General features: G+C 52.1%; 3 protein-coding genes across 4 annotated transcripts; all 3 read right to left on the reverse strand.

Annotated features, from left to right (window-relative positions):
• Positions 1-7,168: 7,168 nt before the first annotated feature.
• Positions 7,169-8,227, reverse strand: LOC133341461 (5-hydroxytryptamine receptor 1A-like). Its single transcript, XM_061550120.1, has one exon. It carries the CDS (start codon positions 8,225-8,227, stop codon positions 7,169-7,171), a length of 1,059 nt encoding a protein of 352 aa, XP_061406104.1.
• A 12,366-nt stretch (positions 8,228-20,593) lies between these two features.
• LOC133341468 (D(2) dopamine receptor A-like) lies at positions 20,594-30,368 on the reverse strand. The gene is made up of 2 exons (XM_061550132.1): positions 30,255-30,368; positions 20,594-21,791 (listed from the first exon to the last, which is right to left on the reverse strand). Exon 2 carries the CDS (start codon positions 21,608-21,610, stop codon positions 20,594-20,596), a length of 1,017 nt encoding a protein of 338 aa, XP_061406116.1. The 5' UTR covers positions 21,611-21,791; positions 30,255-30,368.
• Positions 30,369-37,516: 7,148 nt separating this feature from the next.
• LOC133342217 (sodium/hydrogen exchanger 9B2-like) lies at positions 37,517-60,687 on the reverse strand. Of its 2 annotated transcripts, XM_061551222.1 has the most exons (13): positions 60,328-60,687; positions 57,784-57,984; positions 55,207-55,377; positions 54,337-54,476; positions 53,582-53,709; positions 51,728-51,903; positions 50,359-50,465; positions 46,249-46,398; positions 44,434-44,545; positions 44,097-44,233; positions 42,407-42,653; positions 40,362-40,425; positions 37,517-38,662 (listed from the first exon to the last, which is right to left on the reverse strand). In XM_061551222.1, exons 2-13 carry the CDS (start codon positions 57,968-57,970, stop codon positions 38,623-38,625), a joined length of 1,659 nt encoding a protein of 552 aa, XP_061407206.1. In that variant the 5' UTR covers positions 57,971-57,984; positions 60,328-60,687; the 3' UTR covers positions 37,517-38,622. The 2 variants fall into 2 exon arrangements, with proteins under 2 accessions (XP_061407206.1, XP_061407214.1); XM_061551230.1 differs by having other exon boundaries at positions 37,517-40,425.
• Between the last annotated feature and the right edge of the window lie 261 nt (positions 60,688-60,948).

Below are 60,948 nucleotides of genomic sequence, written 5' to 3' on the forward strand. Positions count from 1 at the left end.
CAACACTCAATGGAAGCTTGGGTAAGGCAGCAACAAAAACATTCCCAGTCCACACCGAGGCAACAACACAGAGTCCGTGAATACAATTGCAGGTTAAAATCTAACTATCTATAACTGCACGGGTGGTAAGGATCTAAGATACAAAGGGGCCGTCCATAAATGACGTCACGCACCTAGGGGGGGGGGGGTCAGACATTTGTGACGATGTGTGACGAGGTGGGGGGGTTTGAGAAATGTGACGTCACATCAAAATGCGCAGCTTTAAATAAATATAGACAACACGTTATACTTAATGAAATAGACTTTTTAATAAATGTTTTCTCCATATAATATCAGAGTGCAGCGGTACATTAAATACTCACTACAATGACAATAGTTTAAAGCGATGTGAAGCATGTTTTATTTTTTTTGGGGGGGGGGGGGCAGAGCTTTCTGACGTCATGTTTGAGGGGGGTCTGACTTTTTGTGACGCCGTGTGACGAGGGGGGGGGGGGGTCAAAAATCGTTCAAAATCACGTGACGTCACTTATGGACGGCCCCAAATCACATTTGGTAAATGTGGCTGCTGCATCCAGCGACATTCTGCTTCAACACGAGCACACAGCGCCTCACGCTCTCACGGCATCGCTACAACCTCCACCCCCTCCCTCACTACACCCCCCAATCCCCCCCCGCATTAGTTCCACTCCCCCCCCCCCTCACAACTGCGTGCCCACTCACGCGCGCCGCTGGCGAATGTGGAGGAGATTCGCTCCAGCGAAGGGGCGATGCTGAGCGATGCTCAATGGGATGAGGAACTGCGTGGGTCAGGGCTCACGAGGTTCACAGTGGCCGTGTCGTAAACACTGAACCAGCAACGGTGGTGAGCTGGGTTCGAGCCCTGGGTCTGGGTGCCTCTCTCTCTCTTTCAGAGGAGTGGTTCACAGTGGACGTGTCGTAAACACTGAACCAGCAACGGTGGTGAGCTGGGTTCGAGCCCTGGGTCTGGGTGCCTCTCTCTCAGAGGAGAGGTTCACAGTGGACGTGTCGTGAACACTGAACCAGCAACGTTGGTGTGCTGGGTTCGAGCCCTGGGTCTGGGTGTCTCTCTCTCTCTCTCAGAGGAGGGGTTCACAATGGTCGCGTCGTGAACACTGAACCAGCACAGCTGCTTAGGACCTGGGTTCGAGCCCTGGACCGGGCCGTAACCACTCTGCTTCGTGTTCAGGGTTCGAACCCGGGTTCTTCAGCGAAGCGAGTTGATGGACCCAGACCGGTCACCAGTGACTCCTGGGGGAACACGTGACCACTACACGTGATGTTTAGCTGGTGTTGTACTGCACTTTAGTGGGCAAGTGTTTGTAGCGATAGGCTATAGTATCCACATGCGCTCATGCACTCGTTTAAAATAGAAACCTGCACATACAGATATGCACACACAGAGACAAAAATCCACGCACATATATATGTGCAGCGTAGAAAAGTAAAGCTGAAGATACCCCGTATAGCCTTTTATAGACTGTTGGGGCAAGTGCTGTGAGCGAGTATCATTTATGAAGGCCGAGACGGCACACGAGGTGGTGATATGGCCAGGACCACGCCCGGCCGCCTTTGTCTCCATAGTGGCGATGCTTGCACGCCGCACCAGGTACTTGTTTAAGTCCAGAACCAGTTCAGATAATCGTCACTGGTGTTGGCCGTGAGCGGGAATCACCGGGTTCGTGGCGCAGCGCGTTAAGGGGGCTGTCCATAAGTGACGTCACGCGATTTTGAACGATTTTTGACCCCCCCCCCCCTCGTCACACGGCGTCACAAAAAGTCAGACCCCCCTCAAACATGACGTCACAAAGCTCTGCCCCCCCCCCCCAAAAAAAATAAAACATGCTTCACATCGCTTTAAACTATTGTCATTGTAGTGAGTATTTAATGTACCGCTGCACTCTGATGTTGGAGAAAACATTTATTAAAAAGTCTATTTCATTAAGTATAACGTGTTGTCTATATTTATTTAAAGCTGCGCATTTTGATGTGACGTCACATTTCTCAACCCCCCCCCCCTCGTCACACATCGTCACAAATGTTTAACCCCCCCCCCCCCTAGGTACGTGACGTCATTTATGGACGACCCCTAACCACTGCACCACCGCTCCCCACACACACACGAAAAGATCCCCCATATAGCTATACCATACTTTTGGGGCAAGTGCTGTTAGCGAGCTCCAAATACTAATACAAAGATCCCCAGTATAGCCTAAACAGACTGTTGGGGCAAGTGCTGTTAGCGAATAGCAGCACCTATGAAGGCCGGCACGGCACACGAGACGGTGGGTGGCCAGCACCACGCCCGGCCGCCTTTGTCTCTCGAGTATAGATGTTTGCACACAACGCCAGGTACTCACTTGAGGCTGAGTCGACCTAGGGGAGGTCGAGGACCGTCACTGGTGTGGCCGTGAGCGGGAATTGAACTCAGGTCACCGGGTTCGTGGCGTAGCGCGCTAACCGCGGCACCACCGCTCCCCACACATAATAAAAGACAAAGATCCCCAATATAGCTTAAACGTACTGTTGGGGCAAGTGCAGTTAGCGAGCACCACAGGCACACACAGGATAAATACCAATTATTTTCACAAATAATAATTTTATTGATATGTTTGACAGTACAGTACTTAATTACGACGCCTCTTTTGCTTAAATAGCTGCTCGCAAACAGCGACGAGCCATCCACAGTCTACACCACGAAACGGAAAGGTCCCTTTTCACGGGTATAGTGTTCTTCACGGAGTCACACACTTGAACTTGGAGACAACACGTTTATTACTACACCCCAACAGGGTACTAAATAACACGTAACGGAATAGGTGGTAACCACCACGGTTAACCCAGACCCCCAACGGGATAACTACTCATCTGAGTCAGGACAGTAACGTGCTGCCTGACTCACGATGCCGAACGTGATGACCGAAAATCGAGGAGACGTGTAACACCGCGGGTTGATTCCTGAAGACAGCCCGCATCGGTGCTCGGGACTCCCCTTTAATGCCCCTGAGCGTGGCCTAGCTCCTGGCTAAACCACGCCCCCTTCTAGATCCTACTAGAAGGTTATGGGCCTTATGTCACGTGTCCCTCTCGCCACCCATTGGCCGCCATCGCTACCCTCTCCTGGTCACGTGCCCTCTCGGGTTCACCCCGACTATCACGTCTTGAAGTGACCTCTCTCTCTCTGGCCGTCACCAGGAGCACGCCCCCTAGGGCCCGCTTCTGTGCCATGCACACTCTCGTGCCAGACAGAGACGCTAACATGCACAGTACCACCCTTCTTCCAATAGCTGACGCTAGACGCCATAGTGACTCAATATACGTCACTACACCGAGAACGGGAGTAAGTATATACCTTAGCGGAATGATGGTGGTTAGCGCACTGCACTATTATTGTGATTAACCCGGCGCCACCTGAGTTCAATTCCCTGCCCCGGGGCACTGCAGCGGACATCTTAAACCGTTCCTCTGTGTGGGCGCACCAACCCGCGATGGATGACCAGCGTGGTGAAGTATGGTCAAACAAACATGCGAGACCGACACGGCGTCGATTGACAGAGGGTCTTATAAAGACATGCAGTGATCCATGGGTTTACGATGCCATCCATTGACGATATTTCTATTCACAATCCGCCTCCAGGAAGGTCCCGCCGTTGTTTTTTTTTATGAACGACACATAGACATATTGGAGGAACGAGAGGCGTTTACTATATCACGCGGAGCCGCCGAACTCGGCCAATAGGAGCGTTCCTAAGCGGACCCGGCAGACCTCAGCCAATCAGCGTTTTGAGAGAAACTGGTTGCTAGCTTTCCAGGTATCCAGTTTTATATTATGCGCTGTTTATGCACCATTTATGCTCAATTCATTCATTATTTGTCCATGTTTCTAATCAGGCTAATGCTTTAAAAGGTTCTCATAACGTTCAATTATGAACAAAATGGTCTTTAAATATTATAAAGTATAAACTATGTTTATCGGCTGAAAAAGGTCAAATTCCGATCGTCTTGGAACAAATTAAGCCTTCAAAGTATATTTCCTTAATTCGATTCACAATACTTTCAATTAACGATGTTTTTCGTGTAAACCAATTAATATCGTTCACCTAGGGACCACTGCAGTTTATATAAGTCAGTATAGGTAGCCCTACATTTACGAATGGGATACGTTCTTTAAAAAAAAAATATGTAAAATCGGAATGACTTTTACCAATTAATGTATTACTATCAAATTAAGGATGTGTGTTCGGATGGTCATTACAACTCTACTCCCAACCTAAAAAAAATACAAGGTGCTTCAAAAAAATGTTAACACTTCGGCGAACAAGTGGAGACTTTTGAAGTGATTAACATACAATTGTTATCATGTTACAGTGAATTATCTATTATTTTTCCATTAAAAAGGATAGTCACATATAAGTGTTACAAAAAATCTGAAGCACCCTGTATATACTGCACCTATATTACCTCGGACTAAAGGTGCGAAAGAAGTTTCAACATAAATACTTTTCGCCATACAACCGAAAGAAGAATGAACAAAAATATTTTTAAAATCTGCTGCATGTTGCAACGACTGACAAGGCGATGTGGAGACGTTACGGCTGCCACTGCAGAGACACCGTGACGCTGTCGATGACGGCAGCCTGCCCCGGGGTGGCTTCTCGTTTGATGACCCTCGTGGGCGAGTGGCCGGAGGGAAATTTCGTTCACGCGGAAAAGATCGAGTTCGTTCAATCGAAAAGCGCCCGCTACAAATGTGTCAATTGCGTTCACGCGACGTTTCGTAGAGCGGGCGTTCGTGAATCGAGGGATACCTATACGACGTAACAATTCAATACACGTATTTTTGGTTCTTTCGGTAAAGTCACGTAGAAGGGAAATAATAAAATAATATAAATACAAAACAATAAAAAATTCTCACGACGTTTCGACTGCAACACAAGCAATCATCATCAGGTGTGAAATCCACAGCAATAATTATTTTTTTCAAATTTTCTTGCTGTGGATTTCACACCTGATGATGATTGCTTGTGTTGCAGTCGAAACGTCGTGAGAATTTTTTATTGTTTAATTTTTTATTATTTTATTATTTACCTTCTACGTGACTTTACCGAAAGAACCAATAATATGAATCCCTCCAGTCACGAAAGCTTTAAATCAAAATTCAATACACGTTAGCAAGCCCGCGTATTAAAGTGAACCTCCGCTCATATCGTTAGAGAATTGGGCAATACAAAGCAATTGGTCCGTGCATACACAAAATATAAAGATCCCCCGTATAGCCTCGACATGCTGTCGGGGGCAAGTGCTGTTAGCGAGCACCTATGAAGGCCGGCACAGCACACGAGGGGGTGGGTCGCCAACACCACGCCCGGCCGCTTTTGTCTCCCCAGTGGCGATGTTTACTACACACCGCACCAAGTACTCATTTGAGGCTGAGTCAACCTAGGGGAGGCCCAGAATCGGTTTAGATAATCGTCACTGGTGTTGCCCTTGAGCGGGAATCGAACGCCGGGTTCGTAGCGCAGCACGCTAACCGTGACACGACTTCTCCCCATGCATACACAACTACACACATAGATAAACGTGCTTAGGTATAGAGACCCCACGGACTTATAGTTATTTATATGAGAATACAAGTAAGGACAATTAAGCAAACAGAATTCCTACTTCACACGGCGCTTCCTGAAGGTAAAAATACACATCACATCAGCCACACACGGCCTTCTGGGAGCGCATAATTCCAGCAACATTGGTTGAGCAACAAGAAAAATTCAAGGTCTCATCACCAGCAGTCAGACTTGCTTGAACCATTCCAAAACTATTAAGATATTTTTATTTTATTTTACCAGGTAAGGGCAACTGAGCTGATATATACTGTAACTCTTTTGCAGAAGCGACCTGGCCACAAATGATCGCTGAAGGAAGTGGAGTATCATGTGGACATTCATACCAGCCAAAAACTCGAAACGCACGTTTATAAATATGGAGGAAAAAACTGGAGGACCCGGAGAAAAAGCCACACGAGCACAGAGAGGACATGCAAACGCCAAACATACAGCAGGCACAGGGTCGGGATGGAACCCACGACCTCCTGTAAAGCCAGGCGAGGTAGTTAACATTTCGTCAAATGACGCCAACGTTGGTGGTGAACTGACCGATGTTTCATAGGCAAGGGCCCCTCTCTCTTAGATGTGGGTCCCACGCAAAACTTTGACGCCCATGATTATTTAATTGACTTACACTGAAGACTTACACGGAGACATTGAGACCCGTCTACAGCAAGTCCTCGGTAAACGCGGTAGTCGATGTTAACTCCCTCGCCTGGTATACAGGAGGTCCGTGGGTTCGATCCCGACCCCGCCGCCTGCTGTATATTTGGAGTTTGCGTGTCTCCCTCCCGATGGTCGCGTGGATTTTCTCCGAGTCCTCCGGTTTTCCACTCCAAATTTAGCAACACGCGTTCCGAGTATTTCGCTGCTGCAAATGTCCACGTGACGATGGCCTCTTCGTTGAGCTGTTACTTGTGGCGAGGTCGCCCGTGACAAAGAGCTGTACAGCTGTGGGCCTGACCTGGTAACATAAAAAAAATAGTTAGAGTTAGCTACATTACAGGGAATACATACATTAAAATAAACACATTTTTGGGGTTTTAAACAAAATAACTCATTTTTGGGGGTTTTAAACAAAAAAACACAGTTGTTTTTTCTAAACAATTTTTTGTTTTGTTTCATCACATTTTCGCTGCATCAATCAGCGTGCAGCCGTCATCGCACGTGTGGCCGACACCCCGATCCGAACCTAGCGGCGCAACTGAGCACGATGGGGGCTGAGTGTGTCTCCGACACGGCCAATTGTAAACCCACGCCGAGTCACCACCAGCGCCCCCACCCTCCCCACCAGGAGCGCACCGAACGATTTCAACGGGGGGGGGGGGGGGGGGGCTATGCAAGATCCCGACTCACTTTCACTGATATAGCTACGGATGCGTTTTTTCTTTGTTTAACCCGTATACAATAATACGCAAGTTCTAACTACACACACATTATTGTCCTCATATTTTTCAAAATCAAATCTTATTTTTGTTTACTTGTTTACCTGTTGATTCGCCCCCCCCCCACGCCCACACCCCTACACCCCCATAGCAATCCCACAATCAGGATTTCTTAACCCCCATCAAATCGGCGCCCCGGCTGCCCAGGACGGAGAACACCTTGACACTGAGCAAGGTGCGGAACGCGGCGCGGAACTGCCTGTTGAGCAGAGCGTAGAGGAAGGGGTTCACGATGGAGCTGATGTAGCCCAGCCAGAGGGTGACACGGTAGGAGAGGAACATGTCGTTGACGAACATCGAGATGATGGTGATGATGTAGAAGGGCAGCCACGAGAGCAGGAACGAGCAGATGATGGCGCCCAGCGTCTTGGTGGCGTTGTGCTCTCGCTTCAGGCTCTTCACGCTCGCCGAGTTGGCGCTCTCGTCGGCGTGCCCGCGGGTCTGGGAGCCGCTCGCCGACGCGGCGATCTTCCTCGCCTGGCCCCGCGCGACGGCGTAGATCCGCGCGTACACCGCCACCACCACGAGCATGGACGCGAAGTAGGGCCCCATGCCGATGACGAGCATGATGCCGATGCTGATGTAGAAGAAGCAGTCGTTGGGGCACAGGATCCTGTGAATGGTGGGGCCCGACAGGGCGTCGCCATTGCTCAGGCTGAGCAGTATCGGCGACGACACCAGCGCCGAGCCGAGCCAGCAGAACACGAGCATCGCCACGAGCGTGCGCGGAGTGACGCGCGCCGCGTAGCGCAGAGGGTCGGTGATGGCCACGTAGCGGTCGAAGGCGATGCAGGTGACGTGCAGCACGGAGGCGGTGGTGAACATGTAGTCGGCGAAGAAGTGCCAGTGGCAGAGCACGTCGGGGAAGAACCAGCAGTTGTAGATGGTCTTCAGGGTCGACGAGGGCATGCAGAGGACGCCGACGAGGAGGTCGGAGACGGCCAGCGAGAGGGCGAGCGCGTTGGCCCGCGTCTGCAGCTGCCGGAAGGAGGCGATGGCGGCGATGATGAGCAGGTTGCCCAGGATGGTGGCGGCGATGAAGATGAGGAGGAGGGCGAGGACAAGGTGACGGCTCAGCGGCGGGAGGGAGGGCCCCGTGCAGTTGAGGTGGTTGAAGGAGACGCAGGTGGAGGAGGCTGCGTCGTCGGAGTCGTTCGGCATCGTGATGGGCAGGGGAGTGGTTGTGTTGTGGGTTGTGCGTTATGGGTTGTGAGTGGTGGTGTTGTGGTTTGTGTGGTTTGTGTTGTGGATGGTGTGTGTTGTGGGTTGTGTGGTATGGGTTATGTGTTTTGGGAAATGGGTAGTGTTTTTGGTTGTGTGGTATGGGTTGTCGGTGGTGTTGTGGGTTGTGTTGTAGGTGGTGTGTTATGGGTTGTTGATGGTATTGTGGGTTGTCTTTGTTGTGGATTGTGTGGCGTGTGTTGTGTGTTGTGGGTTGTTTGGTGTGTTGTGGGTTTTGTGGTGTATATTGTGGGTTGTGTTGTGTGTTGTGTGGTTTGTGTTGTGGGTTGTGAGTGGTGTTGTGGGTTTTGTGGTGTGTATTGTGGGTTGTCTTTGTTGCGGGTTGTGTGGTGTGTGTTGTGGGTTGTGTGTTGTGGGTTGTGTTGTGGTGGTAAGTGGGTTGTGAGTTGTGTTGTGGTGTCTTGTGTTTGCTCACATCACTTGCCCAAACAACCTGTCCAAGTTTGGCTGCAACCAGCAGCGAAACGTCGGACTAGCCAGTTGTTAAACGCGTGTGGATCGCTCTCCAACAGCACCGCTGCTGACGAAGTCACAAACTGGACACGTTCGCTCACTTGACAACCTCGTGCATTGACTGTGTCGGGTGGTTGAGGGTGTACAACACGGCACCATTTGACTTCCGCGGTGATCTGACCCAACGATCTGTGATGATATCGGTCTAATGAAGGCTACACGGGGGATCCTTGGTTCTTGTGCATTGTGTGGTCTGCGTTGGGGCTTGTTTTGTGGAAGTGTGTGCTTGTTAACGTATGTTTTATTGCGTGTTTGCGATGTTTATATTTGATCGTTGGGTTTGTTTTTTATTGCCGTTTGTAATTGTTTGTGTCTTGTTGTGTTGTGTTAAGTTTGCGTTGCGTCAGTGTTGTTGTGTTTAGTTGGTGTTGTAGTGTTTGTGTTGCGTGTCCCTCTGTGTTGTTGTGTCTGTGTTGTTGTGTCTGTGTTGTTGTGTCTGTGTTGTTGTGTCTGTCCTGTCTATTCAGTATTTCATCTCTCACGCTGTGTATTTGTAGTGTTTGTGCCCATGTTATTTTAATTATGTTTACGGTTTGTTTAGTGTATATTGTATATACTGTGTATATTGTATATATTACGTGTTATGTTTATTGTATGTGTGTCGCTTATATTGTGCTTATTGTGTGCTGTGTATATTGTATATATTGTGTGTGGTATGTGGATTGTGTGTTACGTATATTACGTTCTGTGTATATTATGTGTGGTATGTGTACTGTGTGCTGTGTATATTATATGTGTGTTGTGTGTGTTATGTATAATGTATGATGTGTATATCATATGCGTTGTGTATATTGTGTGTGATGTGTGTGTTGTGTGTTGTGTATATTGCGTGTGTGTTGTGTATACTGCGTGTGTTGTGTGTGGTGTGTGTTATGTATACTGCGTGTGGTGTGTATGTGTTATGTATATTGTGTGTGTTGTGTATATTGCGTGTGTGTTGTGTATACTGTGTGTGGTGTGTGTTGTGTATATTGCGTGTGGTGTGTGTTGTGTTCCTTGTGTTGTGTTCAGACGACTCCTGGAGGCTGTGGCCGATGAGGAGTAGATATTCCTTATCTGATCACGATGGCCTCTGTGGCAGTGCGAGAGTGATGAATATCAGACCGGTCAACGACATGCACCACACACACACACACAGGTAGACCGATAACCATACAGACAGACAAATAGTATCGGTGCCTACCCCAGGCAAGGGTGTATCTTATTGCAGTGTTGTCTTGGTGTGGTCTGGGTTTGTTGTTGTCGTCGTTGTTGGTTTGCTGCCTTGCCCAAGCTTCCATTTCGTGTAAAAACCCCCGCAATTATTACAATGTTGAATATTAATGTTTCAATTATAAATGGCTCGCTTACGTTTTTTCTCACTCGATTGTTGCACTCCTATCGTCTGTATTCATCTTGATCTGAAGCTTTCGTGACTGCAGGAATCCATACTCTTTCTTTCGGTAAAGTCACGTAGGTATAAAATTTTTATTTTATTTTATACCTACGTGACTTTACCGAAATAACCAAAGAGTTTGCTTGTTGCCATAATCTGCTGGCGCGCCCCATACTGGCCCATGGGACTCTCGTTATCAATAAGCATGCATCCACCCTCGATGCTTTCCTTTCGAAAAACCTCCACGCCAGAGCATTAACGGAAACCTGGACGTCTCCACTCAACACCGCTACCCCCGCCGCGTTACCCCCCCCCCACCCTCCAGGACTCAATTGCTCCATTCACCACCTCCCTCTGGCAAGTCTGGTGGTAGTGTTGGGCTGCTCATCCCCTCCTCATGGATCTCCTCGACCCTATCCAATGCCCTCCCCACCTTTTCCTCTTTCGAATTTCAAATTTCCTATTTATCTTTACCCCAATCAGCTTCCTTCTTCATCATCGACCGTCCCCCGGGTCCCTGCTCCTCTTTCTGCAATGATCTTGAGTGTCTCATATCGACTCTCTATTAAAAACCTCTTCTCCATTGATCCTACTGGGCGACTTTTCCCGTCTGGAGCTGTCGACCATCATCTCAAAAACCCGCCCCACCTTTTCCTGTCTCGACCCCCATCTGCCCCCCCCCCCTTCTTCTATCCATTTCCCCCACGATTATTCAATGTCTCTTGGCTCTCTTTGACTCTTCCCTCTCTTCTGGCATCTTCCCCAACCCTTACAAAACCGTCATCATCGCACCTCTTCTCAAAAAACCTTCTCCAGATCCTTCGGTCCCTGCACGCCATCGCCATATTTCCTTGTTTTCTTATTTCTCCAAACTCCTTGAACGCCTCTCATCCTACATCTCTTCCCGCCTCGATGTATCCACCTCCACCAGTCTGGGTTCCGCCCTACTCTTAGGTTTTTTAGGTAAAGTCACGTAGGTAAAAAAAATAGAAGTAATAACAGAAATAAAATAATAAATCACGACGTTTCGGAGGCAACACAAGTCTCCGTCATCAGGTGGGACCGTCACAGCAAAATTTACTGCATCCATCCTCTCCATTCCACTGAAACCGCCCTCCTCCACATCCTACAACCATTTGGCCAACTCTCCTCCGTCCTCATCTCTCTCGATATGTCTCCTTGCCATCGGCACCATCCACCACTCCATCCTCCTCTCCGCTCATCTCCAACCTCGGCATCTCTGACACCACACTCTCTCTCTTGGGTCCGTTCTTACATAAATCCCCGTTCATCGACTGCTTCTTTCAACCACTGCTCTTCCTCCACTACCCCCATCACGGTCGATGTCTCCCAGGGCTCGCTACTTGGCCCCCTCCCGTTCTCCGTATACGACATCTCCCCTAGAGTCTGTTCTTTCTTCCTCTGATATTTCCTATCACCTCTTTGCCGATGACACTCACATTTTCTTCTCCTTCAAATTATTCACCCCCGATCCTTCCCTCCGACTCTCGTCCTGTCTGACAGCCGTACAAGCCTGGATGACCCGAACATTCCTTTCCCTAAATCCTTCCAAAACCTCATTGCTTTTCCTTTCATCCTCTGGCTCGCCCTCTCCTGCACCCTCCATCTCTTCCCCTCCCCACCCACTCCCTTTGCCTCTTCCCAAACTCTTCCACCTTCGATTCCACTCTTTCCTTCACTTCCCACATTGCCAACGCCACTCGCACATGCCGTTACCATCTGTACAACATCAGGAAAATACGCCCCATAATCACTTGCACCGCTACCAAGCTCCTCGTGCACTCCCCATTCACTCGTCTTGATCACTGAAACTCACTCCTCCATATCCAAAACGCAGCTGCACGCGCCGAACTCAACCTTCCCTACACATCCCACCGCTCTCCTCTCCTTCAACAACTTTACTGGCTTCCTGTTTATCGCCACTGTCTTTTTAAAATTCCTCACTCTCGTGTTCAAAGCCTTGCACGCCCTTGCCACCCTCCCACCTCTCTTCTCTCATTTCTTTGCACGTTCCTTCAAGCTACCTCTGATCTTAATATTCCGTTTTTCGCACCGTCCCTCCACCTCCTCGCGCCCAGTCTCGCTTTCGTTCTCTCTCTCTTCTTGCCCCGTTGCAACTGGAACAAACTCCCTCTCCACATCAGACTCTCCCCCTCGCTTTCCTCCTTTCGCTCGACCTTCAGCACCTTTCTTTTCTCCGTTGCTTTTTCTTTTCCACTGCCACCATCTCGAGCCGGTTCCTTCCCCCGCCTTTAACGCACTCCCAGTCCCCCGGGCGTCATCCTCCAACGACTCTAATTCCTGACCCGCCTCCCACGTCTCGCTTTCTCCATGTGCACCTAACCACATCTCTCCCCCAGCCCTCCACTGCGCTCCTCAATCAGCCCAACTATCCAGCCAACAGACCTCTGCCCCTACCACCCTTCACCTGCCCTCATCCATGCCCAGCCACAACGTCGATCTATCTTACCTCCATAACCCGCTGCCTCTCACTCGCGTTGCACCCATCTGTGACACCTCATTCACCATCACACTCCACGTTATTCCTCCTTCCCTAACCCTACAGCATCAGCAACTCTATCCCCAGCCCCTGTCCCTCCATCCCTTCCGTCACCTCCCTCACTGACAGCCGCTCCACCCCACCCGTTGCTCCCCTTCTGCCCCTTTGTGTGCCGCCGTCGGCTTGCGTTGTAAATCGCCCTGGCAAGGGAGCTTTTTAAATCCTAAATATAATAGAATGAAATCTGTGAGTAAAAAAAGAACGTCATAGCTCATCGGATTCCTCTTCCAGGACAAATCAATATTCTGATTTTTTTAAATTCAAACAGTTATGCGTGGTGAAATCTGGTCAAAGAATCCGTTCGTGACGGCAACGAGACTCATCCAACATTGGATTTCCCTACGGGCTGTGCGCCTACACCGCCCGATACGATCTGTATGTGCGTATGTTGAACGTCTTTCGCACCGTACGTAGCCAACCATGCTCATCGGGGACGCCGGTGAAATGATAACAAAATAAACACAAAAAGCAGTTCTCAAGAAATTAGGCTTCAATTATATTTATAGCGGTGTGATGTAGTGTATAGGGTAGTGAATGTACGTTTAACTTCTCTTTTACGGTACGTAGCCGACCGTGCTAATCAAAGGTGACGAAGGAAAGGACAACAAACTAAACAGAAACAAAGCATTTATGAAGAAATGAATATCCCGGACGAATATCGAAACGACGTATATCGAAGCGATTTTCAGGGTCGTCAGTAGCTGGAGGCGAACGTTTGAGAGGCGATCGATACAAGAGAGGACGGACGGACGACGGCGATGATGATGTTGTCAGCGACGTTAGTGTGGGGTGAGGCGACGTAGATCAGGGAGTGTTCACAAAGTGACGACGTATTTTCAAAACGACGTAAAAGAGGAGGGGGGGGGGAGGCGTACATCTGGGTATCGCTTGACTGTACGATTAAAATAACGTGTCTTTAAGTATTTAACAGCGGCCACTTAGGAAGAAGCCTTCGTGAAATGTTGATATTCACGGGGAGAGAGAGAGCTTCTACACTGGAGATGAGAGAGAGTCTGTACACCTCAGATGAGAGAGAGAGTCTCTACACCTGAGATGATGGATAATGCTACTGCTGCTGATGATGTTGCTTCTGCTGATGTTAATGCTGATCATGCTGCTGATGTTGGTGATAACGCTGATGGTGACGATGCTCCTGATGATAATGCGGCTGCTGCTGATGATGCTGCTGCTGATGATAATTCTGCTGATGATGATGATGCTGAACATGATACAGACCTTACCTGAATTAATTAATGCCTCCAACAACATCCCGACGAACCTCCTCTTATATACAAATCTGCGAGCTCCTCTTTCAACACGAGACTGCCCCCCACCTACCCCCTCTCTCCCTCCACCGCCTCTACCCCCGCTGTGAGCCGCCCGTTTGAGACACACAACCCCCCCCCCCCCAAGTGTGAAGCCGCAGATCAATTAGTGTTAATTACCCACACGGTGCGCACTGAGGGAGCTGGCTGGCCGAGAGAGGCAACCCCCCCCCCCCCCTCATTCTCCGCCCCCAGGGCACAATCCATTAGTGTCCCGATCAACCTCGCATTGTTGCGGTCACGTGGTGCGGAGGGGGTGGAGGGGCGTGGGGGGGAGGTGTTGGTAGGGTGAGGTGGGGGACACACGGTGCAGCAGCAGCATCAGCAGAAGCAGCATCAGCAGTATTAGCATCTTCAGCAGCAGTGTCAGCATCATCAGCAGCATCATCAGGAGCAATATCAGCAGCAATATCATCAGCATTATCATCAGCAGTATTGGTATCATCAGTATCAGCAGCATCATCAGCAGCAGGCTCAGCATCAGCAGCATCATCAGCAGCAATATCAGTATTATCAACAGCAGCCGTATCAGCAGCAGTATCAGTAGGATCAGCATCAGCAGCATTATCAGCACCAGTAACAGCATCATCAGCAGCAGGAGCATCAGCAGCAGCAGTATCAGCATCAACAGCAGTATCATCATTAGCAGCAATATCAGTCTCATCAGCAATATTCAATACGAAATTAATTATTATTAGCGGAAGTTAAAGAGGCGACCAACATCAGCAGCAGCTCCCAGACTGCGGAACGACGCTTTGCCTTGGGTGATAAGGCAGAGTTGTGAGAGCTGTTGAAGTCTGTCTTGAAAACTCGCCGATTTAACTTCGCCTTCAACCCCGCAATACAACCGAGACAGAACAATACAAACGAGGCAAAACAATTCAAACGAGAGGGAACAATACAAACGAGGCAGAACAATACAACGAGATGGAACAATACAAACGAGATGGAACAATACAAATGAGGCAGAAAATACACACTAAACACAATACAAACGAGATGGAACAATGCAAACGAGACGGAACAATACAAACGAGGAAGACAATAGAAACGAGACAGAACAATACAAACAAGGCAGAACAATACAAACGAGATGGAACAATGCAAACGAGATGGAACAATACAAACGAGACGGTACAACAGAAACGAGACAGAACAATACAAACGAGGCAGACAATACACACTAGACACAATACAAACGAGAGACAATACAAAGGAGACAAACAATGCAAACGAGACAGAACAATGCACGCCAGACAGATGGTACAATACAAAGGAGACAGGACAATACAATCCTGTGCTCGTTAATGTAACAATTCTACCTCTGTAATAACGCGCATTATCAGTGCCATTCAAACGAAGACAGCATCTCATTTGTCAAAGCCATCCAGAGTCGACCTGTGTGACGTCACGTCCGCGGCTGCCATTTATTCCGGTGACGAAGGAGGTGGAGGAGGAGGGGGTGGAAGTTCTGGACGACGACGACGAGGAGGAGGAGGAGGAATCTCTACGTCCCCGCCTCCGCCCACCTCTCCTCGTCTCCCGCCCGCCTCGGCCCGCGAGACCCCCGCGGGGCGAGTGAACGACGCGCGGGAGCCATTAGCGCCCAGTCGTTGTTTTGACGCGAACGGGCACAAGGAACGCGCGCGTGTGTGTCTGTGTGTGTGTCTGTGTGTGTGTTGGTGGGGAGGGGTAGTGTAGCGGTTAGCGTGCTGCGCAATGAACTCTGCGACCCTCACGGCCGAAACCAGTGACGATTATCTGAACCGGTCCTGGGCCTCCCCTAGGTCGACTCAGCCTCAAATGAGTACCTGGTGCGGTGCGTAAACATCGCCACTAGGGAGATAAAGGCGGTCGGGCGTGGCGCTGGCCACCCACCACCTCGTGTACCGTTCCGGCCGTCATAGGTGCTCGCTAAGAGCACTTGCCCCTACAGTCTGTTAAGGCTATACGGGGGATCTTTGTTCTTTGTTGGTGTTAGTAGGGGGCACAGGTGGTGCATCAACCAGTCATCTCGGTCATCTCAGTCAGACGACCCATGGCACCTGGGTCTGCCCCGTAACCTCCTGCCAGCGGGAGTTCGACACTTCACGTGGCCTCAAGGTGCACATAGCCTGGCACAAGCGCCATGGTGACGTCACCGCCACTTTGTGGCGAATGGCGGTTGTTGTTGTTGAGACGGGGTGTGTGTGCGTTGAGACGAGGTGTGTGTGTTGAGTCGAGGTGTGTGTGTTTAAAACGAGGTGTGTGTGTGTTGAGTAGGGAGCAGTCGTGTAGTGCTTAGCGCAATGCGCTACGAAGCCGGCGATCCCAAGTTCGATTCCCGCTCGCGACAAATAAACCGGTCCTGGGCCTCTCCTTGGCCGACCTTATACGAGAGTACACGGCGCGAATTGCCTTTAAATACAAATAGTAGTGCGAACATCAACACTGGGAAGGCAAAGGCGGCCGGGCGTGGTGCTGACCACCCACCCCTTCGTGTTCCGTCCCAGCCTTTCATAGGTGCCACTCGCTAGCAGCACTTGTCACGACACTCTGTGAAGACTACAACGGGTTGATCTTTGTATTTTGCGCGGAACAAGTGAAGGTGGTGTGCACATATGTCCTGTGCTGTGAAGAATAAGACGAAGCAGGACCCATTGCCCGAAACGTCGCCTTTTAAAGATCGATCGTGCGCGGTGCGTCGCCAGTCAGGCCGCACGCCTGTGACGTCACGGGGGTGGGCGGCGTGGCTCGTGAGGATCCGCAGCCCCGTATGGACGGTTCTGTCGTTTCGATTCCCGTTCCGCCCCCTGACTTTACGAACCTTTAGTTTGAGAAATGTCCGCCAACCCGTAGTTACGGGCAAATTAAACACCTGATTGTGTTTGTCATACCGCTGTTGATTTATTGTCGCATTCATTGGCTCATTCGATAACCTCCTCGAAAAGCTAAGGGTGCACAAGGGTAACACATCCGTAACAAACAAAATTACCTCCCCAACTTTAAAAATAAAATAAAATTCGTGTTTGCTTTTGGAGTCTGTGACGTGAGCTGGAGCGCGGGCTGATACGGGTGAATGTGGATATCTTACTCGATAATCCACCTTTCGACGCACGAATTAATTATGATCTCTCTATCTAAATCCGCTCAAGCCTCCCGTGAACCACGTGACTTACGTGTGGCCACGCCCACTCGGAACCCGTCCCCTCTCCCCCACCCACTGTGAAAACAGACGCCGCTCCGTGCAGCAGCAGCAGCAGCGCCCATGCCCTGATGCAGCCTCCCCCTCCTCCCTCTCCTCATCTCTCCTCATCTCTCCTCATCTCTCCTGACCCTCGGCTCCCGTTTATCGGCTCCTCCGTTCTGTTCCTCTCATTACCCATCCCTTTTCTTCGTCTCTCTTCCCGATTCCGTCCCTCTGTCTTTCCCCCTTCCTCGTGGTTGTAGCCACCACCTGAACAGCATTCCCTCGTTGTTCACCAACTTGTTAGCCGCGATTTTGGATGTCCGCCAATCGTATCTGGAACTCTACACGATTGCAGACAGAGAGAGAGAGAAAGTGACGAGATAAAGTGATGCGATAACGTGACGAGATCACGTGACGAGATCACGTGATGAGACAGAATGTGATGAGATCAGGAGTGGCCCGTCTATATAGGGCACAATGTTAATGTGGGGGGCCAAATTCAAAAGGAAAAAAATACAGATTAAAAAAAACGAATAAAAAAATTATGATAAAATAACAAAGATGTAATTAATAATAGCGTTTTTCCCCTTTTTTTCTGGCACCAAAACTGAAACATTTTTACGAGGAATCATGTGTGCATTAACCACAATACTTGTGGTTTCAGTTTTGTTGCCAAAAAAGGGGGAAAACCCTATTATATTTTAGTACTGGCAAAGTAGGTCTAATGATAAAGATGTAATTTTCAATTCTGTGCACGTACAGAGGGAATGTGAAATATAATTCATTTCTCAACATTTTTGATCATTTATTTCTTGGACAAACGGACGGAGAACCCGAATGAGTATGGCTCTGTTAGAAAAAAATACGCTTTATGAACATTAAACGCAAAATAGGGGCAAATGTGTCTCAGTTTACGTAAAACATCGGCCTAGATCTGCCCTTGGGGCTTGGGGGTGGGGCACCAACTACATGGTTCGCATCGGGCCGCCCCTGGATGAGATAAAGTGATGAAATAAAATGATGAGATCGAGTGCTGAGAGATGTATTCTTTTCTGTATTTAAGGAGACCCGTTGAAAGGATATGATTACGTAGGTCGATATCATTTTCCGCGAAATTAGCTATTCACGATCATTTCCGGAACGTATCCCTCGCGAATAACGAGGGAGCATTGTACAGCACTTATATATAAATATATACGGTAACATCCCCATGTACGTGTCCCCGATTAACGTCGCTTCGCAACAACGTCGTCACTTTATTAATACAACCACCCAATTTGCATCGCCCCAACCACCCACACTTACATCCACCTACTGACTATCCTGACAATCCGCTTCGATTAACGTCGCATCGATAGCCATCGTCGCACATTTCAGGAACGCATCCCCTCCCGCCCACCGACGTAAACCGGGCTATTACCGTATTTCACAAAGTCGTCATCCTCATAATCGTTATGCTCGTGTCGCCATACGTTCTTGACGGGTGCTCGTCGATGCAACACGAGTGGTGGGTGCTGCTGTCGCTCTCACAATGATCGCGAGCGTTTCGCTCGACCAGCGTCATTCCGCTTCGAACGCGACGGTCAAAAAGAAAAAAGCCACCCCAGCCAGCGCACGAGCGAACCCACGGACATCTCGCGTCGTCGACGTTGTCGACTCAGAGAGAGAGAGAGAGCGCGCCGTCAGCTGAGGACGCAACTCTGTGAATAAACGGCGCTCAACAAGCGGTAACACAATTCGAGTTATCGAGGATGGCACGGGGAGCGCATCGCCGGATTTCATCAACGAGCTCGAAGGGTGTAGTCCAATCGGCAGAGGGGAAGACAAAGACGGTCGGACGTGCACGCCTCTCCTGTGTATACGTGTGACGCCACCAACACCAGCCACTAAAAGTGTATGCAGTGGCAGCCGTAATAGATGCTCGCAAAAATAGTCTATTGTATTTGATGACAGGCGTGTGTACGTGTTAGAGAGTGTTTGTCTTATCGGAGCGGTGGCGCAGTGGTTAGCGCACTGCACTACGAAGTCGGCGACCCGAGTTCGATTCCCGCTCACGGCCAAACATCAGTGGCGAATATTGGATCCGATCCTGGGCCTCCCCTAGGTCGACTTAGCCTCAAAATTAGTATGTATGTTGGATTTCTTTCGCACCGTACGTAGGCAACCGTGCTAATCGGAGGTGCTGAGCGCGGGGAAAGACAACAAACTAAACACAAAAAGCAGAATACCTGGTGCGGTGTATAAACATCGCCACTCGGGAGACAAAGGCGGTCGGGCGTGATGCTGGTCACCCACCTCCTCATGCACCGTGCCGGCCTTCATAGATGCTCGGTAACATCACTTGGCCTTACAGTCTGTGAGGTTATAACGAGGACCTTTGCTTTTTTATGTTTACCTCTTATCTGCGTGTATAAAACATCAAAGAGTAACGTGTAACCACGTGGCACACAACCAACTTGACCCCAGGGTCACCAGAGTCGTGGAGGCGACCGCCCAGCCAGCAGCGATTGTCTGATCCAACATTCATCTCATCTCTCTCTTCGCGGATTCTCTCTCTCTCTCTCTTTTATGATCAGAGGAAACAAGAAGATGCTCGGTGTAGTCGGCACTTTGCTTCGTTCATCATTTCGTTTTTTATAATGCTTTGCTTGATGTAACCCCCCCCCCCTTTTTTAAATGAAAGATTTAACAATGGATGTCACGCTCTGCTCTCCTCACCCGATCACTTTCCACACACAAAGCGCTCACCACAAATGAACCACAGCGCCTTGCCGATCTCGTCAAGGCGCACAAATCATCACGCGAACTCCGCTCATCATCCTCGCAGCAGCAGCGACGGCTTTTGTCGGGCCGCCGAACAAAAAACGGTCACCGCATCGCGCGGCGTTTCAGGTGCGCTTCTGCGTCCGTCTGGAACGTTCTTCCTTCCGATACCAGGAAGCCACTGGAGCTGTGGAGTTTTAAATCATCTCGTTTGAAAACTAATTTCTTCAGAACTGCTTTTTGTGTTGAGTGTTTTGTCCTTACCTCGCACCTCCGATTAGCACGGTTGGCTATGTACGGTGCGAAAGAATTCCGGCATACAGTGTACATACTTCCTCTCTATCTGTCCCTCTCTCTCTCCTCGTCTTTCTCTGTTCCCTCTCTCACTCTCCATCCCATCTCTCTCCTTCTCTCCGTATCACTTTCCATCCTCGATCTTTCTCTGTCCCCTTCTCCCCGTCTCTCTCATCCCTATCTCACGTCTCCATCCCATCTCTCTCTCCCTCTGTCTCTCTCTATCACTACCCCCTCCACCTCCATCCCTCTCCCCTCCGCTCTCTCACTCGCCGAGTCTCCCGCCGCCGCTGAAGTCGGTGTCTCTCGCTCCGGGCCGGAACAGCTGAGCACGCAGCACCATCGCGAAACCGGCCCTGAGCTGGCGATTGAACTTGGCGAAGAGCAGCGGATTGAGCGCCGAGCTGATGTAGCCGCTGAGCACGGTGATCCTGAAGGGCACGAACAGCGCCTCGTCCACCAGCGAGACCACGTCCACCAGGTAGAAGGGCAGGCACGACAGCAGGAAACAGCCGATGATGATCCCCAGCTGCTTAGTCGCCTTGTGCTCGCTCCTGGCCGCCGCGGTCGCTTCGGCCGACGACGATTTCCCTCCTCCTCCAACGCCGCCAATGCGACGCGCCTGCAGCCTCGCCGCTCGGTAGATCTGCCCGTAGAGCGCCACCACGAACGCCACCGAGACGATGTAGGGCCCCATCTGGATGACGAATATGATGAGGCCGTGCACGTAGAAGAAGCAATCGTCGGGGCACAGGATGCGGTGGATGGTGTTGGGCGAGAGCGCGGGGCTCAGGCTGAAGAGGATGGGCGCCGAGACGAGCGCGGATCCGAGCCAGCAGAGCGCCAGCATCGCCCCCACGGTGCGCTCGGTGACGCGCGCCGCGTAGCGCAGCGGGTCGCACACGGCCACGTAGCGGTCGTAGGCGATGCATGCGACGTGCAGGATGGAGCACGTGGTGAGCGCGAAGTCGAGGAAGAAGTGCCAGTGGCAGAGGAGGTCGGCGTAGAACCAGCAGCTGTACACGGCCTTCACCGTGGCCAGGGGCATCACGAGGGTGCCCACGAGCAGGTCGGAGACGGCCAGCGACAGGGCCATGACGTTGGGCCAGGAGCGGAGGCGCCTGAAGAAGGAGACCGTGGCGATGAGGAGGAGGTTGCCCGCGACCGTCGTGGCGTTGACGAGGGCGACCAGGGTGAGGACGATGGCGCGGTCTCGCACAGAGAGGCTGGGGCCCGTGCAGTTGAGGTCGTAGAAGCGGATGGTGCAGGAGGAGTTCGCCATGGCTCGAGAGAGAGAGAGACTTTGCTTTGTTTGGGATAAAGCGACGATGGTTGTTTGGTGGAGACCGTTGGGATGAATCGACCGCTCGCTCGCACCTTGGCCCGGCTTCTCGCTGCTTGTCACGCGTCTCCCTTCCTTCGGAGACAGCCGAGATCGGCGCGCCGTATCACCCCGGGTCGTCCTTGTGAATAAAACAACAGCGACAACGACGTTGATGGTGGGACATGCCACGGATGACGTTGGACTTCTTTCGCACCGTATACGTAGCCAACCGCGCTAATCCGGAGGTGTTTGTCGCGGTATAGTCTGGCGTGTGGGGCAACAATTAACAAAACTATCTGAACATTCGTCAACAACACGGTGTTTGTGTGTGTGACACTTTTAAAATGACACATCTGTAATGTAGGCGACGTTTCGGGCAATGGGCCGTCTTCATTAGTACACGTGCAAATTGCATCGATCGTGAGATGCAATGTGCACATCCGATTTGCCTATAAATCCAGCGCTGTGTGTGAAGGCAGCTGCGAGGGTTGATGGATCACGCACGGATGTCGCGAAACTCCTTTGCCGTGGGCGTCCAGGAGGAGGAGGAGAAAGCGGCACTGCAACGACTGACATCATCTGTCCCTTCTCTATGGGATTGCGTGTTGCACCCTTCCACGCATAATCAGCGCATTGAATTTGATTAAAACACCCTCATGTATAGAGGACCCCAGAGCTTGGGAAATTGTTGGTAGCACCGGCGCCTTACCGCCTGCTGCCTTCCAGCTTGTCTGTGGCACACGATGCGACCGTGCTCGTCAAGACGCGTGGGCTTATGTGGTCGCACTCATCACAAATGAACCACAACACCTCGCTAATCTCGTCAAGGAGCATAAACCATCACGCCACCTCTGGTCATCCTCACAGCGGCACCGTTCGGCGAACCATCGAACAAAGGCGGTGGTCACCGCGTCGCGCGGCGCTTTCAGGTGCGCTTCTGCCGCCGTCTGGAACACTCTTCCTGCCGATGTTAGGAAGACACTGGAGTTGTGCACTTTTACATTATCAAGATTGAAAACTCATTTCTTTAGAGCTGCTTATTTGTGTTTAGTGCTTTATCCCCCCCCCCCCCGCTCGCACCTCCGAATAGCGAGGTTGCCTACGTACGGTGCGAAAGAACTTCCACACACTTCTCGTGTGGCTAGCACCTCGCCCGTCCGCTTTTGTCTCCCCAGCGCTGATGTTTACACACCGCGACAGCGACTCATGTAAAGCGAAGTCGACCTTGGGAATCCGCCGATAGCGGTTCAAATATTCGTCACCGATGTTGGCCGAGAGCGGGTTTTGAACTCCGGTCGCCGGATTCGTAGCGCGGTTGCGCCAACCGCTGCGCCACCGCTCACCGCAGAGCACAGACGCACACAAGCACGCAATCATCGCGTGCTTCATCTGAAACTCGAGACCCGTTCTCAGGAGGGTGCTGTTGTCAAGATGGGGATGAAAACCGCAGTGAAGATGATGGTCAAGATGATGATTATAATCTTGGTTTTGATGATGCTCTTCATGATTTGATGATTCATGTGATGATTAGTGTCACGATGATGATGATGATGCTTATTATCGTTGAGATGATGAAAGCGACAATGGTAATGATGATGACCATGGTACTGATGACTACGATTTTTTTTAAATGATGATTCTGCTGCTGCTGATGATGATGATGAAGTTCATCATTGCCACCATTGTGGTAAGACAGTTAAAATCGATGTTGATTGCGAACGACGACTTTGACACAAGATGGTGAAGCTGCGCGACTGCCTTGACTCGCCACCCAGAGCCCACCGGTTCTATTCAATCTCCCGGGGCGGCAACTAAAAATCCATCCCCCTTCCTCCTCCTTCTCCTCCTCCCCGTCCCCCCTCCCTCCGCCCAGCAGCAGCTGCTGTATTAATGGCAGCTTCACCGCGCCTGGTGGGGTAAAGTGTGGGTACACCAACCTCTTCAAGGGATGCCTGGCCAGCGGCGTGGAAGAGTAGGCCAAAGGTGCCCACCTAGAGGAGGAGCCCCTCCGCTCCCCCGCTCGAGTGGCGGCGCTTCGCCGGCAGCGGCGTGAGCTAAGCGGTTGCAGAGCCGCACGGTTTGTGCTCATGACGTTGATGACGACGATGATGGTGGTGGGATTACAACATCAATTGTTGCACAAAGACAACGCGACATCGATGATGTATAATGCACACGGCAACAACCACAACAGCAAACAGCAACCACCACCACCACCTCACCTGCAAACACTATACGCGTTCTCTCCACCTCAAATGTCCCCACCTAAACCACATTTACAATCAATAGAACGCGTTCAGAGTATTTGCGTGGCACAGTGGGCCGTGCACCTGCTGAAATGTACACGGAAAAAATGTGTTCAGTTTTAAACATTCACAGCAACAGCGACAATTCTACCACTCGCGCCGCGCTCTTGCTGTTTAAACGCATTCAAGTACGCGCATCGATCATATATATACACACACGCATACGTACCCACAGACACACACATGGACACACAGAGACACACTCGCGCTAAAAAAAATGCGCTCTCCCAGGTGCTGAAACCTAATTATTTCCACGGAATTTCACACTTCCACCGCAGGCGTGGGATTTGAGACGAATCAGGCAGCTCCCTTTGGAGGTGGCCACACCTTTATTGAGGCGTTGGTTAACTACAAGATGCAGAGCGGTGGCACCACATTCGACCAAAGTTCGTCTGACGTTGCTCCGACATTGTTCCAGCGTTCGTCCAACGTTTAGCCAAGGTTGGTCCAACGTCCGTCCAACGTTGAGCCAAGGTTGGTCCAACGTTCATCCAACGTTCGTCCAACGTTGGTCCAACGTTCGTTCAAAGGCGGTTCCAATCACATGACCACGTTGGCGTAACGTTGCAATGTTCACGGAGTACAAACTCGGCGACGTGAGTTCGGTTCCTGGCCGAGTGGTATCCTGCATTGCTCTCCTTTCACGAACCCGCCATTGACCGGAGTGGTGAAGTATGGTTGGCCAAACAACCCCCATGACCGCCACGGTCGTGAGCAGGCCTTCATCCAGCAGTGGATTCACAAGGGGCCGCACGGTACACACCGACATGGGGCAGTGACGTGGCCCGGCGGCGGCACGTTTCGCGGTTCGGATCCCAGCGGCCGCCCTAGTTAATACAGCAGTGTGCGTACTGACCCGAGCAATACTCCTACGCCGCCGTCTGCTTTGCTCACTGTGAACACTCAAGATCCCGCAGCGTTCATTCGCAAGGTAAACCACTGTGCGCCGGCGTCAGGAGTCCAAATTTGCCAAATTCAGAAACTCAGCTGAGGTCACACAGCGCATCAGCGGCAATTATCACCCCCACCCCCTAATGGCATCACACCAATGCACAGCTGATACTGGGGGGGGGGTGCCCTAGGTTAGACCACAGCAACCATAGGCCCCCTACTGGCTCGACTGATAACCAAGATCACCACTCTTGCAAATGAGACTCCGATCCTTGGTCCCTTGAGTCCAAACAGCGGTGCTGCCGTTTATGTAGCGGTGAGCAGAGCCGTCCTCAGGTTGGTATGGTGATTCGGGGCAAACCGCCCCGGGCCCCACGCTTGGGAGGGGGCGGGGGGGCTACGCTTCGACGTCACGGTGTCAGTGGGAATACTCCTGGTTTAGTTGGGAGGCGTCGGGGCAGCCAACGTGGCGTGATTTTCTCTGGGCACCGCACCCCTCCTATGGACGGCTCTGGCATTGAGCACTCCTGCTGTTCCCTACTTGCTCTGTGTATCTAGAGGATTACCAGTCCCTGGAGAATTATTTATTCTCTCTGTCCCTCCTTCTCCGCTGTGCCCAATATTGTTGTTGTGGTAATGTTCTGACCTGCACCTACTGGACATCTGTAAAAAACAGCATTATGGCTCAACACTGTCCATAGAGAAGTAATAAAATAATAAAAATAAAACATAATAAAATAATTCTCACGACGTTTCGGCCACAACGCAAGCAGCCGTCCTCAGGTGAAGAACATGTCTGTCGATAAGACAGAGTCTAAATGACACGTCTTAGGCTTGGAGTGTCTATTTAAGCTGTGAGGGAGGAGGAAGAGAGCCTTGACAAAAGAATTTGCATTTGAAGAGGAATTTAGCATATTTATGGGAAATGCAGGAATGCGAATAGTGCTAATTGTGAAATGCGTGGGAGGTGGGCGGAGGGTTTTCAAAGTCATATTATGCCCATGCATTATGCAGGATTAGCAGCATCAAAGGGAGGGGGCAGGGGCAGGGGCAGCACCAACAAAGGGAGGGAATGTGAATAGTATGCAGCTGCAGCAACCAAACAACCATGTAAAAAACTAAAGTATAAACTTCATAGTATCATCAGTATACTAAATATACTCTCCAATAAGCTGAGCTACTAACAGTAAGTAATACATTACAATTCTATGTCGCAAAAAATATAATATGCTTCCAGCTAAACTTTTTTCTCTTACATCACATGGGTCTACCCCGTTCTATATACTGCCATAGACAAACCAAACATTAAATTATATACTGTATTACTATACACCACACTATACCTTATACATTGTTATATTACACTATGTATTATTCTACCCACCCTAATGTAGATCAAACTGCTATATATTCACTATACAATTACGATACTATATATTACTTTGTACATTGTATTAAGCATATAAATGTTATACTATTTGTTATTATACACTGTACCATTGACCGTCGTGTGAAAGATACTAAGAGGCAGCAACGAAATATGAGAATAGGAGAGTAGCAGAGCAAAGAATCCATTCCCTGCGGAGAATACAATGCCAGTGAGTGGAACGCGGTCTGAGAGTCACCGTAAACGTGAACACAATTAGTTAAGATCCGAAATGGTTTATTACGTCCTTCCAATGATTGCTAAGCCAGAATCCATCTTCTCGGTTGAAATTGTCTCTGTGTTTGTATATGTGGATCGCCTCATGAACGAATCTCTCATGATAGCCAGATGGCTTGCAGAAAACCTCTGTCTTGGAGAAGTCAATGTCATGTGAGCCCACTGAATTGTAACAGTGATCTGCCACGGCTGAGGAGTTTGTCCTACCGTGTTTCAGGTCTGCTTTATGTTCACGGATGCGGTCCGAGACATGTCGTTTGGTTTCTTCAATGTAACTGCTACCACAGAGGAAACTTAGTTTGTAGACGCCAGGGTACTGTATGTCTGGAACCACATCTTTTACAGACGGGACCAGATCACGGATTTTATGTACTGTGTTGAATCGGACCTGGATCTTGTGTTTAATCAGGATTTTGGAGATCTTTTTTGTGACCCCAGCAATGTAGGGTAAGGTGATGGTCTTGAAAGGCTCCTCAACAGGATCCTTCTTGATGGTTGGAGTGATGGCCTTGCGGATTGTGTAGTCGGAGTAACCATTATCCTTAAGAGCTTGGCGTACGTGTTTGAGTTCACTGGCAATGTGTTCCTGGTCGGAAATGCATTGGGTTCTATGGTATAGAGTCTTGATGAGGGAATTCTTCTGGGATGGATGGTGGTGGGAATCCGGTTTTAGGTAAGCATCCGTATGGGTGGCTTTCCTGTATACAGAGTGGCTCATTGAACCATCAGGTCTCCTTTTAATTAGGACATCTAAAAAGGGTAGCTTGCCATCTTTTTCGACTTCCATGGTGAATCTGATGGCTGGGTGTATGGAATTGATGTGGTCGAGAAATTGGTCTAGAGCAAGCCGGCCATGTGGCCAGATGACACAAGTGTCGTCTACGTACCTCTTCCATGGAAGAGGTACGTAGACGACACTTTTGTCCTGATGACCGGATGGTTCAATGAGCCACTCTGTCTACAGGAAAGCCACCCATACTGATGCTTACCTAAAACCGGATTCCCACCACCATCCATCCCAGAAGAATTCCCTCATCAAGACTCTATACCATAGAGCCCAATGCATTTCCGACCAGGAACACATTGCCAGTGAACTCAAACACGTACGCCAAGCTCTTAAGGCTAATGGTTACTCCGACTACACAATCCGCAAGGCCATCACTCCAACCATCAAGAAGGATCCTGTTGAGGAGCCTTGCAAGACCATCACCTTACCCTACATTGCTGGGGTCACAAAAAAGATCTCCAAAATCCTGATTAAACACAAGATCCAGGTCCGATTCAACACAGTACATAAAATCCGTGATCTGGTCCCGTCTGTAAAAGATGTGGTTCCAGACATACAGTACCCTGGCGTCTACAAACTAAGTTTCCTCTGTGGTAGCAGTTACATTGGAGAAACCAAACGACATGTCTCGGACCGCATCCGTGAACATAAAGCAGACCTGAAACACAGTAGGACAAACTCCTCAGCCGTGGCAGATCACTGTTACAATTCAGTGGGCTCACATGACATTGACTTCCCCAAGACAGAGGTTCTCTGCAAGCCATCTGGCTATCATGAGAGATTCGTTCATGAGGCGATCCACATATACAAACACAGAGACAATTTCAACCGAGAAGATGGATTCTGGCTTAGCAATCATTGGAAGGACGTAATAAACCATTTCGGATCTTAACTGATTGTGTTCACGTTTACGGTGACTCTCAGACCGCGTTCCACTCACTGGCATTGTATTCTCCGTAGGGAATGGATTCTTTGCTTTGCTACTCTCCTATTCTCATATTTCGTTGCTGCCTCTTAGTATCTTTCACACGACGGTCAATGGTACAGTGTATAATAACAAATAGTATAACATTTATATGCTTAATACAATGTACAAAGTAATATATAGTATCGTAATTGTATAGTGAATATATAGCAGTTTGATATATATTAGGGTGGGTAGAATAATACATAGTGTAATATAACAATGTATAAGGTATAGGGTGGTGTATAGTAATACAGTATATCATTTAATGTTGGGTTTGTCTATGGCAGCATATAGTACCTGTTTGATGTAAGGGAAAAAAGTTTAGCTGGAAGCATATTATATTTTTTGCGACATAGAATTGTAATGTATTACTTACTGTTAGTAGCTCAGCTTATTGGAGAGTATATTTAGTATACTGATGATACTATGAAGTTTTTACTTTAGTTTTTTACATGGTTGTTTGGTTGCTGCAGCTGCATACTATTCACATTCCTTCCCTTTGTTGGTGCTGCCCCTGCCCCTGCCCCCTCCCTTTGATGCTGCTAATTCTGCATAATGCATGGGCATAATATGCCTTTGAAAACCCCCCGCCCACCTCCCACGCATTTTACAATTAGCACTATTCGCATTCCTGCTTTTCCCATAAATATGCTAAATTCCTCTTCAAATGCAAATTCTTTTGTCAAGGCTCTCTTCCTCCTCCCTCACAGCTTAAATAGACACTCCAAGCCTAAGACGTGTCATTTAGACTCTGTCTTATCGACAGACATGTTCTTCACCTGAGGACGGCTGCTTGCGTTGTGGCCGAAACGTCGTGAGAATTATTTTATTATGTTTTATTTTTATTATTTTATTACTTCCCTTCTACGTGACTTTACCGAAAGAACCAAGAAGATGAATTCCTGCAGTCACGAAAGCTTTAAATCGAAATTTAAACTGTCCATAGACTCAACACTGCCCATAGACTCAACACTGCACCATAGATTCAACACTGCACCATAGACTCAACACTGCACCATAGACTCAACACTGCCCATAGACTCAACATTGCCCCATAGACTCAACACTGTACCATAGACTCAACACTGCCCATAGACTCAACACTGCACCATAGACTCAACACTGCACCATAGACTCAACACTGCCCATAGACTCAACACTGCACCATAGACTCAACACTGCACCATAGACTCAACACTGCACCATAGACTCAGCACTGCACCATAGACTCAACACTGCACCATAGACTCAACACTGCACCATAGACTCAACACTGCACCATAGACTCAACACTGCACCATAGACTCAACACTGCACCATAGACTCAACACTGCACCATAGACTCAACACTGCACCATAGACTCAACACTGCACCATAGACTCAACACTGCCATATAGACTCACCACTGCCCGTAGACTCAACACTGCACCATAGACTCAACACTGCCCATAAACGCAACACTGCCCATAGACTCAGCACTGCCTATATACTCAACTATATTATAGTGCGCCTTCAGTTAAGGCGCTCTATAAATCTAAGATAAGATGTAGTCACCAGAACACACAATTTACGTAACGAGCACGTATTCACTCGTTGCACGACGGCTGACCTAGTTGATACTCCGTCTTTCAAGAACCGTAACGATATCAAATGCCGCCCCGTCAGCTTCGAGGTGCACGTTAAACATCCCATGACGTTCAGTCGCAAGAGCAAAGCCGTTGCGGTGCCGGCGTCATGGTTCACATTTGCGAAGATCGCAGGGCATATGACTCACGTGGGATCGCGCCAACAGCAGCAGCAACAACAGCAGCAACTAAAGTTGCTTACCGTGTCCTCTACGTGTCCCCATCACCCGTCATCCCAACCCCTTCCTCCTCTGCCTACTCCTCATCATCCTCCTTCCTTCCTAGTCCTTATCCTCCTCCTCGCGATAACTCCACACCACTCTCCAACCACCTACCGCCTCCATAACCTCCACGTTGCTCACCATTATCGTCGCGCCACGCAAATCCTTAGCCGGTGGCTCTGGCGGGAGATTTGGGCGGCAGAAGGCCACTGCCGATGCCGAAGATGTAGGGGCTGGTGGAGGTGTAGACTCCCGTGATGAAGAAGTCAGCGTCAGACCAGTAGATGAGGCGGTCCGAGTCGGCCAGGAACTGCAGCGCCAGGTGGGCGCACCAGGACACCTCGAACAGCATCAGGGCCATCAGCACGGGGCCCGAACCTCCGCGGGTCTTGACAGATCCTCCTCCGCCTAAAGGTGGACCAGAGGATCGATGACAAGATACGACCAAAGGATGAATCAGAAAACAGGGGACAGACGATTTACAAGAGGACAGACGAGATGCTGAGCGAGAAGTTGGACCAAATGATGGACCAGTGTAGAAGATTGAACAGAAGAGGGCCCAGAGGTTTGTCCAGAAGTTGGCCTGGGGGATAGACCAGAACCAAAAGCTGGACCAAAGAATGGACCAACACATGGACCAGAAGATGGGTGAGCTGGGTAGTGGTGGTCACGCTGCACGTGGCTGCCTGTGAACCAGCACTGTGGAGGCAGCAACGAGGGTTGGTGGATCACCCGCAGATTTTGTGAAAACCCCTTCCTTGTGGTGGGAATCGAGTACGAGCCATACTCTGGCTCGCCGGCAGAAGGCGGTACAGAAAGTGTGAACCAATTTCCATCTGTTCCATCCGTGTGGAATAAAGTGTTGGCTACTCCGGTTTACTCCAACACGTATAAGCACTCGTCAGTGATTGCCTGAAATCACCTTCATCTATACGCGCACCTCCGTTGGTTGCGGGTCACGCGGCGTTTGTGAGTTGCGGTTATATCTACGACGCTGGCAATATAAACACTCAATATTATTATTAGGGTGCAGTGAGAATGTAAATGAGAAGACAGGACCAGACGCTGATCTTGGAGATGGACGAGAAGATGCACCAGCAGATTGAGCAGAAGATTTACTGCAATATGGACCAAAGCAGTGTACTTCATTGCAAGGCCCGAAGGCCACTCGTGGCCACTGGCAGGGCCCCGAGTGGCCTTTAGTGCGGCCCCTGACGTGCGATCCCCACCGACAACACACAGACAGCAAAGACAACCCCCCCCCCCCCCCATTATCATCATGCTGCTGTCACAAACCCCCAATGGTTTCAAATGTGTGGTGACCCTCGCTCACACTGATGAAAGTGGCAACCCCCCCTACCCCTTTCCTCTGAAAATTATTTAAGAATACTGGACCAAAGAATGGAGCAGAGGATTGACCGTCGCATGCACCAGAAGATTTACCGGAGGAGGGTTCGGCAGAGGACAGCCCCTTCACCGCGGCCCTCCGAGAGCGCATCAGCGTGAGGACGATGCGCAGCGACGCGACGAAGACCACGACGAGGGGACAGACGTTGGTGCCCAGGAGGTAGATGTACTTGTAGGCCATGTGGGAGACAGCGCAGCGGCGGGCCTTGGGGCACGTGAAGAGGTCCGACGGACACGTGTCTCGGTGCATTGACAACGACGACGAGTTGGTGGATGATGATGATGATGATGATAGGTTAGTGAATGATGACGATGTTAGGTTGGTGAATGTTGATGATGTTGAGTTGATAGAGTACGGCATCAGAATGATGGGCGCTTCCCACTCGCTGCCCATGAAGATGGACGGGAGTGAGAAGGCCACGGTGGTGGCCCAGGCGAGGAGGCAGCAGAGGCGAGCCAAGCGCTGCTGGTCGAGAGGTGCAGACCGCAGGGCTGGGTTTGAGTCCCGGTCCCGGGTTTTGTGTGCTGAGAGATCGGCGTTCTTGTTGTTGTTATTGGTGGTGGTGATGATGTTGGTAGTGGTGGTGATGGTGGTGGTGTTAGTGCGTTCCAATGGTCTTTGGATGGTACTTGAAACATGCTGTGGGCTTGCTGCTTCTATTATCTGTCCTCCTATCACTAATCCTCCTCCGAATCTATCCCCTTCTGTCTCTACTCCAAATAGTCCGCGTCCCACGTCTCTCATTCTTCCTCCTACAAATACCCCTCCATCTGCTTCTTCTTCAAATACTGCATCTCCTCCTCCACGACCATCACCACCTCCATCAATGTCACTCATTCCTTCTCCTCCTGCCGCTCTATCACCATCACCCCCAACTCCACGTCCTTCTCCGATTCCTCCTCCTGCTTCCGTCGCCACTTCCTCCGTTCTGCCACCACCTTGATCACCACCGCGACCGCCGCTGAACGCCGGCCAGCCGCACAACTTCTGATAGCGATAGACGCAAATGAGCAGCGTGAAGCAGATGGCGCCCGTCTCGGCCACCGCCGACGCGAACTTGAGCGCGGGGCAAACGACGGTGAGGATGTCTCCCTCGAGGTCTCTGGGCCTCGTCATCTCCACCATGGCGATGCTCACCAGGTCCGGCATGTCGGCGAGGCACGTGCCCACCAGGTTGGCCGTCGCCAGGTTGGCGAGGAACAGGTGGAAGGTGCGGCCACGCTGGCTCCGGCTGGGCCCCGCGGCGCTGCTCGGCGCGGTCTTGGCCCTGCGCGTCTGCAGCCCGCCGCTGAGCAGCAGAAGCGAGAGCAGGAGGAGCGAGTTGCCCAGCAGGCTGGCCAGCCACAGCAGGATGCGCAGAGACACAATGGCTCTCTCGGTGTGGTTCATGGTTAGTGGGCCACGTGAGTTCGTGTGTGTGTGGTTGTCTACAGGTGAGTGTGTGTGTCTACAGGTGAGTTTGTGTGTGTTTATAGGTGAGTTTGTGTGTGTGTCTACAGGTGAGTGTGTGTGTGTCTATAGGTGAGCTGGGGTGTGTGTGTGTGTCTACAGGTGAGTGTGTGTGTCTACAAGTCAGTGTGTGTGTCTACAGGTGAGTTTGTGTGTGTGTCTACAGGTGAGTTTGTGTGTGTCTATAGGTGAGTTTGTGTGTGTGTCTACAGGTGAGTGTGTGTGTGTCTATAGGTGAGCTGGGGTGTGTGTGTGTGTCTACAGGTGAGTGTGTGTGTCTACAAGTCAGTGTGTGTGTCTACAGGTGAGTTTGTGTGTGTGTCTACAGGTGAGTTTGTGTGTGTTTATAGGTGAGCTCGGGTGTGTGTGTGTGTCTACAGGTGAGTGTGTGTGTGTGTCTACAGATGTGTGTGTGTGTGACAACAGGTGAGTTCGTGTGTGTGTCTACAGGTGAGTGTGCGTATTTCTCTATCTACAGGTGAGTTATTGTGTCTACAGGTCAGTTCAGGTGTATCTACCTACAGGTGAGTTCGGGTGTGTGTGTGTCTACACGTGAGATTAAGTATGTCTGTGTCTGCAGGTGAGTTCGGGTGTGTCTACAAATAAGTTCGAGTGTGTGTACAGGTGAGTTCAGGTGTGTGGGGTTCTGGGAGAATGGGTCTATACGTGTGTACATGTATGTGACTAGGTGGGTGGTTATATAGTGTATATGGTGGTGGGTGTGCGGGGTGGAGGGGTGCCGGCCTTCATAGGTGCTCGCTAAGAGCACTTTCCCCAACAGTTAGTTAAGGCTATACGGGGGATCTTTGTCTTTGTTTGGGGATGGTGTGTCTCTTTGTGTCAGTCCATGTGTGCAGGTGTGCGTGTGCCTGTGCAGGTGTGTGGAGAGAGGAGTGGTGTGTATGCAGGTGTGGGTATCATGTTCCTACATGTGTTCAGGATGTTGTGTGTCTCTGTCTATTTGCCTCTGTCTATCAGCCCGTCTATTAATTTGTCTAGGGTTCTGTCTTTGTGCCTGAATGTGCCTTAACTGTCAATGTGTGTGTCTGTCTGGCCGTCTATCCGTCCATCTGTCTACCTACTTACCTACCCACCTATGTATCCTTCTTTCTGTTCATCAGGTTTGTCTACATGCGATTCTGTCCATCAATTGTCGATACATTTGTATGTTGAACTTCTTTCACACCGTACGTAGCCAACCGTGAATGTCTATCCCACACACACGCCAGTCCGTCTGTCTGCCTATCGGTCTGTGAGTACGTCTGTATGCCTTCCTACCTGTCCCGATCTCTGTGATTCTCTCTGCCCGCCTGTCTGCCTGTGGCTCTGTCTGTCTGCCTGCCCTCGTGGTCGCGTGGCTGCGGGTAGAGCGGCAGTGATGATGATGATAGTGATTGATGATGCCCTGCCCCTGTCTCGGGGCTTATAAACCCCGCGTGGTCGCTTCGGCAGCCGCTTGGAGGCGACATCAGGGGCCCAATTACCGCGGCCGTGACGGGCGGCCTCCCCCGGGGGGAGACGCAGTCGGGTGGGGGTTGGGGGTTGGGGATCAGAGCTCGTGGGGGAGACGCGACGTCAACCCGCATCTCGTCACTCACTCACTCACTCATTATCATCGTTTACCATCGGTCGTGATCTATCCACTGCTGGGTGAAAGCCCCCCGCCCCGCCCTCTGGCAACCTCCCCCACCCCACGTCATCTCTGGCGGTCTGGCCAGGCAACAATCCCGTCTGGTTCCTGCGAACGGGACGATTTAATCGCTCCATCTACGCGTGATGGGTTGTTTTTTATTCCCTCCTTTGGGCCGCGAGCATCGACCGCCACCACCACCGAACATCGCCACCCTGCCTGGCCGTGACGCCTCCTGCCCAAGGCCCACGTGCACCTCCTCTCAGCAGCCATTGTGACGGTGCCTCTACCGAGCACGTGGTCTACGACTCACGTGCTCGTGGTCCTGCTGCGATGACAAACACGCTAATAACCCAACACGTCCGTCGACGATAACAACAACACGATATCTATGGGATCTTTTGCCAGTATCCAAAATGATGAAAAAAAATAATAGGGGCCGTCCATAAATGACGTCACGCGATTTTGGACGATTTTTTTACCCCCTCCCCAGTCATACGGCGTCACAAAAAGTCAGACCCCCCCCCCTCAAATATGACGTCACAAAGCTCTGCCCCACCTCCCCCAAAAAAATAAAACATGCTTCAAATCGCTTTAAACTATTGTCATTGTAGTGCGTATTTAATGTGGCGCTGCACTCTGATGTTATAGGAGATAACATTTATTTAAAAAAAAAGTATATTTAAATAAGTAGAACGTGTTGTCTATATTAATTTAAAGTTGCGCATTTTGATGTGACGTCACATTTCTCACCCCCCCCCCCCCCTTCGTCACATATCGTTACAAATGTTTGACGTCATTTATGGACGGCCCCTAACATGTTCAAACACAAAGGCATCAAGTCTGCATTACACAACTACACATATTTGTGGCAAAGCATGCAAACAAACGTGCTCTGGTAATGTTATGCATCGTCTTTGAAACCGATTGGCCCACACCAGAGACAGCCTTCTTCATAGCCTTGTCTCACCACCAGTGGTAGAGCAGAGAACGCCACAAGGCGAACAGAAAAAAAACACAATGCAACACTGTGTGTGTAGTCTGGAAAGTACCCATGTGGGTACTTTCCAGACTGTACACCATGCAAAAATTATAAAAATAGACTTTTGTATTTTTGGGGGGGGGGGGGGGCGCAATAATGCATATTTTTTGCATGGCAAGTGAGCTGTGATGTCACATCTGTCATGTCACCCGTGCATGCGCAGTGCTGGGCGCGCAGCGCTACGAACCCGGCGAACCGAGTTTGATTCCTGCTCACGGCCACCGCCGGTGACGATTATTTGAACCGCTCCTGGGCCTCCCCTAGGTCGACTCAGCCTCAAACGAGTAACTGGTGTGGTGTGTGAACATCGCCACTGGGGAGACAAAGGCGGCCGGGCGTGGTGAATCCAAGTCCCGGGCGAAGCCGGGTAGTAAAGCTAGTCTTCTATATAAAGTAGGCGACGTTTCGGGTAGTGGCTTTTCTTCACAGCGCACGGATGTATGTTGAACTTCTTTCGCACGGTACGTAGCTAGCCACGCTAATCGGAGGTGCGGCGAAAGGACAACAAACTAAACACAAAAATGCAGGATGAGTTTTCAATCCATGTTTAAAAGTGAAGGGGGGGGGAGGGGGTTGGTTTATTTTTATTCGATTGAGCAATTAAAGTTGAGAGATTCTGGGAACCGTGGCGACCCGCGGGGTGGTGGGATGAGATTTTAGCGAGAGAGAGAAAACAATTGACACATCAAGTAGTCGATCGTTCCTTCATTTACTGGATTTTATTTCTCCAACTCTTTCGCCACGAGACGCGAAGGACCACGTGGTCGCCTAACTCGAAGAGCAATCCCGAGAGAAATGTGCACGGACACACGTAAACACAGGCAAAGACGTCCCGTTCTAGCTTTACAGGAGGAGTCCCCAACCTCCGGGCCGCGGATCGGGACCGGTCCGTGGCCTGTTAGGAACTGGGCCGCACAGCAGCAGGAGGTGAGAGCGACGAGTCCGAAAAGGGGGAAAGACCCAATCATGACCCCCACCCCCCACCCCAGTCATTGAAAAAAATTGTCTTCCACGAAACCGGTCCCTGGTGCTAAAAAGGTTGGGGACCGCTGATGTACAGGATCGTTGGGGCAAGTGCTGTTCGCGAGTAGCACCTGTTATAGCCGGTACGGCACACGATGGAGAGGGGTGGGTGGCCAGCACCACGCCCGGCCGCCTTTGTCTCCCCAGTGCTGATGCTGTTTACACATCGCACCAGGCTCTCGTTTTGAGTCGAGCGAGAGGAGGACCAGGCCCGGTTCAGATACTCTATTCATCACCGAAGTTGGCCGTAAACGGGAATCGAACTCAGGTCGCTGGGTTCGTAGTGCAGTGCGTTAACCCCTTCGCCACCGCTCGCCTACAAAAAAACGCACGCGTGCTGCAACACCCACACGGCAGTGTTCTAACACGCGTTCTAACAGAGCTGGAGCTTAAATTTTGTCACTTGTTGTAACATGTGTTTAAAAAAAAAAAACATGTTTAAAAGTACATCGTCGGCCAATCAGGGTTGGTGGTCTCGACACGGCTGAGTGCAGTGTCCCATTGCCAAGTGGTGGGCACATGCCTTCATCGATGTGCTTCATCGCTCGACTTAATTGCATGTTTTAGCTTCCATGATTGTGGTAACCCCCCCCCCAACCCGTCACCCCCACCAGGTGACTCTTGCGAACGAGACTCCTACCCTGGTCTCTTTGGGGCCGTCCATAAATGACGTCACGAGATTTTGGACGATTTTTGACCACCCCCCCCCCCCCCCTTCGTCACACGGTGTTACAAAAAGTCAGACCCCCCCCCCCCTCAAATATGACGTCACAAAGCTCTGCCCATGTTGATGTGACGTCACATTTCTCAACCCCCCCCCCCCCCGTCGTCACAAATGCCTGCCCCCCCCCCAGGTGCGTGACGTCATTTATGGACGGCCCCTTAAACCTTTTCCCGTTCGAAGACGTCTGCAAATTGCAGGCTGTGGGTGTCCCCGTTCACCTGCTGAACTCCGGAACGTGCTAGCGGCTCGGGCAGTAATTTTCTTTGGAGAGGCCTAGCAGCGCCCGTTGTTTATAAAGACATTGTTACTCACCGCAGAGAACCGCAGAGACACGACCGCACTCTACGATGGCTGGCGCCAAACTGTGCCACGCACACTGTCGCATGGCCTTGTGGGAGCCCCGGTACCGGAAAAGTTACTTTACTTTAAGTTTTCCTACCGGTTTCCATTTGATGATGTAAACGAACGTCATCGGGACGGGAAAGGGGTAAGAGTCCTCGCCCGGTCACACAATCAACTTGACACTTGACCTGTGCCGTGTTATCATCCATTGAGCAAGGCCGACATTGCCACAGCTCTGGGTGGTGATGATGGCATGTACGTTGATCTTCTTTCGCACCGTACGTAGCCAACCGTGCTACTTCGGAGGTGTGGGGGAAGGACAGCTAAAAAAACTAAAAGCAGTTCGAAGGACGTGAGTTTGTCAATGCAGCCGATTTAAAAGTGCACAGCTCCAGTGGTTTCCGACATAAGAGCGATCCAGATGGCCGCAGAAGCACATCTGAAAGTGCCACGCGATGCGGCGACCGCCGCCTTTGTTTGATGGCCAGCCAAAAGCCGCTGCTGCGAGGACGAGCGGAGTTCGCGTGATTATGGTTCATGGTCCTTGACGAGATGACCAGCGAGCTATTGCGGTTGATTAGTGGCAAGCACTTTGTGCGAAATGTGTGCGAGGATAGATTCGGCCCATCATCATCCCTCCAGGGTCGATAAAACAGCGGTTGTCCTGCGGATAGACCCTCCCCCCCTGGGGCCACGTGAATGTGGAATTCCCACCACGGGCTCTGCAAGGGGCTGCAGAGAGGAGAATGAGCACCGATGCCTCGATGCTCGCTCGGGAGCAGCGACAGATCGCTCGTTGGGACCAGGACAATCACCGCGAGAGCGACGAGCTGCTGTCGGGTCTACGAGCTCCATCCCGCATGAAGTCCCGCGATGGCCCAGCAGGCTGGTTCAGAGTTCACCGTTCTGGCGTCTCCCCAGTCTTGGGGAGCTGAACGTAAACACACAAAAAATAACCGCTCCCCCCCCCCCGGTTCCAGTGTAACGAGAGATTCAAGAAATGGTCGATCGTCGCGCACGAACGACGCTCGTACGCGCACACCAGTAGCTTGACGCACGCGAACACGCATCAAACACGACACTCGCACACTCATGGCTTACACACTACGCAGACGTGTCAAACACGCATCAAACACGACACTTGCACGCGCACACTCATGGCTTACATGTGCGAACATGTGTCAAAACACGCATCAAACACGACACTTCGCACGCACACACTCATGGCTTACACGCATGCGAACATGTGTCAAACACGCATCAAACACGACACTCGCACGCGCACTCATGGCTTACACGCATGCGAACATGTGTCAAACACGCATCAAACACGACACTCGCACGCGCACACTCAGGGCTTACACGCATGCGAACATGTGTCAAACACGCATCAAACACGACACCCGCAAGCGCGCACTCATGGCTTACACACACGCGAACATGTGTCAAACACGCATCAAACACGACACGCGCACGCGCACACTCATGGCTTACACGCGCGAACATGTGTCAAACACGCATCAAACACGACACTCGCACGCGCACTCATGGCTTACACGCATGCGAACATGTGTCAAACACGCATCAAACATGACACTCGCACGCGCTCATGGCTTACACGCATGCGAACATGTGTCAAACACGCATCAAACACGACACTCGCACGCGCACTCATGGCTTACACGCATGCGAACATGTGTCAAACACGCATCAAACACGACACTCGCACACGCACTCATGGCTTACACGCATGCGAACATGTGTCAAACACGCATCAAACACGACACTCGCACGCGCTCATGGCTTACACGCATGCGAACATGTGTCAAACACGCATCAAACACGACACTCGCACGCGCACACTCATGGCTTACACACACGGAAACATCAGCAGCAGCAGTGGCCGTTCGCCATACCCATTCCCCATTTTTACAAAGGGACCATCCATGCCGAGCGAGCGTAGTGCCGGCACGGTGCCAGCACGGTGCCCGCACGTTTCCAGCAGTTTGGGTGAGGGTTTTTTTTCCCCCTTCTCCTTTTCCACTGGGACCTGTTTGCCGAGCCGAGCCGGAGCCAAACGGTGACGGCACAAGACGCGGTCTCGGCTCGTCTGCTTACGCGTGGCGTCTTTGTGCACGTGGCGACGACTTCAACATATCGCTTGCGCCAGGCTAGGTGCACCTTGCGACCCAAGTGCAAACGTAATTGCTCGTCTCTTTAGTTGCTCTGCGTAACGAACGTCAAACGCAGGCGAAGCAAACTGGCGCGCAGCTATAACCCCCCCGCTCATCCTCCTTCGCGTCGTTCGCCATCATCATCGTGGTGACGCAGGGTCAAGATAAAAGCCTTCGAGCTCGTCGCGACTGACGTCGAGCTGCAGGCCGTTGCACGTCACCGTGTGCATTTTTTTTACAACTAAAATCACCCCTTAAATTCCCCACTTGCTATTACACACAGCAAGCAAGCATCCCGCCTCTACCGGCAGAATGATACGCAGGGACGGCTGCCGCTGGCGGGTGGCCCCGAGGCTGGATCGCAGAGCAAATATCGAACCCTGCTGACTGGCAGACCGATGCCACTGGGGGTGTTCTGATGTTAGTGAGTGAACCCCCAGCAGGTGGCCAGGTTACATCAGTGTCTGCTGCTCCTCAATCGTAGACTCCATCTCCGCTTTGTCGGGACTGAGAGTCTGACCTGCGTGTGCGTGCGTGCGTGTGCTCACGTGCGTGTGCGTACGTGCGTGTGTGTGCGTGCGTGTGTGTACGTGCGTGCGTGTGTGTGTACGTGCGTGTGTGTGCGTGCGTGTGTGTACGTGCGTGTGTGTGCGTGCGTGTACGTGCGTGTGTGTACGTGCGTGCGTGTGTGTGTACGTGCGTGCGTGTGTGTGTACGTGCGTGTGTGTGCGTGCGTGTGTGTACGTGCGTGTGTGCGTGCGTGTACGTGCGTGTGTGTGTGTGTACGTGCGTGTGTGTGTACGTGCGTGTGTGTGCGTGCGTGTGTGTACGTGTGTGTGTGTGCGTGTACGTGCGTGTGTGTGCGTGTGTGTGTGTACGTGCGTGTGTGTGCGTGTGTGTGCGTGTGTGTACGTGCGTGCGTGTACGTGCGTGCGTGTGCGTGTGTGTGCGTGCGTGTACGTGCGTGTGTGTACGTGCGTGTGTGTGTGTACGTGCGTGTGTGTACGTGCGTGTGTGTACGTGCGTGTGTGTGCGTACGTGCGTGTGTGTACGTGCGTGTGTGTGCGTGCGTGTACGTGCGTGTGTGTACGTGCGTGTGTGTGTGTACGTGCGTGTGTGTACGTGCGTGTGTGTACGTGCGTGTGTGTACGTGCGTGTGTGCACGTGCGTGTGTGTGCGTACGTGCGTGTGTGTGCGTACGTGCGTGTGTGTGCGTGCGTGTGTGGGGAGGGGGTTGAGGTGGTGGCAGGGAGACAACAAGCACAGTGTCACTCTGACAGTCTGCCTCTGCTCAGAGACGGCGAGTGGCCGTGCTTGGGCCGTACCGGCCAGGGGGAGCCACGGTGGCTAGGAGATGTTGACTACCTCGCCTGGTAAACAGGAGGTCGTGGGTTCGATCCCGACCCTGACCCTTTTATATTTGGAATGTGTGTTCGCCCCGTGGTTGTGTGGATTTGTCTATGGGTCCTCCGGTTTTTCCCTCCACATTTAGAATCAACGTGCGCTCAGAGTATTTGGCTGCTGCCATACATTCACACGTGATAAGCCACTTCGTTGGGATATCATTTGTGGGCAGGTCGCTTCTGATAAAGAGCTACACAGCTCAGTGGGGCTTCGCTGGTAAAATAAAACATCGTTTTAGCGGTCTCGCCTCTGCCCTGTCCATCCGCATGGAGGAAGCAGCAAAGAGTTCACGAGCTTGATGCCCAATGTCGAAGTTCTGCTGCCGGCCACGACAAGAGGGCTTCATCGTAGACAGAGTTCGCGTCGTTTGGCCGTTCCTCCTCCTCTGAAGCAGTGCAGCCTACAGTGGCTTTACTATGCGGTCTCTATTGGTCTAGATGTACCGCACCTCCGATTAGCGCGGTTGGCTACTTGCGGTGCGAAAGAAGTTCAACGTGCATATACACCATGCATCTCTACGAGTCTCTATGTGTCTGAAAATGAAATTATTTTACCAGGCAAGGCCCCACTGAGCTAAGTAGCGCTTTTTCAGAAGCAACCTGGACACAATTAATACCCTAACAAAGTGGCTTACGTGGAAATGTATGCAGCGAAATACTCGAAACGCGTGACATCGATTCTGAATGTGGAGGGAAAAACTGGAGAATCCAGAGAAAAATCCATGCGACCACGGGGCGGGAGAACATGCAAACTCCAAATATACAAGCGTCAGGGTCGTAATCGAACCCTCGACCTCCTGTAGACCAGGCGAGGTAGTTAACGTCTCACCAACGTGCCACCGCACTCAATTGGAATCGCGCAGCGGCAGCAGCAGCAGCGATCATTGCCCCAGCTGCGAAAACTTGGCACGACCCTCCTGGAAACGAGTCGCGAGACACGGCCAAACTGTCCTGGGTAAACTAGCAAAATCTTAACAATAAAAATAATTCTTATTTCAACATTAGCACCCTGAACCTCCTGCATACCAGGCGAGGGAAATTACATTTCGCCACCGTGGCATACGTCCGTCCGGAGCGCGTGACCGCGGCGACGCTTACCGTCCGCCTCCGTGCCGGCATCGGCCGCATGAGGAGGAGGTGGTGGAGGAGCCGGGATGGGCGGCGCCGGCGGCTGGCGCGGCAGCTGGAGGAGACGCGGCCCGGTGAGGCCGATGAGCAGCGAGCCGAGCGGCGCCGTCAGCAGGATGGAGAGGAAGGCGGCCGTCAGGATCTGCAGCCCCCACGCCTGCGCTCCGGTGTCGCCGCGGAGACGCGCCACGTCCAGCGCCACCGAGCCTATTGCAGCCTGACGGGGCCGGTGGGCGTGGTGGGCACGGTGGACTGGGTGAGTATGATGGGCACGGTGGATATGGTGAGTTTGGTGGGTATGGTGGACTGGGTGAGTATGGTGGGCACGGTGGATATGGTGAGCACGGTGAGTTTGGTGGGTATGGTGGACTGGGTGAGTATGGTGGGTACGGTGGATATGGTGAGTTTGGTGGGTATGGTGGACTGGGTGAGTATGGTGGGCACGGTGAGTTTGGTGGGTATGGTGGACTGGGTGAGTATGGTGGGTACAGTGAGTTTGGTGGGCACGGTCAATGGCAGAGCCAGGATTTTCAGGTGGGGGGGGGGCGACCCCTCCAGGAATGAAAAATGATAGAGGAGTTGTTAGTAAGTAAGGACTTGCGGCGATGGCGAGGGTCGAATTCGAACCGCGTTGTGTGATCGGTATCGCGCTCACTGAAGGTGTTTGCCTTCAGGGAATCCGTGTACTGTATAGGCAACTGCGCACAATTCTGTGAGTCACTTATAACTGCTTTGCCATTACTTATTGCCAATTATGGACTCTATTATCCTATCATCTCATAGAGTTATCCTATCATCTCATAGAGTTCCCGGCACGTAATAATATGCTAAACAGTGGCAGTGGGGGTCGCAAAATGCCCATTTATTATTAATAAACCCCAATGATCCGATCCAAATTAGGGATTTCGATCGGATCAATGGGGGGCACGTGCCATCCCACCCCCCCCCCCCCCCACTTGCTCTGCCAGTGGGCACGATGTGCACGGTGGGAGAGGCACAGAGCACTGTGATGAGGCTGGTGGGACACGGCTATATAGAGGAAGCTAACGCCTGTGATAACGCTCGTACACCTCTGTGATAAAACAACTGTCAAAACTCGCACCTACACCACCACACTGCCACCTACACCACCGCACTAACACACCTACACCACCGCACTAACACACCTACACCACCGCACTAACACACCTACACCACCACATGAACACTGCCACCTACAACACTGCTCCACCGCACTCACACCGTATTGGGATCTGCATGCGTGTGCGTCCGTAAACGTGTGTGTGTATATTGTTATATTATTATATATGTGCATGTAGTGGTTAGCGCGCTGCGCTACGAACCCGGCTACCCGGGTTGGATTCCCGCCCACAGCCACCAACACCGGTGATGATTATCTGAACGGGTCCTGGGCCTCCCCTAAGTCGACTCAGCCTCAAATGAGTACCTGGTGCGGTGTGTAAACTTCACCACTGGGGAGACAAAGGCGGTCGGGCGTGGTGCTGGCCACCCAACCCCTCGTGTACCGTTCCAGCCTTCATAGGTGCTCGCTAACAGCACTTGCCCCTACATTCTGTTAAGGCTATACGGGGGATCTTTGTTTGTGTATATGTATGTGAGCATATGTGTGCGCGTGTATGTGCGTGTGCGTGGGTCTCGCCTGTACGGTGGCCTTGGGCAGCCACGCGAGCGACACGAAGAGCTTCTCCCGGACGTTGAGGCCGGCGCAGCCGACGGCCCCGAACGTGACGAGGAGGCGCATGAGCAGCCCCACCAGCAGCACCCCCACACATAGCCCTGCTCACCGCCACCAGCACCGTCATCACCGCACACAGCAGCAGATCATCAGCATCAGCACCATCATCACCCAGAAGCGCCTCCCCGGGCCCCGAGAGACGCCCCTCAGGAGGGAGCGGTGCGGGCGGTGCCCACAGTAGTGGTGGGGTGTGGTGGCGCTGGCCGTGGTGACCTCTGGAGCTCGCGAACTGCGTCACCACCTGTGGTGTGGGGCTCCAGCACGGAGAGGGAAACCTCGGCGCCGATCAGGGAGAAGAGCAGAGGCTGGAACACTCCGATCCACACGGCCTTCACCGCCTCCGCCACAGCCTCCTGCACACGGTACACACACGGTGCGCACGATTCACACGATACACACACGGTGCGCACGATACACACACGGTGCGCACGATACACACACGGTGCGCACGATACACACACGGTGCGCACGATACACACACGGTGCGCACGATACACACACGGTGCACACGATACACACACGGTGCACACGATACACACACGGTGCGCACGATACACACACGGTGCACACGATACACACACGGTGCACACGATACACACACGGTGCACACGATACACACACGGTGCACACGATACACACACGGTGCGCACGATACACACGATACACACACGGTGCACACGATACACACACGGTGCACACGATACACACGATACACACACGGTGCACACGATACACACACGGTGCACACGATACACACACGGTGCGCACGATACACACACGGTGCGCACGATACACACACGGTGCACACGATACACACACGATACACACGATACACACACGGTGCGCACGATACACACACGGTGCACACGATACACACACGGTGCGCACGATACACACACGGTGCACACGATACACACACGGTGCGCACGATACACACGATACACACACGGTGCACACGATACACACACGGTGCACACGATACACACACGGTGCACACGATACACACACGGTGCGCACGATACACACGATACACACACGGTGCACACGATACACACACGGTGCGCACGATACACACACGGTGCACACGATACACACACGGTGCGCACGATACACACGATACACACACAGTGCGCACGATACACACACGGTGCACACGATACACACACGGTGCACACGATACACACGATACACACACGGTGCACACGATACACACACGGTGCACACGATACACACACGGTGCACACGATACACACGATACACACACGGTGCGCACGATACACACACGGTGCACACGATACACACACGGTGCGCACGATACACACACGGTGCACACGATACACACACGGTGCGCACGATACACACGATACACACACGGTGCGCACGATACACACACGGTGCACACGATACACACACGGTGCACACGATACACACGATACACACACGGTGCACACGATACACACACGGTGCGCACGATACACACACGGTGCGCACGATACACACACGGTGCGCACGATACACACACGGTGCGCACGATACACACACGGTGCGCACGATACACACACGGTGCGCACGATACACACACGGTGCGCACGATACACACACGGTGCGCACGATACACACACGGTGCGCATAATACACACACGGTGCACACGATACACACACGGTGCACACGATACACACGATACACACACGGTGCGCACGATACACACACGGTGCACACGATACACACGATACACACACGGTGCGCACGATACACACACGGTGCACACGATACACACGATACACACACGGTGCACACGATACACACACGGTGCGCACGATACACACACGGTGCACACGATACACACACGGTGCACACGATACACACGATACACACAACCTTCACTCACGCATCTACCATGTCATCCACCCACTCACTCACCCACTCGCTAACCACACGACACATACACACGCACGATACGTGCTCACATACACGATACGCACACGTGACACGCGCACACACACGACACGCTCACAGACGACACACATGTGGCACGCACACGACACACGCACTCACGTTGGTGTCTCCCCATCCCCGAGCGGCCACGAAGGGCACCATGAGGCAGCAGAGGCCGCCGGCCCCAGGGAAGCCCAGGGCCTCGCTACCAAATATGGCCAGGACCCCCGTGGCCAGCAGCAGGGTCGTCCTCCACGCCACCACGTGCGCCTGTCGAAAGTCGCACGCACGCGTCGACAGGCAGATATTAACCCTTTCCCGTTACGATGACGAACGAATACAATGACGTTTTTCTTCCCATTGCGTTCGGATGACGGATGGGGAGGGGCGGGTGGATAGGGGGGTAGCGGTGGGTGGAGGGGGGCAGTGAGTGGGAGGTTCGGGGTGGGGGGGGTGGGAAGGAGGGGTGGCGCTAATTAATTGCAGACGCTGAGAACAGGCACCTGCAAGCACTAGGATTCTTCGTGTGTGTGTGTTGCGTTAAGTGTTATATTTGCTGTTTTATGACTTTAAAAAAGTTGTGGCATAAGTGGAACATTGTCAACATGGGAGTCAATGGGAAAACGATGATCGTTCAACGACTTTTTCGCTTGCCGAGCAATTATCAAGGAACTTACGTCGCTCGTGAAGCGAGACCACGCCTGTATTACATTCATGGGGAGAAATGTCGTTTTACAGGCGGATTGGGCCGCCCTGTTTTTTTTTTAACGTTCTCCAACGAGTTCACTCCGTCCGTAACGTGGGATACCATGGTAACTCGCAGGAGGGACGACGCGATACGAACCGACACCCTCGTGCAAAGCCGTACTTACTTTTCTTATGCTACGTATTCGTTGCGCACGGTTCAAATTTACTGTGCTCAGTCGGTGTTAGCTGCTGAGGTCGTGACGTGTGGCGGGTTTGCTCCGTGCCCCCCCCCCCTGTGCCGTTCCCGTTCAATTGGAACGGTGACCTGACGCCTACTTTATTGAGGGCGATATTGGCACGCGTGAAATAAAGATCGATTGATTGATCGAAAGACTCACCCTGGAGAAAACTGGGCACACTGAGCAAAAAGGTAAATACGCACGGTTGGCTACGTACGGTGCGAAAAGATTTCGGCACCGTACACCCGATGAAGCTGGTTGTAATCACCAGCGAGACGTCATACTCGGATTGTCAATGTTGTGGGTTTCTCTCCGACACAACGGTGTGTTGTACTAGTGTAGTGGGTTCTACGGTGACACACACAATAACTTGGAGGCAACATGATTATTACAACACCCCAACAGGGTAACTGCATGAACGTACACTTGGTTAACTATACCACAATGGGGTAGCTACATAACCGGGTCAGTCAGTAACACACTGCCTGACCCATGATGCCAAGCGTAAAGACCGAAGACCGAGGATCGAAGAGACGCAGCACCCACGGGTTCCATTTCAACAGACAGCCCCGATCGGCTCTCGGGACCTCCCTTTTATGCCTCTGAGCGTGGCCTGGCTCCACCCTCGGCCACGCCCCCTTCTAGATCCTACCAGAAGGTTCTGGGCCTCATGTCACGTGTCCCTCTCGCCACCGCTTGCCCCCCCCCCTCGCTACCCTCTCCTGGTCACGTGCCCTCTCTCGGGCTCGCTTGCATGCCATACCCACTCTGGTGCCAGAGCGAGGATCGAGACATGCAGTTCCACTCTTGAGACCGTAGGTGGCGTTAAACGCCACAGTGACTCCATTTACGTCGCTACACTCGTAACAAATTGGTATGTTTTGTTGAAACGACAAACCTTACTAATTGGCCGTGTCGAGTGGTGGTGGATTAACGACGCATTTATATTTACGCGGTCTAACCCAAAATAACTGTGAATACATACATTAGCTCCGTCCGTCCGGGTGTGACGCAGCGGGAAGCGGGTCACGGTAAGCCCTGCAGACATGAAGACGACACGAACCGAGCCTCTGGCGTGCCCTCACTTACTTCGGTAGAGACTCGCGCCCGACAGGAGAAACCAGGACGCGCGCTCGCGAAATCGCCACTTTCCCTAAATCTTTGTGATTTCCCAAAAAAATGAAGATCTTTTAATCCCTAATCCCTTCCCCCTCTTCCTTCTTCCCTCCCCCTCCTGACTCCCATCTTTCTCCCCGTTCCCTATACAGTAGTCCCTCGGTTAACGTCTTTGAATCCATTCGTCGAATATATAAATAATTACATGTAAAAAAAGCAGTCGAGGTCTAAACACTCATAAATGAGCGTCACCGATTGGCTGAGGCAAATGCTCAGCCCCACTCACAGGCGCTCGGATTGGAAGAAATTGGCGGCACGCATTCATAAGGTGAACACGTTACCATTAATCAAAATGTTAACGTCAGTCGAAACCGTGGGATCCTATGGGAGGCGAAACATTAACCGCAAAAAACGTTAACCGGTGTCACTGTTAACCGAGGGACCACTGCACACCCCCCTCCTTAGTTAAGTTATTCCTCCCTAATCACCCCTCCGCTATATAAAAGTACACGTTCGCGTCCGCAGACAGGGCGCCACAGTGGCTAGGAGATGTTAACTACCTCGCCAAGTGTACAGGAGGTCGTGGGTTCGATCCAGACCCTGACACTGCCTGTTGTATATTTGGAGTCAGCGTGTCCATCTCTCTCGCCCCGTGGTGGTCTCGTGAATTTTTTCTCCGGGCCCTCCAGTTTTTCCCCTCCGACGTCACGCGTTTACGAGTATTTGGCTGCTGCTAATGCGTTGAGCTATCGTTTGTGATAGCCAGGTAGCTTCTGGAAAAAAAGTACACAGCTCAGTGGGCCTTCCCTTGTAAAATACAAAAATTTTGTTTAGTGAGTGAGCCCAACTTTCCCCCTCCTCCTCCCTTTCTGTTATTTTTACAGGAGCACAGATTTGGGATTTTTGTTTGTACCCGCAGAGTCTGTGCCCCTCCTCGCAACGACACGGGGTCTATTGCTCTGTTATCAGGCTCTTGTTGAAATACACTGAAAAACAGACTTCCCCAATTATCCCCTCCCCATTTAAAGTTCCATCCTCTCCCCACCCGACGCGACATCCCCACGTGGTTGGTTGAGGCAGCGAGCCGCTTCCCCCCCCCACCACTAATCCCCCCCCCACCACTAATCCCCCCCCCCACCACTAATCCCCACCACTAAGCCCCCCCACCACCGACCCCCACCGACCCCCACCCCATCTTTAAGATGCTTCAGTAGCGACTGTCCTCCTGGTGCTGTGACACAGGGGCTCAACTATAGGGTTTGCATCGTCATGCGACGCATAGGGGCCCAGTCGGCCACAGGGGGGGGGGGCTGAATCAACAGATAAGCAAGTAAAAAAATGTAAGAAAATTTTATTTAAAATAAAAATTCTTAATAAAAAAACTACCTGCGGTCTACCACGGACCAAGCCCGATTAATGTATCCGACTATCGCATACCTGTAAACCCACACGGTTTAGCACGTATTCGTGTGAAGGGAAACTGAGTTGTCAGGTCCATACGGCGTACAGCCGTTTCAATGGGGGCACATTGTTATTGTCTATTTGTTTGTGTTTCTCCCTTGCGATGGGATTTTGTAGGACGAACGTTGAGATTTATAAGGGGCACGGGGTGACCAATAAGGTCTGAATTGGTCTGTAACAAGGTAGGGCACTGATCAGGGGTTGAGAGGTGTGTGAATTGGTCTGTAATAAGGTAGGGCACTGATAAGGGGTTGACAGGTTTGCTATCGTATCAACAGAGCAGAAAGTTGCGCGATCCACCTGCTTTGAAGAAACCCTACACCAATGGGTCGGCATGAGAAGCAAGACGCACGATAACTTGTGAGAATTGTAACCTTTAAATATTTATATTAATACTGTCACTGTGAAGCTGTCGTCCTCTAAACCCAATACACGGTGCAACTTTAATAAAATAGTTATAGCCTATGTATTATTTCCCACGGGTTAAAAACCATCTGTAGCTATTTCAGTAAAAGTGAGTGGGGAGAAGGGAGTGCCGCTCACAGCGTGAATCTCGCAAAGCCTCCCCGCTGAAATCGGTCGTCGCGCCGCTGCTGTGACGTCTGGTTACGTGAACTGTGCGGCACACCTGTACCGTGCTCGCGTTTTGTTAAAATAAAATACTTCAAAATGAGGGGGGGGTTGCTGCGGCTGGCCTTGCCGGCCTGGGCGATGGAAGTTCACTCGCCTGGTCTGGGCTCGGGAAGAACCGGAGGACGAGGCCCAGAGCCAGGCCCGAGAAGACCCCCATCACGATTTCCAGCGGCCCACGCAGCACCGTGAAGAGCAGCGAGCCTGCGGCGACGCGGCACCTCCGGTTAGCGCGGTTGGCTACGTACGGTGCAAAAGAAGTTCAGCATACGTGCATACAAAGGTTCCCCGGGTAGCCCACTCGAGTTGCGAGGGGCAAGTGCAGTTGGCGAGGAACGGCAGCGCCGCCTATGGAAGGCCGGCGTGGCGCACGAGTGGGCCACGCCCAGGCCGCCTTTGTCTCTCCCCAAGTGCTCGTGTTTTCTTACGCACCGCACCAAGCGTGCTCATTGAAGGCCGAGTCGGCAGTAGGGGGGAGGGACCAGGACCGGTTCAGATATTACGCCATTCACAGTGGCCATTAGCAGGAATCGAACTTGGGTCGCCGGGTTTATAGCAATGTGCGCCGACTGCTGTGCTACCGCTCCACACAGACACAAGAGAACAAAGAGACAAAGATCCCCCATATAGCTTTAACAGAGTGTAGGAGAAAGTGCCGTTAGCGAGTACCTATGAAGGCTGCTACGGCAACGAACGGGTGGGTGGCTAACACGATACCTGCCACCTTTGTCTCTCCAGTGGCGATGGTTACACATCGCACCAGGTACTTATTTGAGGCCGAGTCGACCTAGGGGAGACCCAGGACTGGTTCAGATAATCGTGACTGGTGTTGGCCGTGAGCGGGAATCGAACTTAGGTCGCCGGGTTCGTAGCGCCAAACCGCTACACTACCGCTCCCGACGACACACAGATAACAATATCCTCCGATTGGCATGGTTGGCTATGTACGGTGTGAAAGAAGTTCAACATACATACATACAACCGCCATTCATCACTAAGTGGAAGTGACGTCACCACGGCGCTTGTGTCAGGCTACATGCACTTTAAGGCCAAGCGAAGCGTCGAACGCCCGCTCGCAGGAGGTCACGGAACAGACCCAGGTGCCATGGGTTGAGTGACAAAGATGACTGGCAGATGCACTACCTCTGCCCCCTACTGTGCCACACAGACACACATTACAAAGACAAAAATCCCCCATAGAGCCTAAACAGACTGTTGGTGGCAAGTGCTGTTAGCAAGCACCTATAAAGGCCGGCACAGCACACAAGGGGGTGGGAGCAGAGCACCACGCCCAGCCGACTTTGTCTCCCCTGTGGCGATGTTTACACACCGCACCTGGTGTTGGTGGCCGTGAGGAAATCGAACGCGGGTCCCCAAGTTCGTAGCGCAGTGCGCTCATCACTACGCCACCGCTCACAGATACACACACATATAACAGATACACAGATACACAGACACACACAGACCGGTGGAGAAGGCGCTGGAGAGGCAGGCGTTGAAGCCCGTAATGGCGAGAACGTCGTCCACGCTGCCAGCAGCGAGTAGCAGCGTGGGGATGCCCTGCTCCGTGCCCAGGCCTCGCTCCTGCAGAGCCAGCATGGAGGGCACCACCACGGCCGGGGACACTGCGCCCAGCACGCAGCTGTGTCGTGGAGGACACATACACACACACATACACACACATACACACACACGGGGCATGGAGGGCACATACACACATACACACAAACATACACATACACACATACACAACAACAACAACAACCGCCATTCGCCACTAAGTGGCGGTGACGTCACCACGATGCTTGTGCCAGGCCAAGTGCACCTTGAGGCCACGTGAAGTGTCGAAAGCCCGCTGGCAGGAGGTCACGGGGCAGACCCAGGTGCCACGGGTCGACTGACCGAGATGACCGAGATGACTGGCTGATGCACCACCTGTGCCCCCTACTGTGCCAACTTGCTGTGCTTTAGCCACCCGGCGCTCCGCTCGTTGTTGTGAGCGTCGCTCCTCCGCCCTCCGTTGTTGTTGGAGGGCGACTGCCTCCAACTGCCCAGTAGCGTCCTTCACGAGCCTCCTCCACTGAGGCCGATCTTGACACCGCTGGTACCAGTCATCGGCAAGTCCACTCAGCTCCACGTCCTCCTGTACCACATCACTCCATCTCTTCTCCAGCCCGTGCCGCGCCCGTCTAGCCCCCTCGATCCGGCCGAACAAAAGCTGTTTAGGCATGCGGTGGCTGGGCATGCGGGCTACATGACCCAGCCAACGCAGCCTTGCCTGCCGGAGGAGCTCACTGATGGGACTTTGCCCAGATCTTTCAAGGATTTGTGAGCTCCTCACACAATCCAGCCTGGTTAAACCCAGGATGGATCGTAGGCAGGCCAGCCTAAATGTTTCCAACCGGCGAAGATGCTCCACCAGGGGGGTCCACGTCTCGCAAGCGTAGAGAAGGGAGGGAATGACCGTGGCCGAGAAGACCTGAAGCTTCGTGCGGAGCGACAGACCAGGTAGCTTCCACACAGCGTTACGCAACCGATGAAAAGATATTGCCGCTCGACTGATTCGGAGTGAGACCTCTGCTGATAGACTGGAGCCGGTCATAAGCACACTGCCCAGGTATGGGAAACTCTCCACTCTCTCCACAATATAATACACACACACATACACACACACACAATTGAATGGAGGGCACCACCATGGCAGGGGACACCTGCAGTGTGGTGAATAAGTGGGTGAGTGAGTGGGTGGGTGGATGATTGAGTGGGTGAATGGGTGGGTGAGTGGATAAGTGAGTGGGTGAGTAGGTCAATGGGTGGGTGAGTGGGTAAGTTAATGGATGAGTAAGTGAGTGGGTGAATAGGTGGGTGAGTGGGTGAGTTAATGGATGAGTGTGTGGGTGAATGGGTGGGTGAGTGAGTGGGTGAGTGAATGGGAGAATGGGTGGGTAAGTTAATGGATGAGTGAGTTGGTGAGTTGATAAGTTGGTGGATGAGTGGGTGGGCGAGTGTGTTCCTGTGACTTGCAGCGTGGTGGTGGTTGAAGGAAGTGTGGTGGATGAGATGACACAGTCAGTGTCTGGTCGCCCGAGTCCTCAACCCCAGGGAGAGCAATCAATGAGTGAAGCTCATGAGAACAGTAACCACGGTAGTAGAAGCAGTAGTAACAGAAGAGTGATAAGGAGGCACCTGACCGCCGGTGAGTGAATCAGCGAGTTCCGGATCATCATTTCAACTTCGATAAAGGTTCATTATTTGGAGTGGCTCATCGCTCTCTCTACACTTGAGCTGCGATGCCGCCGATTCGCCGGTGGGTCACCTACCCCAGCATGAACCCCCACACCCAGGGCAGGTGGAGGAGGAAGTGAGCGACCACCCCGACGGAGACCGCCTCCACCAGGCAGGGCAGCACGGAGAGGCGCACGCACACGCCCTTGAGCCTCCTCAGAGCCTGCGGCAACACGCAGGCGAAGTTCCTCCATGTGGCATTTTTACAGGCTGTCGGGGAAAGTGCTGTTAGCGAGTGTGTGCAGTGTGCGAGCGGTAGGGTAGCGGTTAGCGCGCTGCGCTACGAACCCGGAAACCCGAGTTCGATTCCCGCTCACGGCCAAGATCAGTGACCATTATCTGAACCGGTCCTGAGTCTCCCCTAGGTCGACTCAGCCTCAAATGAGTACCTGGTGCAAACATCGCCACTGGGGAGACAACGACGGCCGGCCGTGGTGCTGGCCACCCACCCCCTCGTGTGCCGTGGCGGCCTTCATAAGTGCTCGCTAACAGCACTTGCCCCAACAGTCTGTTAAGGCTATGCGGGCTATCTTTGTCTTTGTGTGTGCTCGTGAACGTGTGCCAGTGTGCGAGTGCTCATGAGCGTGTGCCAGCGTGCGAGTGTGTGCGAGTGAGCATGTGCCAGTGTGTGTGTGTATGTGTGTGCTCGCTAGTATGTGCCAGTGGGTAGCGTGTGTGTGCTCGTGAACGTGTGCCAGCGTGCGAGTGCGTGCGCCCACGCTCGTGAGCGTGTGCCACGCGAGTCCGTGCTGGCCCCGGCCGGGAGTCGAACCTAGCTGGCCGCGGTCACCTGTGGGTCGAGGCCCAGGCCGGCACGCATCAGGATCACAGTGAGCGCCGCCCTCCTCAGCGCCGACGACCACTCCTGAGCGATGCCGTCCACCAGCTGGCCCGGCACGTTCTTCAGTGCGAAGCCCGTCAGCAGCATCCCTGGGTCCCACGCAACCACGTTCAACCAGGGTGACGACTCACACACGCACACACACACGCAAATGTGGAATCTCCACCACCGGCTCTACCGTGTGAGCAGCAGCGAGAGATCACTCCGGCTCTGTGTGTAAACATACACACACGTGTGTGTGTGTCTATGAAATGTGGGGAAAGGTGGCGCATCGGTCTGCAGCCGGCGCGTTGCGCTACCAACCCTGCGACCCGAGTTTGATTCCCACGCACGGCCACCAACCCCAGTGACGATTATCTGAACCACTCCTGGGCCTCCCCTAGGTCGACTCAACCTCAACTATGAGTACCTGGCCCCCTCCCGTTTTTTGTCTTCTGCTATATGGGGTATCAGAGCTTACCAGGGTTGTAGAGTTTATTGAACCATGGGGTTTAGACAGGTTTCCATTGAAATGTAATCCGTAATATGTTTGTGCTGGTGTCAACCCCATTTCATATCCTCTGTGTACTTTTGGGGAGACAAAGGCGGCTGGGCGCGGTGCTGGCCACCCACCCCCGACTTGTGCCGTGCCGGCCTTCATAGGCGCTGCTAGCTAACAGCACTTGTTCCAAAAAGGTCTGTTGAAGGCTACACGGGGACCTTTGTCTTTGTGAAATTGTCCGCACGTCCCGACTCGGCAGGCCTCGATGTTGGCATTCGCGGGAGCTTTTTTTCCTCCGGGGGGGGCGTGGGGGGGTCTATTCCCATTCGCGATGTTACCGAGGAGCGGAGGGATGGGTGGAACGCCGGGCAGCCGGACGCGGGCGAGCAAGGCTCCGGCCAGCGTGGAGCCGAGGAAGAGCAGCAGCAGGCCAAAGACGTTCCCCCCGGGCAGCACGTCCGCTCCCAGCACGGAGAGCGGCACGGCCCACAGCAGCAGCACGGCCAGCACTAAGGTGGGCGGGGGGGGGGGCACGGAGAGGGGGGACACGGGGACAGATCGAGGGAGATCGAGGGGAGATGGGAGAGGGGACGTGGGGGGAGACACGGAGGGTCAGAGGATAGCAGAGGGAGAGACGGGAAGAGAGGCACGGGGACGTGACGGCGAGTACAGTACAGTACTACAATCTGAATAAAATAGGGGGAGGGGGTGTGGGGGGGGTGGGGGGTGTAGGGTCGCTGGGGGGTGAACTAACGTTGCCGTGTCATAGCGATGGAAGGGCGTGAGGCTCTAGACGCCTCTTGGGTGGAGGAGGCCCCTGGCGCCAACAGCGGCCGGAGCGAGCAAACAGCCGCAGGGCCATGTCTCTACCCATGCCTCGTCGTCGTTGTCATTCATCACGACCTCGACAACGCCCCTGGTCGTCGCTTGAAGTCACGCCAACCCCCTATTGGATCCACGTGCTTAACCTTCATCGATGCAAGTTCAACTCAACCCCACGCCCGGCCGCATTTGTCTCCCAAGTGGTGATGTTTACACAGCAGGTACTCATTTGAGGCCGAGGCGACCTAGGGGAGGCTCACGACCGGCTCAGATAATCGCTAGCACTGGTGTTGGTGGCCGTGAGCGGGAATTGAACTTAGATCGCTGGGTTCATAGCACAGCGCGCGAACCGCTACACTACCGCTCCCAATGAAGCTTGGAGAGCTGAATGGAGTTCAAATAAAATAAAAATATTTAAAAATAAGTTTTTTTTAAACACGCTTTAATGAAAAGTACCGTACTCGTAATTGCAGAACTCCACGACTCCAGGGAGTGGCCCCGCAGCTTGCCATAACGTAAGGGGCTGTGGTGATTTACAGGCAACGTAAGCTGAGCGTGGACAATTAGACCCGTAAAAAATATTGTTTAAAAATATATATTTTACATTTTTAATGATATAATATAGTATTGTCATCAGTACGACATAAGTATACCAAGTCTGCAGTCGATAGCACATTGGAAAGTGGGTAAAAATTGAGTTACAAGATTTTTTTAAGGATACGACAACAGACGAAGTGAGTTAAATAAAAAAGCGTGTAATAAACACATTCCTGCAGAGAGAGCTGGTAGGAACGTTGGGTTGTTCGGTCAATGGCCAGGGTCAACGGAGGCGTGGTGTATTCCGCAAATATGCCTGACTGTGAGGGCGGGCACAAGCCGGTGTGAGTAGGTTAAACGTTGAGTTTAATAAGGGCACCACGGGGTGACCAGCCCCTCCCCACCCAGCCCCACCCCTCCCACCCCCCACCCAGCCCCACCCCTCCCCACCCAGCCCCTCCCCATCCTCCCCTCCCCACCCTCCCCACTCAGCCCCTCCCCACCCTCCCCTCTCCACCCAGCCCCACCCCTCCTATTTTTGGATGCACGACGGACGGACACAATAATCCCCTGTGGGCTGGTGTAACCAGGAGGTTCCTACCAGTAAAAGAGCTCCATCAGTGTGCGACTGTGGCCATCCAGAACAGAGAGCGTACAACGTCTCGATCCACACATACGAAGGAGACATCATCACAGCGAAACACTCCGCTGGTCCTGACGAGGTTATCTGGCTTGACCACTTCAATGTGACATTGTAGTTGTTGCTCTGCATCAACATTAGCCGCCACGTCGATTTCCACCCCCCCCCCCCCATCATCTACACCACAGCTCGATGCTGAGTGGTCAATTCTTGGGACTGCACGTGCTCGTCCAATTGCACTTTCGTACAATCGTCCCCTCATATAGCTTGCTCAATGTTTCTGTAACTTCTGTACGAAAGGAGAAGTCGTCCTCGTTATCATCGCGACGAATCACCATCATTGTGATCGCAACAACTCGCCATCGTCGTGACGACCTATCATCTCCTCATCCAAGGTCGTAACAACTCATCAGTGTCATCATAGCGACGACTCATCATCGTCGTCATGGCGACGACTCAATGTCGTCATCGTCGCGATGACTCGTCGTCGTTGCCGTCATGGCGACGACTCGTCATCTCCTCATCCAAGGTCGTAACAACTCATCATCAAATTTTGATTTAAAGCTTTCGTGACTGCAGGGATTCATCTTCTTGGTTCTTTCGGTAAAGTCACGTAGAATGTAAATAATAAAATAATAAAAATTAAACATAATAAAATAATTCTCACGACGTTTTGGCCACAACGCAAGCAGCCGTCCTCAGGTGGAGAACAGGTCTGTCGAGAAGACAGAGTCTGAATGACATATCATCACTCATCATCGTCATCATGGCGACGACTCAATGTCGTCATCGTTGTCGTCGCGACGACCTATCATCTCCTCATCCAAGGTCGTAACAACTCATCGTTGTCGTCATGGCGACGACTCATCATCGTCGTCATGGCGACGACTCAATGTCGTCATCATCGTCTCCTTACCCGTGGTGGCGAGGCGGGCAAGGCATCCGTGTGGAGGGCACCGGACGGCGTCCCTTGCTCTCAGCTTCCACGGTGTCGCGCCGCCGCCGCCGCCGTCGCCGCCGCCTCCCGTCCGGCGCTGCGACCCCTCAGACCCAGGGGACGCCGCCCCACCGCCACCCTTCTCGCCGTCCCAGCGCGTCTCCATGTTCCCGCGGGCGCCTGCCGCGCACGGACGAAAGACAAAGACAGCCGCCCCCCCCCATCGTGTAGGCATTAGCAGAGTGTTGAGGGCGAGTAGCCAGCATCACGGCCCGGCGGTTTTTGTCTGCCGAGTGGTGATATTATACACACAGGTACTAATTTTAGGCATAGTCGACCTAGGGGCCGTCCATAAATGACGTCACGCGACTTTGGACGATTTTTGACCTCCCCCCCCCCTCGTCACACGGCGTCACAAAAAGTCAGACCCCCCCCCCCTCAAATATGACGTCACAAAGCTCTGCCACCCCCCCAAATAAAACTTGCTTCAAATCGCTTTAAACTATTGTCATTGTAGTGCGTGTTTAATGTGGCGCTGCACTCTGATGTTGTAGGAGAAAACATTTATCAACAAGTCTATTTAATTAAGTATAACGTGTCGTCTATTTTTATTTAAAGTTGTGCATTTCGATGTGACGTCACATTTCTCAAACCCCCCCCCTCGTCACACATCGTCACAAATGTCTGACCCCCCCCCCCTAGGTGCGTGACGTCATTTATGGGCGGCCCCTTAGGGGAGGCACAGTTCAAACATTAGCAACTGATATTGGTCGTGAGCGGGAACTGAACTCGGTTTGCCGGGTTCATCGTGCAGTGCGCTAACCACTGCACCACAGCTCCCCACACACAAAGATCCCCCGTATAGCCTTAACAGACTTTTGGAGCAAGTGCTGTTAGCAAACAAGCACCTAATGAAGGCCTGAACAGCGCACGAAGGGGGTGGGTGGCCAGCACCACGCCCGGTCGCCTTTGTCTCCCCGGTGTCGATGTCGACACACCGCACCAGGTACTCATTTGAGGCTGAGTCGACCTAGGGGAACCCCAGGACCGGTTCAGATAATCGTCACCGGTGTTGGCCATGAGCGAGAATCGCCACACCACCGCTCCCCACGGCCCACACATGAACACACAAGAACACACATGACCACACATGAACACACATGACCACACATGAACACACATGACAACACATGAACACACATGACCACACATGAACACACAAGAACACTCATGACCATACATGAACACACATGACCACACATGAACACACATGACCACACATAACCACACATGAACACACATGAACACACATGACCATACATGAACACACATGACCACACATGACCACACATGAACACACATGACCACACATGACCACACATGAACACACATGAACACACATGAACACTCATGACCATACATGAACACACATGACCACACATGACCACACATGAACACACAAGAACACTCATGACCATACATGACCACACATGACCACACATGACCACACATGAACACACATGACCACACATGAACACACATGACCACACATGAACACACATGACCACACAAGAACACACATCACCACAAATGCCTACACATGACCACACATGAACACACATGAACACACAGGAACACACAAAGCCGACCTTTCACCCCTAGCAAGCTTTACGTTGTAACCTCGTGGGTGCAAAAGTTCATGGCCACCCACCCCCTCGTGTGCCACAGTGCCGGCCTACCTTAGATGCTGCCACTCGCTAACAGCACTTGCCCCAACAGTCTGTGAAGGCTACACGGGGGATCTTTGTCTCTGCGTGTCTCCTGCAAGCTGCTCCTGTCACGAATCGGTTTCAGTCAATTGCGTATCGAATAATTGTGAAAAGTCTCAGTTTGGTGTTTTGACATCTTAACACCTAAATTTTGATTTAAAGCTTTCGTGACTGCAGGGATTCGTATTCTTGGTTCTTTCGGTAAAGTCGCGTAAAAGAGAAATAATTATAATAATAATAAAAATATAAAACAATATTATTGTTTTATATTTTTATTATTTTATTATTTCCCTTCTACGTGACTTTACCGAAAGAACCAATAATATCTTAACACAGCTGTTTTGTTTCCAGAAAAGGAGGAAACCCTATTCTCACAATCACCGATGTTAAGTTGACTGTGTAAAGGGGGGTTGTGTAACACAATCACCGATGTTAAGTTAACTGTGTAACACAATCACCGATGTTATGTTGACTGTGTAAAGGGGGTTGTGTAACACAATCACCGATGTTAAGTTAACTGTGTAACACAATCACCGATGTTAAGTTAACTGTGTAACACAATCACCGACGTTAAGTTGACTGTGTAAAGAGAGGACCGCCCGCCTGTTCACCAACTATCGGGCTTGTGCGGTGCGCGAGCCAGCTGATCGGATCTTCACTCAACTCGCCCCCCCGTTGAGTGCGGGAGACGCAACAACGTTCGACGTTTCGGGGAATGGCCCTTATTCAGAGCACGTGTGTGCGAAAGACGAACCGTGGCGGGTGAGCGAGCGGTGCAGTCGTGACGGGAAGCCACGGCAAGTCCACGCGGCGCGTAGCCACGGAGAGGCGACTCCGAGCGGCCAGCAACAAACAGCACTAACATCGAATCGGCAAACACATTTGAGCACTTTTAATGGGAAACCAGCACCGCGTTACATAACGTAACCTCCATACATAGCTCTATTCGTCATTGATTAACCACCGGGGAAGGATGAACGGGGGGGGGTGGGGGTCAATACATAGTCACCACAGTAATTATTAGCACAGCGGATGCCCCAAACCCACGCTGCCTGCAGCTGCTGCTCAACGTTGCTGGGCGCGCAGGCAACGCCGCGGCCACCTGCACGCCGGGGTGGGGTCCTCGAGACGAAGCCGACGACAACTTTATTGACAGCACGGCACGGCGGAAGAGGAGGGGTGAGGAAGAGAATAACTTTATTGAGAACACGAAGTCGGTGTTTCTGCGGCCAAGACAATCAACTTGCACCGCCTTGGGGGCCGTCCATAAATGACGTCACGCACCTAGTGGGGGGAGGGGGGTCAGATATTTGTGACGATGTGTGACGAGGGGGGGGGAGGGAGTGTTTGATGTGACGTCACATTCAACACGCGC

Source organism: Lethenteron reissneri, chromosome 2, assembly GCF_015708825.2.
Source record: "Lethenteron reissneri isolate LAM-NWPU_2019-01 chromosome 2, ASM1570882v1, whole genome shotgun sequence".
Classification (NCBI taxonomy): domain Eukaryota; kingdom Metazoa; phylum Chordata; class Hyperoartia; order Petromyzontiformes; family Petromyzontidae; genus Lethenteron; species Lethenteron reissneri.

Excerpts from the sequence above, each read along its gene's own strand:
- LOC133342217 (XM_061551222.1), bottom strand. The coding sequence starts at position 57,970 with ATGGAGACGCGCTGGGACGGCGAGAAGGGTGGCGGTGGGGCGGCGTCC. Across the intron at positions 46,399-50,358 it reads TCTTCCCGAGCCCAGACCAG|GCGCACGTGGTGGCGTGGAG; the intron begins GCGAGTGAACTT and ends GACTTTCGACAG. Across the intron at positions 42,654-44,096 it reads TGCCCAAGGCCACCGTACAG|GCTGCAATAGGCTCGGTGGC; the intron begins GCGAGACCCACG and ends CGGCCCCGTCAG.
- LOC133341468 (XM_061550132.1), bottom strand. The coding sequence starts at position 21,610 with ATGGCGAACTCCTCCTGCACCATCCGCTTCTACGACCTCAACTGCACG.
- LOC133341461 (XM_061550120.1), bottom strand. The coding sequence starts at position 8,227 with ATGCCGAACGACTCCGACGACGCAGCCTCCTCCACCTGCGTCTCCTTC.